Source organism: Oncorhynchus nerka, linkage group LG14 (genome assembly GCF_034236695.1).
Source record: "Oncorhynchus nerka isolate Pitt River linkage group LG14, Oner_Uvic_2.0, whole genome shotgun sequence".
NCBI classification, from domain to species: Eukaryota; Metazoa; Chordata; class Actinopteri; order Salmoniformes; family Salmonidae; genus Oncorhynchus; species Oncorhynchus nerka.
This window is the reverse complement of record NC_088409.1, coordinates 51,562,971-51,635,059: the sequence shown is the minus strand read 5'-3', so window position 1 is coordinate 51,635,059 and position 72,089 is coordinate 51,562,971. Positions and strand designations below refer to the sequence as shown.

Here is a 72,089-nt window from a genome sequence, read left to right as displayed (position 1 = left end):
ACGTGGTGCCAACAATACCATGTGTGCGGTGGTGGGACGCAGACCTCGTATTGGATCATATAATGCAGTTCTTTTTGTAACCTTCCTTGATGAGCTAAATTAGGTCTGTAGAGCTGATGGCGTGACCTATGCGATTGTGTAGGATAATGTCAGGTTCCACCATGCTCAAATGGTGCAAGCATGGTTTCAGGCCCATCCACAATTTGCCACCCTGTACTTACCACCATACTCTCCTTTCCTTAACCCGATTGAGGAATTTTTCTTCATATGCAGGTGGAAGGTATATGACCTTCTCCAGGCCATGGATGACTCATGCAATGACATCACAGCAGACCTGTGTTAGGCCTGGATTCGCCATGCACAAAGACTCTTCCCAAGATGTTTGGCAAATGAAAACATCCATTGTGATGTGGATGAGAACCTATGGCCAAATCCACAAGACAGGGTTGAGGGAAATGTAGAAGTACAGTAATCAATCCTTTGTTTTGCTTTTTACAGAAAGCCAGGTGAGGAACACTGCTGTTGACGTTTTACTGTCGTTTTTTTCTTTTTAATAGCTAATTATTTTTCATTTGATTCAAAGAAACCTATCTTTGTATTTCATCAATAAATGTCAGATTTTGTTCAATGATTCCACTGTGTCTGTAGTTTTCTCTTAGTACTTTTGCAGTGATGAATTTATGTGTAGTACCATAATGAAACATGTATCACAAATGTTGTACTACAATATTTACACAGTGAAACTATCGGTATCTTGTGTGTGGGTGATCTAAATGAATGTTTCTATGGTATTTCATGATAAATTAGTTATTTAAACCAACGAGTCTGCAAGTGGAAGGTTTCTTTAAAGATATGAATGCACAATGCAATGTTTTGAACATTGGACAGCCTGTGTTACAAGTGATGACTGTTATGAATTTTGTGTCTAGAGTTTAAAAAATAACCACAAGGTTAGTGCCAAAGTGAAATTAGTGCCAAAGTGATTGTAAAAAACTATAAACAAAGGTTAAATAAATAATAGTAGCAGGATGGCCAAGAAGGCAATGATCCATGGTCAATGAGAGCAACAACACTATCACCCTGAGCCTGTGGACATACCCATCAAGCCACCCATCAAGTCCACTCCAGGGAGAGCTAATGTGTGGGCCATCTGGGGTAAGGGTGAGTGCCATCCAGGATGGGATGGGTTGGAGTAGGGAGGACAGAAGGAAGCAGGCTTTTCCCAACTGCATGACGGGGCAGGCCCCAGTGTCTCCTGGGGTGCTCTGGGGACCATGATGAGGCATGTTTACACACCTGGGATGTTTATGGAGCCTGCTGAGTGGAGACTTCATTGTGTTTGTGTGTGGGTGAGGAGGATTGGACAGAGACAGCCCAAGCCCCACAGCTACCCAACACTGGGTTTACATTACTGACACTAATGGCCACCACTAAAATATGATGGGTGAGAAGGGAAGGAAGAGGAGGAAGAGATGGAAAAGGTAGAGGATGTGATTTCCATGTATGGTAGTTGTTATAATTGTATACATTCAACTCCTCTTAGCCCAATTCATAATTCTAGAAACAGTTTGCCCAAAAACAGACATGATTTGTAGAAACAATGGGGGTGAGGTGTCACAAATCGGTATTTTATAGATGATAAGAGAGGATTGCACATAAGCCCCTAGATTTTTTATTTTACCTAGCAAGTCAGTTAAGAACAAATTCTTATTTTCAACGACAGCCAAGGAACAGTGGGTTAACTGCCTTGTTCAGGGGGTAGAAAAACAGATTTTTACCTTGTCAGCTCAGGATTTGATCTTGCAACCTTGCAGTTACTAGTACAGCACTCTAACCAGTAGGCTACCTGCCGAGTAGATTAATAGCCAAGTAGATTCATTTTTCACCAGAAGATTACGAAAGATGTCCCACATGTTGAAAGCCAGAAAGCCAACCAGAGGTTGGTATGTCAAAACGATCCTAGATGGAAATCATTTTTGCTGTGCCTGTAACTTGTTGGAATATTGTCAACCCAGTATTCTTTAATTTGATTCAGAGGTCAATATTTATATTCCTGCAGGTGACAAATTGTATGAACCTTTTTCTTTGTACGTGAGAAAGTTAAGTATACCTCTTGACAAGCAGTTCATAACTAGCATTAGGGCAAAGACTGGAAGTGATCCCGAAGACATCCAATCTTTGTGCTAAGATAGCATTGGCTCCCGAAACTACCTGTAACTTCCTTCATACTGGATGCAGAGACATACAAACAGTATACTGACTCTGGGGAAGTACTGTAAATCCAGAACTATCCCTTTAATCATGATAATTAACAATAGCTTCAACATATTTTGTCTATTATCCTTGTAGCTTAGTAGTTAATAGTGTGCGAGTCCCATTAGAGAGCGTCTGACAGATCCCACATAAAAAATGCTACAGTTTACTATAGAAACAGTATTATGGCGTAGAATACTATACTATACACTGTAGTATATCTTGATCGTGTAGTGTTTACTATAGAATTGTGTAGTATACTTTAGAATACTATACTACACACTGTAAGCGTTAAGTCAGGTTGCGTTAATCTCACTGCAGGCAATCAAGTTCTTTTGAATGTTCTTGATGAATGTATTTGCAATTTTGATATTTTAATATAGTTTTGATGATTGCATTTGTTTAAAAAAGGCAACTAGTTAAAAAAATGCATTTACTGTTTGGCAGACTTCTGAAAATCGACTACATTGGTCTAAAAAATGCTTGTAGGTGATTAAGAAAAACTGTAATAACACTTACTGTACTATATAATTTTGTACTACATTGCAATAGACTGTCCCATAAGTAATATTATCATATTGTACTATATATAGTATTTACTATATTTGATCACAGTATATACGTATATATGGTAGGCCTAAAAATAAATGTATGTGTACTTTGATAACTTTGTAAATAATAGCATTTATTTATCCATATTACTCTACTGTGCAATGACAATCATGTACACAATTAATGAGTTGTACCTATAAATATGTAGCCATTGAAAAAATCTGATGTTTCATGGTGGAAAGCTGAAAATCATTCTATGAGTAAGATCATTTTATTTATGGAAATGTTTGCGCAAAAACAAAAGCAAGAGCACTGCGTTAATGCTACAGTAAAGTCTGCAAAAACACTACAGTGAATACTATAGTATATAAATATAGTAATAATAGAGTATTTATACCATACAAAACTATAGTATTTTTTCATGTGGGATAAGCTGCTTGTGCACACACAGTTAGCGCTGAGTAGCAGGCTCTCCATGTTTGAGGGCTGGATGTCACACCGTTTCAGGAGGGTCTTGCTGTGGCACTTGAGGCGTTTCTTTAGTGCCCCGGCAGACCTCTGTCCATTTACGCACATGCACACGCATACACACATGCACAACACTCTCACACATACACAACACTCTCTCACACACATACACAGCACTCACACACACACACACACACACACACACACACACACACACACACACACACACACACACACACACACACACACACACACACACACACACACACACACACACACACACACACACACACACACACACACACACACACACACACACACATAATTTCCCCCTCATGTACACTGGAGCCACACCTACTTTCCTCATAAACTCTGACAGAGTATAGATCATCATCAGTCTGTCTGTGTAGGTGAGATGAGAAGGCGGAAGACAAGGTATTTGGATATTTCACTCAACTGGATTTGTGGACTGGTGGAATGGGCCATTGAGGGTGTTGGAATGCATGGTATTTATGCTTGGAGAGGGAATACGGTAACATTATGAGTGTTTGGTTGCACTGACTGCTTAGGGGGCTGATCACGGCATTCGGTATCAGGGCCCGGTGAATAAACAGTGTTCACCCCAGATAACTCTGACAATGAGGGCCTATAAACTAGACTCAGCTAGGTCATTACAGTTTAAAAAGTTAGACAAACTGATCCTGAGGTCCTGTCTGCGTAGGGGTGTCTGGGATGGCAGGGGGAAACTTGTAACCTCTGAACTCACTGGGCTTCAGAATACTTACAGTCACACAGATACAGACACAGACACACATGCACACACACACACAACGCCTGGAAACACATGCCTTTCTTCCACTAGGTGCCAAATTAACTCAACCCGTTCCATTTAATTTTATTCCACAAACATTGAGTGATTATCCCTTCCTAGTGTAAGATGAGGATAAAGGCAAGGTACTCTAGCATGACTAGCAAGACCGCTAATTCTACCAACATGTCCCCATTGACAAATTGTTTGCTGTTGTTGGACAAGTGTTGGCTATTCCTTATATCTTTGTAAAGGTACCATGTGGTCTCACTTCTCTGAGAATAGTGAAGCTGGGACTGGGTGAATGGTTGAGTACTTGCACAAGGTCACTATCATGTTTACTTGTTATGCTGAAGTGGTTCTAGGGTCATTGGTTTCTGTACTCTAAGTCTGTTCCGGGAGCTAAATGTGTATCGGCATTTTGACCCTTTGAGACACAACTTAACTCAATGTGAACTCTCTGAACCATTGCCCTCCAACCCCTCATAAACATCCTAACTAGTAACCCAACCTAACACCTCACAATGTGAAACAACAGCTGAGACCACTGGGTGAGAGGGAACCAGGGTAGAGGAGGAATAAAGAAGAAGAACATTCTTTGTCAACTGGGTCACCCTCGTCCCCCCTCCCTCATCTATGTTTTGCCATCCCCTTTCACCCTGATCAATTACACCTCAGTTGTGTGATTTCAATATTTTGTAGTCAGAACAATCCTCCCTCTCTCCCTCTTTCTCTGTTCCTTGTTCTTTTCTCTTGCACCCTCTTTCTCTCTCTCTCACACACACACACACACACACACACACACACACACACACACACACACACACACACACACACACACACACACACACACACACACACACACACACACACACACAAACTCTGAGAACCTATATACTCTCCACGTGGATAAGTATGTCTATCTGTCCATGTGTTAAAGACTCATAAAGATGTTTGTTGGCATGTGTGCTTGCCTTGTGTGTCATTCCAACTCAAAAAGCACAAGAAAGAAGATTCCGATAATGTTTCAGGAATGCTAATCGTATCTGTTTCTAACTACAGAAACGATTTCAGAACAATCTGAGATGGTGGGTGTCATTGCTTGATGAAATTACATGGAATGACCCACCAGCCAGGTCGTTCAAGATTGATGTCCAAATTGGACGTCTATCCATGTCCTGAGGAAAGGAAATGCTTTCAAAAGCAGCCACTAGGGGCAACAGTGAGCGATATTACCATCAAGTAAGTAGGCTTGGTCTTTGCTAGCGTGTTTTGTACGGGGGAGGTGGATGGATCATGGACACTGTTAATATATATATATATATATATATTTTTTGTAACATTATTCCAAACCTTTACTCTTACCTCAATCATTTGGAATGAGTTCCTTAACCCTTAACTTGGAGAAATGGGAACGATACAGAACATCAAGGGCAACAAAAACTTGACATTTGGAGCCACTTAGAAATGTGACATTTGGAGAACGTGGATACAAGTTTAATTCTGAAGTCAGACTGTGAGAGCTTTACACTCCCCACTAGGTCCAGACCACCCACTGACTGTCTAGGAGCTGAATCATGAAACACTTAACAATACTTTACAATAAGTGTGGGAGGGAATTTATATTGTATACGACTATGTTATCATGTTGACATCCAACACTATCCACTGCAAAAGATACAAATCTCTGAGCAGGTGTACTCATCTACGCAAGCCAGCGTGAGTCTGCATACGTTTTTTAAGAATCACCCCCGTGTGTGTGACGAGGGGAAGAGGAGAGTCTCTGTGTTGAGACCCTCCCTGTGATCTGTAAGCCTACAAAGCTCTAATCTCCCACTAGACCAGATTGGAACAGCAGTGTATACTGCCTACAGCAGACTGACTAATGTTTCCAATGCAGCCTGGCAGCTGGTCCACCGGATGAGGGGATCCTGTCCGCAGGCCTAGGCCAGAGAGAGTGATTCTCCCACCAGCTGTGACTCACAGCCTTTCCCATTACACCCCTCCTACGTCACACTCACTAATCAGGGAACCGCTGGGGCCAGAGAAGCCTGTGTTAGTGTGTGTTTGTGTGTGTGTGTGTGTGTGTGTGTGTGTGTGTGTGTGTGTGTGTGTGTGTGTGTGTGTGTGTGAAAGTTAAAGTGAAAGTGAGAGTGTGTTTAGAGAAAGTTATGCAACACCTTAGAAGCTGTGGAAGAGAAAGAGAGAGAGAGTGTGTGTGTGCACAATGTGCTCTCTCACTCAGTTTGCGTCTGTGTCTGGATGAATATAACATGACTCTTTGGCCCAAGAGATTCAAGTCTCTTTTCACACTTTCCATTGCTTGCAACTATAAATCATGGTCCACCCACATTATTACAACATTGATGACACAATCCACACACACTCAGGTCTCATAATAGGTATTACTGTTGTTTGACTCAGTTTGACTAAGTTCATACTCCAGATCGCCACTGTATTGGTGCCCTTGTTTGTCCTGTTACTAGGGTGAATTACAGAGAGCAGAGATAGCGCTGAGATTTGTTGTCTAATAAACAGGTTTAACGAGCGGTAGCAGTACTGGGACAGGAGCCTGCTACATCCTGACCGGCTGGCCAGTGGGCCAGGGTTTGTTGCGTAATGGCAGGGGTTCAGTGTCTTGGGTCAGTGGTATCCCTCTCTGTGAAATGTCCCACAGAGGAACATGGCTCACATGTCAGCTAGCCGAGAAGATTAGCTAGCTGGAACACCATAATCCAGAACAACTAGACCCGCAGGGAACCTACTGGAACCTCCCAGTCTGACAGACAGACCCACATGCAGACAGAGAGACAGAGGGTGGCCTGGCTGGCTTCAATCGACCCAACTCTCCAACAGCATCTACAGCACAGCTGGAGGCCTGAAGAGCCAAACTCTTTCCATCTGTGTCTTAAGATACCTCTCTCTTGCTGTCTGTTTTTCTCTTTCTGTCTTGCCCTGTCTTTCTTAGGAAAAAACAAATTGTGACATGATAGTGTAGTTAAATAAATGATCACTACTGTAATTAACACTGATGTGGCTTTTTCATTGATTGAATAATTGGTTAATCCTTATGAGTATATTGATGCAACAGTGCTTCAATTTAAGTAACAGAATAAAAAAATCCCCATCAAAATCCATCAGTTCAAGCTAGAGATCCCAGTTTGTTTTGCCTGTGCATTTTCTCAATCCACCGCATCTGCCTATGTCGGCCTTCCGCATCTGCAGTGGAAGATGGCCGAGCTACAGCGGTGTTTGTCAGACCATGAGTCATCCCGAAAATCGGTCTTCTCACGGAAACCTCTGTAGCGTCTTTGGCCTCTACGACTTCCACAACTGCCACAGGACTCGTCTGAAGGTATCTCATACAAATGAATGGAAGTACGGAGGTAGTTTTGTGCCAACAAAAATAAGGGGTTGAATATGTGCCCCCCAAAAATGTCATATTTCCTGAGCTTTCTTATATCTTCTAGATATAGGACAGAAACTTAACCTTATTCCTTATGAATTTTTGTTTTACTGTCTTTTTTTCCATTTATGAATGTGTTATTCAATGCGTTTATATGGGCTATAGTAATAAAGGCCAAATTCAATATTTTATGCCCCCAATTTTTGGGGGGAGAGGATACTAAAAGGGGTCCTAAAATTCTAATTCTAATAGCTTAACCATCTTAAAACAATTCCATATGTTACATTAATTCAACCAAATTGTATCAATCCCCTCTTACTCCTCCCGTCTCTCTTTCTCTCTCTCTCTCTGACACTTTCTTCTCCCCAGTCTATGTACAGATTTGCTGAGTTGTTGAGGGTTGGAGTAACAGCATAGCCATTAAGCATATGACCCTGTGTGACCCTTGACCTCTTGAACCCTATTGTAAATGGTGTCCTGGTGTGAACCAAGGGGGTGTTTTGGGGGGTCCAGTGAAAAAGACCCCGTCTCCCCAGACACCCCCACCCTAACAAGTAATATCTATCAACACACACAATCTAAAGGAAAGGAATGGAATTAAGCATATATAAATATTTGGACAAGCAATGTCAGTGTGGAATAGGCTAAGATACAGTAGAATAGGATATAATACAGTATATACATATGAGATGAGTAATGCAAAATATGTAAACATTATAAACATTATGTAAACACCATTCAATTACTAAATGACATTATTAAATTACGTGTAAACAATGTTGATTCAACCAGTATGTGCCCAGTGGGCATTCTTACCCTCAAAAGTTAGTAAGGCCTCCTTGTAATGTCTGTGGCCTACCCTGAACATTAAAGTTTGGTGAGAGTTTTGGGAATGTTCATGCTTGCTCTTAGCCGTGTCCCAGATATTTTTGTGCTATTGACAACACCATTGCTGTCATTGGCAAGTTTTGTTTGGCACGACAAAGAGTGACAAGGAGTTGGCATGATGGTACAAACAGACTGGCACTCAGGCTAGCTTGCCCATGCTAAGGCATACAGCTGGAGTCCTCCGTAGGATGGAGAGCCAAACCAGCAACTCAACCTTATAGCTTCTTAATTGTTGTGTAAGCACAATTTCATCACGATCTACAAAGCAAAATGGTCAATTGTTGAGTGCAGAGCTTTTTTGCACACACACACACACACACACACACACACACACACACACACACACACACACACACACACACACACACACACACACACACACACACACACACACACACACACACAGACACACACACACACACACACACACACACACACACACACACACACACACACACACACACACACACACACAAACTCTGAGAACCTATATACTCTCCACGTGGATAAGTATGTCTATCTGTCCATGTGTTAAAGACTCAAAATTATGTTTGTTGGCATGTGTGCTTGCCTTGTGTGTGGTATTTGTTTTGTCCATTGTGTGTATGTTGCCTGCCGATTGAAGGCGTCCTCTTTGTCATTTTGTGTCTATCAGGTCACTGGAATGTCTTTCAGAGGGGTGACACCGTCCGTTGACAGTGCTTTGGTTGTGTGGACTTTTGTTACATTTTGGTCCTCAACAGCCTGCGGCGCAGTGAAGAGAAGGGGAGGGTTAATTACAGGACCAGTTAAACCCTGGACAAAGCTGTGAATTATGTCCCAGGACGTGCCCTGTGAGGGGATACTACCGACACTCACAACCCCTCTCTCTTTATCCTTGCCAGGGGCTACATGTATAGGGGCCACAGGGGCCAGGGCCCTGACTGGCTTCTCTGAAAGATGGATGGATGAGCCAGCATCACTTAGGCCAGGCCAAGACAAAACAACAGCCATGAGACGGCCCTGACCCTAATAGTTACAAAGGAAGCCAGATAAGTACATAGCCAGGTGGGGCTCAATGGAGATATGTTGTTTGACAGATAAGAGGGGGAGAGGGATTGTGTGTGCATACTTGCGTGCTTGTTTTGTGTGTATGTGTGGAGTTTAATGGCGGAATGAGGAGAGACTTGAGTTTGGAAAGAGCTTTGTGGGGTTTTTGCTCGCAGTTACTTTTTGTGAGCGTGTTTATCCATTAATTTGTCTGTGCCTGGGGTGTGTTTGTGTGTGTGACTGTGTTTGTGTTCATGCATGCTGTACATTGGCTAGCAATGTGACGTAACAAGTCCTGTAACAGTTCACTTATTTGTCCCCAAATGTTTGTCACTACCTACACCATCATCATCAATAGTGCCTCTGAGAGGAGGTGGCAGCTCAAAGGCCTGGTTAGGGATCAGGGGTTCCAGCTGCTTTAGGGCTGGGTGGTATGGATACAGGGGGTAAGGAAGGAGGGACAGGGGCTTGGGGATGGGATGGAAAGGCCTGGAACATCCTAAATGTTTCAAGAGGAGCCATTGTCCAGGGCGACCGCTTAGACAACACACAACAGCACTGTAAATGGGGTGCTCTTACATAACCCCCTTCCTGCTAGCATAAACATGTTTTTAGTCCTGCTGACATTTTCTGACATTTATGACATCATTTAACGGATTCACTGGTGTACATCGGAAATAAGGGATCGGCCCGATGTTGTCAGAGTTACCATGGCGACACTCCGCAGAGTCCAGACTGTATGCGCACAGGCATAAACTGGAGTGACCCCAAACTGTTCCCTGGTTCCAAAACCTTGTTTATTGGTCACTTTGTGGTGTGTGACTGACTGGCAATTAAAATTTGCTGTATGTGTAACGAGAAACACATTGACATCCGACTGGGGGCACTTCAAAGCCTCACCTGTCACTGAGCCTCCAGAGGAGTAGACAGGAGGTAAAGACCTGCGTAAGCAGGCCTGTGTCGGTCACGTTTCTCTGGCTGGTGCCGGATGTGCCCGCATGCACCACACCCTCCAGGGCACACAGGCACACACACACGTCAGGCCCTGCGATCTGTTTCCGACCCAATTACTAATGAAAGCAAGGTGTGGAGTAGCAAGGGATTGAGCCGTATGAGGGTGACAACAGAGAGCTCTGCAGCGAGTAGGAGATAGGGCCAAACACAACGGCTTACTGGGTTAGCGTGGGCCCGAGAGAGAATGGGTCAATTTTGTTGTGCTCATTTGACCTGAAAATTAAACCTTGGTTATAATACCTTTCATGCATATGTTACTGTATGCTTCCAGGGCTTTTTCTTTACGTGAGAAAATGTGTTACTTGTTCACGCTTCATTCAAAAAGTCATTTATTTGATTAGTGTGAGAAATTATTTTGACCATATTACAAATTCACAACGCTTGTGTCTTTTTGCAGAGACAAAAGGATGGAACTGAGGATGGAGGGATGGGGGGAGAGAAGACCCTTGCTGTTTGCACGAGTCAGCTGGACAGGAAACAGTCCAGGCGCAGAGCAGGGGCCAAACACACAGTGGGCCCAATGTCAACAGCAAACAAACGCCAAAATGTTTGCTCTTGGATTCCTTCACGACTTCCCCTCTCGCTGGCTTAGTATGTGGAATGCATAGGCTTTCTTCTTTCTCTTCCTTCCCCAGCATATCCTTTACTCTGTGGAGAGCTTTCCATAGGGATTATGGACTGGGAGTCTGGGCTTGGGATGTGAGGAGAGTGTCAGGACATGTGGTTGTGTGTGTGCATATGAGTTTGCGTGTGTGTCATTGTTGGTCTTTTGTTTTTTATTCATTGTGTTTTGCCATTTCAATATTTGGTATGTAGCTCACCCAGAAGATTCATAGGTGAGCTCCTTAAAAATCAGCTGAAAGCTTGATTGTTTTATGTTTAGCGAGATGCTCTCTTGAACTCTTGCAGATGGCTGACCACCACAGTTTTGATTCTAAGAATTACCCACGTGTTTAGGAGGAAAACGTAAATGCAAATACTATCAGACATCCACATGCAAACACACACACACTCCCACGTCAACACACGTGTGAGAGTGCTGTAAAAGCGTGTCCTTGCGTATGTTACGTAAGAACAAACGTTCCGCGTCGCTAGGGAGAGCGAGGGGTAGTGTGACGTCAGGTTTCCAGACGCCTCGTTACCATGCTGCAATGGTGACTCAGCACTCCGTTAGGCACAGCTAATTCACACATATACATGCACACACACGCACACACACATACTGTACATTAAAGGCGTTATGGCAGAACTAGGCCTGTCAAAGTAATTGGCTTTTGTATTGCATCATATGACTCAGTGAAGACATCCTTACATACAGGAAGATGCTGAATCACAAGGGAACTGTATTCCCATGAAGTGACACTCTGGGTATTGAAAAGTAGAATTAGGAGGGATTCTAAATGCTTTTCTAAAACCGTCTTTGGGATACTATAGGGCAGGACAAACACACCTTTGTGTAGAGGATGACAGCTTCTGTGCAACCTTTTTGTGATGAACAGTGTGTTTGTGTCATGTGTGGGTGAGTGTGCATTAGCTTTTTTTGTATTGCATCTTCATCTATCTACACACAATACCCCATAATGACAAAGTGAAAACATGTCTTTAGAATTGTTTGGCCATTTAGTGAAAATGACATACAGAGATAACTAATTGACATAAGTATTCACACCCCTTAGTCAATACATGTAAGAATCACCTTTGGCAGCAATTACAGCTGTGAATCTTTCTGGGTAATTCTCTGAGAGCTTTGCATACATGTATTGTACAATATTTGCACGTTATTCTTTTAAAGATTCTTCAAGTTCTATCAAATTGGTTGTTGATCATTGCTAGATAGCAGTTTTGAAGTCTTGCCATAGATTTTCACACCGATTTAAGCCAAAACTGTAACTAGGCCACTAAGGAACATTTCATGTCTTGTTAAGCAACTCCAGTGTATATTTGGCCTTGTGTTTTAGTTTATTGTCCTGCTGGAAGGTGAATTTGTCTCCTAGAGCCTGTTGGAAAGCAAACTGAACCAGGTTTTCCTTCAGGATTTTGCCTGTGCTTCGCTCTATTCCATTTATTTTTATTTTTAAAAACTGCCTAGTCCTTGCAGTTTTAAAATAGGATGCATGTTTTGGCTTCCTTCTTTTCACTCTGTGATTTAGGTTAGTATTGTGGAGTAACTACAATGTTGTTGATCCATCCTCAGTTTTCTCCTATCACAGCCATTAAACTGTAACTGTTTTAAAGTCACCATTGGCCTTATGGTGAAGTCCCTGAGTGGTTTCCTTCCTTGCTGGTATTGATACACCATCCAAAGTGTAATAATAACTTCACCACATATTCAATTCCTCTATTTGTTTTTACCCAACTACCAATAGCACATCTACCCTTATTTGCAAGGCATTGGAAAACATCCCTGGTCTTTTTGGTTGAATCTGTGTTTGATATGCACTGCTCGACTGAGGGACCTCTGTACCCCATGTGTGGGGTACAGAGATGAGGTAGTGATTACAAAATCATGTTAAACACTATTATTGCACACAAAGTGAGTCCATTAACGTATGTAGGCATACCATAACAAAGGGGTTGGATACTTATTGTCTCAAGACCTTCCAGCTTTTCATCTTTAATTACTTTGACATTAAGGAGTATTGTGTGTAGTCCAGTGACTCAAAATCTCATGTGAGGCTAACAAAACAAAAAGTGGAAAAAGTCAAGGGATGTGAATACTTTCTGAAGGCACTGTATGTGTGCTAGTAGAGACATACTCAGAGTTGACATATTGTACAGAATGGTTATGGGAGGAAAGATTGACAGTTCCATTTGTAGTTGATTGTAGGATGACTGCTGTTAGATGATGGGTTTTACTTTCTGCCCAAAGGGCAAACAACTAGAGCATGCCATTACCACAAACATGAAGTAATAATTGCATAAAAAAGTTCTAGTCAATAAGCACAAATATGTCTACTTTCGAGGGAAGTTGCACAATTTGTGTTAGTGGTCAAGTACTGTTAATTCAGGAAAAATTGATAGTGTATTGTAATAAAACATTTTTAAAAGACTTTCAGTAATGGTAGGTGAACGTATTTAGCCTGCACCAAAATACTCTACTGCATAGTAGTTAACATCCAGTGAAACATTCAGTGAAATTCCAGGATATTTTCGCATGGCTTAAAGTAGGAATCCACTACCCGCGGCCAACTCACTGCTTGTGTTGTGTGCTCTGTATTTAGTAACTTCTCATGGCTGCAGGGGCAGTATTGAGTAGCTTGGATGAAAGGTGCCCAGAGTAAACGGCCTGCTCCTCAGTCTCAGTTGCTAATATACGCATATTATTAGTATTATTGGATAGAAAACACTCTGAAGTTTCTAAAACTGTTGGAATGATGTCTGTGAGTATAACAGAACTCACATGGCAGGCAAAAACCTGAGAAGAAATCCAAAACAGAAAGTGAGAAATCCGAGGTTGGTCGATTATCAACCCAGGCCCTGTTGAATTCATAGTGGGCTATGAATGAAGTTGCTAGGGCTTCCACTAGATGTCAACCGTCTTTAGAAATTTGAATGAGGCTTCTACTGTGTTGTGGGACTGAATAAGAGCTGAATGAGTCAGGTTACTGGCAGAGAGCCATTTCCTGGTCACGCGCATTCCACATGATATCGACCTGCGTTCTGTTGCTCCTCTAGACACAAAGAAATTCTCCGGATGGAACTTTATTGAAGATTTATGATAAAAACATCTTAACTTCTTGCGACTAGCAATCCCGGATCTGGGATCGTAATCATAGCCTCAAACGAATTAGCATAACGCAGTGGACATAAATACCCCTAGAAACTTTTCCTATTCATGAAAATCGCAAATGAAATGAATGAAATATATTCAAACACAAGCTTAGCCTTTTGTTAATCACACTGTCATCTCAGATTTTCAAAATATGAGTTTGTGTAAGTTTATCATGGCATAATACTATGCTAGGCTCTGCTGGCAGCAGGCAACATTTTCACAAAAATAAGAAAAGCAACCAAATTAAATCATTTACCTTTGAAGAACTTTAAATGTTTTCACTCAGGAGACTGCCAGTTAGATAGCAAATGTTCCTTTTTTCAAAAAACATTATTTTTTGTAGGTGAAATAGCTCCCGATTGTTTGACAAGCTTGGCTGAGAAATCGACCGGAAAATGCTACCACTACAACGCTGAACTTTTTTCAAAATTAGCTCCATAATATCGACAGAAACATGGCAAACATTGTTTAGGATCCATCCTCAAGGTGTTTTTAACATATATATTCGATAATATATCCATCGAGGCAATTGGTTTCTCATAAAAAGCGATTGGAAAAATGGCTACCTCAGTATTTTACGCAAGATTTTCTGCGGGAGACACCATGTGACCACTTGCTATATATGGTCCCTTACGGCTATTCTTCAATGGAAATGCGTAACAAGACGTCACAATGCTGTAGACACCTTGGGGAATACGTGGAAACCGTAAGCTCATTCATAGCTCATTCACAGCCATATAAGGAATCATTGGCATGAGGCGGTTTAGAAAAATGCGGCACTTCCTGGTTGGATTTATATCTGGGTTTCGCCTGTAACATCAGTTCTGTTGCACTCACAGACAATATCTTTGCAGTTTTGGAAACGTCAGAGTGTTTTCTATCCAAAGCTGTCAATTATATACATAGTCGAGCATCTTTTCGTGACGAAATATCTTGTTTAAAACGGGAACGTTTTTCATCCAAAAATGTTAATTAGTGCCCCCTAATGCTTAACTGGTGATTGATTCTATACTTAGTTTGAAATGATTCTTCGACCTGTAATATAACTTTTTAAAGTTTTTGTCCAAAGTAATGCTTGACCTGCACGAGCGTTTGGATTTGTATACCTAACGCGCTAACAAAAGTAGCTACTTGGACATAAGTAACGGACATTATCGAAAAAAAATAAAGCATTTACTGTGGAACTAGGATTCCTGGGAGTGCATTCTAATGAAGATCATCAAAGGTAAGGGAATATTATCATGTAATTTCTGGTTTCTGTTGACTCCAACATGGCGGCTAATTTGATTATTTTTCTGAGCGCCGTCTCAGACTATTTCATGGCCTCCTTTTCCATAAAGTTTTTAAAAAATCTGACACAGCGGTTGCATTAAGGAGAGGTATATCAATAATTCCATCTCCATTTATGATGAGTATTTCTGTTGAATCGATGTGTCTATGCAAAATTGCTAGATGTTTTTGGAACTAGTGAACATAACAGGCCAATGTAAACTCAGATTTTTTAAATATAAATATGAACTTTATCAAACAAAACACATGTATTGCCAAACATGAAGTCCTATGAGTGTCATCTGATGAAGATCATCAAAGGTTAGTGATTAATTTTTAATCTCTATTTGTGCTTTTTGTGACTCTTATCTCTGGCTGGAAAAATGGCTGTGTCTACATAATCGTTTGTGGTGCTTTCGCTGTAAAGCATATTTGAAATCGGACACTGTGGTGGGAGTAACAAGATTACTTTTAAAACGGTATAAGATACATGTATGTTTGAGGAATTTTAATTATGAGATTTCTGTTGTTTTGAATTTGGCGCCCTGCACTTTCACTGGCTGTTGTCATATCGATCCCGTTAATGGGATTGCAGCCATAAGAAGTTTTTAATGTTCGCCCCATCACCTTTGTTATTGTTTTTGTTTCACCATGGTACTGGGGCGGACAGTAATACTTATAACCGAGCATGCAACACAAGCAGTGGGGCGGCCGGTGGTGGCGGCCGAGGGTACAGATGTATAATCTTAATTTGATCAGTCTTTATTATCCTGCAGGAAATGCAAACTTATAGTGTATTCAAGGTATTTTAAAGGTTTGTAATTTCTACTTCGAAATGTCAGAATTGTTTTGCCCTAACGAAAACTGTTTCACCTCCTTCAAAAATGTCCATGAATTATAATCCACATATTAATTCACATTTGAACTTGCTGCAGGAATATTTTCCTGCTGTAGCAAACTGGATCAAATGAATATCCGTTATCCTCTTTATCCTCTTATCTATTTACCCATCTGTTTTTTAACAATATACATTAAATTGAAGGGATCAGAGCATGTATAAACCCCACCTACAGTGGCAAGAAAAAGTATGTGAACCCTTTGGAATTACCTGGATTTCTGCATATATTTGACCTAACATTTGATCTGATCTTCATCTAAGCCACAACAATAGACAAACAGTGTGCTTAAACTAATAACACACGAATGATTTGATTATTCTTGTCTATATTGAATACATAATTTAAACATTCACAGTGTAGGTTGGAAAAAGTATGTGCACGCCTAGGCTAATGACTTCTCCAAAAGCTAATTGGAGTCAGGAGTCAACTAACCTGGAGACGAATCAATGAGACAAGATTGGAGATTTTGATTAGAGCTGCCCTTGCCCATAAAAACACTCACAAAATTTGAGTTTGCTATTCACAAGAAGCATTGCCTGATGTGAACTATGCCTCTAACAAAAGAGATGTCAGAAGACCTAAGACTAAGAATGGTTGCCTTGCATAAAGCTAGAAAGGGTTATAAAGGTTTCTCTAAAAGTCAGTCCACGGTAAGACAAGTTGTCTATAAATGGAGAAATGTCAGCACTATTGCTACTCTCCCTAGGAGTGGCCATCCTGCAAAGATGACTGCAAGAGCACAGTGCAGAATGCTCAATGACGTTCAGCAGAATCCTAGAGAGTCAGCTAAAGACTTACAGAAATCTCTGGAAGATGCTAACATTTCTGTTGACAAGTCTACAATACGTCAAACACTAAACAAGAATGGTGTTCATGGGAGGACACCATGGAGAAGCTACTGCTGCCAAAAAAAACATTGCCGCATGTCTGAAGTTCGCAAAAGAGCACCTGGATGTTCCACAGCGCAATTGGCAAAATATTCTGTGGACAGATGAAACTAAAGTTGTGTTGTTTGGAAGGAACACACAAAACAATGTGTGGAGAAAAAAGGCACAGCACACCAACATCAAAACCTCATGCCAACTGTAAACTATGGTGGAGGGGGCATCATGGTTTGGGGCTGCTTTGCTTCCTCAGAGCCTGGACAGCTTGCTATCTACAATGGAAAAAATATATTCCCAAGTTTATCAAGACATTTTGCAGGAAAATGTAAGGCTTTCTGTCCGCCAATTGAAGCACAACAGAAGTTAGGTGATGCAACAGGACAACGACCCAAAACACAAAAGTAAATCAACAACAGAATGGCTTGAACAGAAGAAAATACGCCTTCTGTAGTGGCCCAGTCAGTCCTGACCTCAACTTGATCGAGATGCTGTGGCATGACCTCAAGAGAGCGGTTCACACTAGACATCCCAATAATATTGTGGAACTGAAACAGTTTTGTAAAGAGGAATGGTCCAAAATTGTGCAGGTCTGATCGCAACTACAGAAAATGTTTGGTTGAGGTTATTGATGCCAATGGAGAGTAAACCTGTTAATAAATCCAAGGGTTCACATACTTTTTCCGACCTGCACTGTGAATGTTTACACAGTGTGTTGAATAAAGACATGAATCATTATAATTCTATGTGTGTTATTAGTTTCAGGAGACTGTGTTTGTCTATTGTTGTGACTTATATGAAGATCAGATAAAATGTTATGACCAATTTATTAATTCTAAATGGTTCACATACTTTTTCTTCCAACTGTATATGTACTGTGCTAATATTTATACATTTTAATAGACAGATTGCTTAGTGAGGTATATATGCATGGGAGGTACAGTGCATTCGGAAAGTATTCCGACCCCTTGATCTTTTACACATTTTGTTATGTAAACGCCAAATTCTAAAATTGATTAAATCGTTTTTTCCCCCTCATATATCAAAACACAATACCCCATAAGGACAAAGCAAAAACAGGTTTAGACATTTTTGCTAATTTATTTAAAATAAAAAACTGAAATATCATATTTACTTTACTGTGTTTACTTTACTGCAATGTTAACATATGTTTCCCATGCCAATAAAGCCCTTGAATTTATTTGAAAGAAATCATGGCTTGTGCCATATCCGATTGCTCATGGGAGAGGGAGAGAGAGAGAGACTAGGTATCTCAGCAGAGCAGGTCAGGAACAAAAAAGAGAAAGAGACAATGAAGCTAAGACCCTTTCATAACCATTTAACCATGTTCAGATTCAAAGTCTGTGTTGTTGACCAATATCATTACTGTAAATTTATCCTCCAAGCACATGCTTCACTGTGGGGATGCTGCTCTCAGGGTGATGAGAGGTGTTGGGTTTGCACCAGACATACGTTTTAGTCTCATCTGACCAGAGTACCTTCTTCCATATGTTTGGGGAGTCTCCCACATGCCTTTTGACGAACACCAAATGTGTTGTCTTACTTTTTTCTTTAAGCAATGGCTTTTTTTCTGGCCACTCTTCTGTAAAGCGCAGCTCTGTGGAGTGTACAGTTTGGCCTAGTGGTCCTATGGACAGATACTCCAATCTCCGCAGTGGAGCATTGCAGCTCCTTCGTGGTTATCTTTGGTCTCTTTGTTGCCTCTCTGATTATGCCATCCTTGCCTGGTCTGTGAGTTTTGGTAGGCGGCCCTCTCTTGGCAGGTTTGTTGTGGTGCCATATTCTTACATTTTTTTACAATAGATTTAATGGTGCTCTGTGGGATGTTCAAAGTTTCTGATATTTTTTATAACCCAACCCCAATCTGTACTTCTCCACAACTTTGTCCCTGACATGTTAGGTGAGCTCCTTGGTCTTCATAGTGTTGCTTGCTTGGTGGTGCCCCTTGCTTATTGGTGTTGCAGACTCTGGGGCCTTTCAGAACAGGTGTAAATATATTGAGATCATGTGACAGATCATGCGACACTTAGATTGCACACAGGTGGGGGGGGGGGGGGGGCATGGGTGGTATGTGGAAGCCTCTCGTATGCAGAGCATGTTTTTATTTGTACTATTTATACACAGCTTTATTTACACCGTCTTTTTATTGGCCATTTTCACAAATTCTCATGAGAAAGAGCAAAAAAAAGAGAGAGCAACAAAAACAAAACACAAAGTTTATTCCACGATTCTGTTTTCATTGAAACAAGATACTGTGGTAGAGAGAATGTATGTTCTGTGTAGTCTCCATGTCTAATGATCAGTTTGTTTGACTTTTGTTCAAATGGAACTTAACAGAAACTCTGTTCTAAGAGATGTTAGATGCCACACATTTGATGCCACATGCCTAAAAGTGCAACATTGCAGTTTGATTAAGACTAAGTTCATGTGAGGTGGGAGCTCAGGCCTGATCCAAAGCTTAGGCAGGTGACGAGGTACTCTACAGCTCAAGAGGCCATAGCTCTGCGTTTCTGTTCCCTCAAATACGCACATCTCCAGCAGTACAGTAGCACTGCTCAATGTGTTGTTTTAGGTGGGGCATTAGCTGGTGCTGTGTGAGTGTGAGCAAGTAGCAAGAGCCATAATGAGCGGCCATCATAAGCAGACCAAAGAAGAGAGTCCAAAAGCCCCCCTAGTTCCATTTTCAATGGTGTATAGAGTTATCCTATCTAAACGTAGGCCATCCACCTCTCTGTGTTGTATAGAGATTTATAATTACATGCTGATGTTTCAGCTCTGACTTTGATCGGGTTATTTTCACCAAGATTACTCCAACCCTCCCCCCCACACACACACACACACACACACACACACACACACACACACACACACACACACACACACACACACACACACACACACACACACACACACACACACACACACACACACACACACACACACACACACACACACACGCGTGCGTGCTTGAGTGCACAAAATGTGTGATTGTTAAAGCACTTCACCCAAATCCCCAATTCCTGGTCCTCTTGGGCAAAGCAATTTACTTCAATTTGCTCCAGCAAATAACCAGCTGTACAAACGAACTGCAGGATGTATGGGGCGGAAAGAGCTCTAACACATTAACCACATCACAGAGAGGGAAGGGGCATGGAATTTCAGAAATACCTGGACAAAGTAACTAGCAGCATTCTATCCATATGGATTGTGTTTGTTTCAATAAACTTTTTTCATCATTTTCAACAAGAACAAAAACTGAAATTGAAGGTATTGGATTATATTTCAATGCAGCGGTATAGGGTATGGGGTATGGGTATAAGCGTTTGTAAATTGAGGATTTGTGAGGTTGTGTAACCTACATTGACTGATCTGGTCACCACCCACACTCAGACAGCCTAAACACTGGCCCGGTCTGTTGCTAACCAGGGTCAGGGGTTAGGGGACACACAAAAAGGAGGGGAAATGAAGATGATTTATTTCCTCCATTATCATTAGTGCAGGAGGCATCACAGAATATTTTTTTTTAATGTTTGGGCTTGTAACGAGTGTGCTGAGAGTCGGGGAGCAAGTTCAGGGAGTGAGTGTTTTATTAAGTAAATGCAACATAATACAAAACAAAAAACACGAACAACGCACAGACATGATACTGAAACAGAAACAATAACGCCTGGGGAAGGAACCAAAGGGAGTGACACATATGGGGGAGGTAATCAGGGAAGTGATGGAGTCCAGGTGAGTCTGATGTTAGGTGGTGACAGGACTGGTAACGATGGTGACAGCTGTGCGGCGTAATGAGCAGCCTGGTGACCTAGAGGCCGGAGAGGGACCACACGTGACAGGGCTGGTAGGTAGGTTATGTTGAAATGGCACAAATTATGTGCTGAGGGACAGATTGGCTTGAGGGAGTCTGAAGTCTGGAGACAGAGTTCTAAGGTACCCGAGGTCTGCATACCTGTGAGAAAAAGTTATAAGTAAGGGTTACACCTCATGTCTCCTATGTGCTGTATACAGTACCATAGGTCATTACCTGCACTCACTGTGCCAATTTGTTTGTAGGCGCTGACAAAATGTACCTGAAAATAATAGCAAACAGAATGAATTTATGTAAGATTATAGGGAGGGAGGGTAAACATGCCAATCATTATTGCATTTATAGTTCACAGCGCATCTCCCACAGTAAACCAGATGTTCACTTTGACAACTATACATCTCCTGCCAAAAGTAATTGACATTGAGCAGTGCTGACAACTCTCACACATTGGCCATTAGACACATGCATTTGACCCTCTTCACACACTCAGACGCCACACCTTTAATTTCTCACGCAGTGAAAAAAGTACTGCTTTTATTTTCTAATGAGTACACAGTGCATTAACTGTTCAACCGTGCCTCCAAATCGTTTTTGAAATCAGAGCATATAATATGTGCCTGCAATTCTACATCACCATAATTTTCCTGCCACCACACTGTGAACTGTGACAGATCGAAGCTTGTGATTGGTTTAGTAAGGTTCAAGAACCAAGGCGATTGGAATGCGTGTTTGTAAAGAAATTCCCCTCATGATGAGAGTGGAGTGCAGTCATGGCAAACTGGACAGGCGCGTTCATTCTCCACTGATCAAATTTTATTAACTCAATTGTCAAAAGGGGCGCTGTTTTGTACCCATAATTGTCAATACATTATTTGCTGCCACTCCTGTCCCTGTCGCAAAATGCTTCCTTATGACTGCATGTGATAATATAGCCTACAACTAGTGATTTAATCCACCACTTGCATAGAGCCCCACAGTGCAAGTGTCATAATACCCATAAAACCTAGCAGTCAAACAGCGAAATGGTTCCAATCATTTTTCCACCATACATTTTTCCCATATGGAATTTTAGAAACACTTAGAGTAAGGGCTGTGTTTCGTGTAAGCTTACCCTGGTGTGACATTTTGATAAGCATTTAAATCTCCGACAAGTTTACTTTAATCAATATATTCGGCTCTATTTACCCTCAGATTCAAAAATGCTAATTAGCATCAAAGTAGACATCATGCAAGACTACAAAATCCCTGCAACTCCTGCACGACATTGCTAGCTGACACCTTTACAGGTATTGTGTCGATTTAAAACTTTCCTAAGACAGTCCATAGAATTGTCAATTTCAAGACATTTTGCCAATTTATTTATTAGTACATTTAGCTAACATTAGATAGTTAACAACACTGTCATCTCAGATTTTCAAAAATATGCTTCTCAACCATAGCAAAACAAGCATTTGTGTAACAGTATTGATAGCCTAGCATAGGATTATGCCTGACATTCAGCATGCAACATTTTCACAAAAAAACAGAAAAGCATTCAAATAAAATAATTTACCTTTGAAGAACTTCAGATGTTTTCATTGAGGAGACTCTCAGTTAGATAGCAAATGTTCAGTTTTTACAAAAAGATTATTTGTTTAGGACAAATCGCTCCGTTTTCTGCGTCACGTTTAACTACGAAAAAAACCTGTATCCAGGATTGTGTAAATCTATCCGCAAGCTCATTAGCATAACGCAACGTTAACTATTCATGAAAATCGCAAATGAAATGAAATAAATATATTTGCTCTCAAGCTTAGCCTTTTGTTAACAACACTGTCATCTCAGATTTTCAAAAATATGCTTCTCAACCATAGCAAAACAAGTATTTGTGTAACAGTATTGACAGCCTAGCATAGGATTATGCCTGACATTCAGCATGCAACATTTTCACAAAAACCAGAAAAACATTCAAATAAAATCATTTACCTTTGAAGAACTTCAGATGTTTTCAATGAGGAGACTCTCAGTTAGATAGCAAATGTTCAGTTTTTCCCAAAATATTATTTGTGTTGACAAATCGCTCCGTTTTCTTCATCACGTTTGGGTAAGAAAAAAAACGAAAATTAAGTCATTAAAACGCAAACTTTTTTCCAAATGAACTCCATAATATCGACAGAAACATGGCAAACCGATGTTTAGAATCAATCCTCAAGGTGTTTTTCACATATCTATCGACGATAAATCCATCGTGGCAGTTGACTTTCTCTTCTGAAGAAATGGAACGCGGATGGACCTAAAGATTACGCAATAATTTCGACACAGGACACCGGGCGGACACCTGGTAAATGTAGTCTCTTATGGTCAATCTTCCAATGATATGCCTACAAATACGTCACAATGCTGCAGACACCTTGGAGAAACGACACAAAGGGCAGGCTCATTCCTGGCGCATTCACAGCCATATAAGGAGACATTGGAACACAGCGCCTTCAGAATCTGGGGCATTTCCTGTATGAAACTTCATCTTGGTTTCGCCTGTAGCATTAGTTCTGGGGCACTCACAGATAATATCTTTGCAGTTTTGGAAACGTCAGAGTTTTTTCTTTCCAAAGCTGTCAATTACATGCATAGTCGAGCATCCATTAGCAACTAATAAGCATTTCATTTTGGCGGGGGGTAAGTACAGGCCATAATATTGATAAAAGTCACCTTGTCCTAGAGAGATTTACATGGTTATCAAAACGTCATGCCATGGTAAGCCTACACAAAACAGCCCTCATTTGAAGTGTTTCTAAAATCCCTTATTGGAAAAATGTATGGTGTAAAAATTATTGGAACCATTTCCTTGTTTGGCCACTAGGTTTTATGTGTATTATGACTCATACTGTGCTACTCCGTTACATTTACATTGTAGTAATTTAGCAGATGCTCTTATCCAGAGCGACTTACAGTTAGTACATTCATCTTAAGATAGCTAGGTGGGACAATCACATATCACAGTCATAGAAAGTACATTCCTCAATAACATAGCTGTCAGTAGAGTCAGAACTCGAAGTGGGGGTCAAGTGCAATTGCTAGGGCCCAAGGCGAGGAGGGTTATTTAAGATACTTTTTGAAGCGGTTGGGTTTCAGATGTCTTTAGAAGATGGGCAGAGACTCTGCTGTCCCAGCTTCAGGGGTAAGCTGGTTCCACCATTGGGGTGCCAGGACAGAGAAGAGCTTGGACTGGGCTGAGCGGGAGCTGCCCTCCCATAGGGGAGGGAGGGCCAAGAGACCTGAGATGGCAGAACAGAGTGCTAGGGTTGGGGTTTAGGGTTTGAGCATAGCCTGAAGGTAGGGAGGGGCAGATCGACTTGCTGTTATGTAGGTAAGCACCATGGTCTTGTAGTGGATGCAAACTTCAACTGGAAGCCAGTGGGGTGTGCGGAGGAGCGGGGTGACATGAGAGAACTTGGAAAGGTTGAAAACCAGGAGGGCTGCTGCGTTCTGGATAAGTTGCAGGGGTTTGAAGGCACAAGCGGGAAGCCCAGCCAACAGCGAGTTGCAGTAGTCCAGACGGGAAAGGACAAGAGCCTGGATTAGGACATGCGCCACTTCTTGTGTGAGGTAGGGTTGTACTCTATGGATGTTGTAGAGCATGAACCTGCAAGAACGCATCACTGCTTTGATGTTTGCAGAGAACGACAGGGTGTTGTCCAGGGTCTCGCCAAGGTTCTTTGCACTCTGGTAGGGTGAAACTGTGAAGTTGTCAACCGTGATGGAGAGGTGAGCAGACAGGCCTTCCCCTGGAGGATGAGCAATTCCATCTTGTGGAGGTTGAGCTTCAGGTAATAGGCCAACATCAAAGTTGAGATATCTGCCAGGCACACAGAGATGCATGTCGCCACCTGGGTGTCAGAAGGGTGGAAGGAGAAAAGTAGTTCAGTGTCATCTGCATATCAATGATAGGAGAGAGGATATGATGGAGCCGTATATAGAGAGAAGAGGAGAGGGCCTAGAACTGAGCCCTGGGGGACACCAGTAGTGAGAGTACGTGAAGTGAACAGATGCTCTCTACGTCACCTGGTAGGAGCGGCCTGCCAGATAGGATGCAATCCAAGAGTGAGCCTGCGATGCCCAGCCCTGAGAGGGTGGAAAGGAGGATTTAACGTTTCATGGTGTCAAAGGCAGCGGTAGATCTAGGAGGATGAGAACAGAGGAGAGAGAGTCAGCTTTGGCGGAGCGGAGAACCCCGATGACACAAAGAAGAGCAGTCTCAGTTGAGTGACCCATCTTGAAGCCTGACTGGTTAGGGTCAAGAAGATAGTTCTGAAAGAGATAACAATAAAGTTGATCAGAGACAGCACGCTCAAGTGTTTTGGAAAGAAAAGAAAGAGGGGATACAGGTCTATAGTTTTTGACGTCAGATGAGACGAGTGTTGGTTTCTTGAGGAGGGGAGCAACTTGAGCCACTTTCATGTCAACGGGGATGCCGCCAGTGGTCAGGGATGAGTTGATGAGGAAAGTGAGGAATGGGAAAAGGTCTCTAGAGATGGTCTGGAGAAGGGAGTAGGGGATGGGGTTGAGCGTGCAGGTTTTCGCGTGGCCAGACCTCACTAGTCGCAGGATGTCATCTGGAGAGAGAGGGAGAAAAAGTTCAAGGCGTGGGGTAGTTCTGTATGAGTGAGACCAGTGGACTCAATAGGCTGAGTGAATGAGTAGGGGATGTCTTCAACCTTTTTTTCAAAGTGGTTGACAAAGTCGTCCGCAGAGAGGGAGGAGGGGGGGGGTGGATTAAGGAGGGAGGAGTTGGAAAAGAGAGTGAGAGAGAGAGAGAGAAAGAGAGAGAGAGAGAAGCCTCTAGTAAAGATGAGGTCAAGCGTATTGCCTGCCCTGTGAGTTGGAGGGGATTGGGAAAGGGTGAGGTCAAAAGATGCAAGAGAGAGAGTTAGAAAGAAATGAATTGAAGGCAGACGTCGGGAGGTTGAAGTCAGTGAGCCATTGTCAGGAAATTAGTTTATCAAGGTGTCAAGCTCATTGAGGAACTTTCCAAGAGCACCTGATGGGCTATAGATGACAATAATGTTAAGCTTGAGTGGACAAGTGACAGTGACAGCATGGAATTCAAATGAGGAGATGGACAGGTGAGAAAGGCAGAACATTTTAGACCTGTGCCACCACCGCGACGACCAGATGCTCACGGACTATGAGAGAAAACATAGTCGGATGAAGAAAGAGCAGCTGGAGTAGCAGTGTTCTCTTGGGTGATCCATGTCTCCATCAGAGCCAAACAGTCAAGGGACTGAAGGGCAGCATAGGCTGAGATTAATTCAGCGTTCTTGACCGCAGATTGGCAGTTACAAACGCTGCCAGAGACCCTGAATTCCACATGGGTTGTGCATGCAGGGAACATTAAATTAGAAGGGTTGCAGCAAAGGGGTGAGCGTCTGTAATGCCAACAGGGAGAGGTGTGAACAGGTATATAAAACACACACATAGATGACAAAGCTACAAAAGAGCAATATTAGATAATCTGTGAATAACTAGGTCAAATACTCAAGTGAGAGAGTGGTGTGAAGACCCCTCACTTTTTCCTTCCTTGAATAACTCGGCAGAACCATCTTTATTTAACCTCTTAAGCCCACCCGACACGCAGGCGTCCCATCTAGCCATCAGGAAATGCAAATGCACCACGCCAAATGCTGATAGCACTCGTTAAAACTCAAAAATTCATTAAAACACACATGCAGGGTACTGAATTAAAGCTCCACTCGTTGTGAATCTAGCCAATAAGTCAGATTTTTAAAATGCTTTTTGGCGAAAGTATGAGAAGCTATTATCTGATAACATGCAACACCCCGAAATACCTGAAGGGGACGTAAACAAAATAATTAGCATAGCCGGCACTACACAAAACGCAGAAATAAAATATAAAACATTCATTACCTTTGACGAGCTTCTTTGTTGGCACTCCTATATGTCCCATAAACATCACTATTGGGTCTTTTTTTTCCGATTAAATCGGTCCATATATACCCAAAATATCGATCTATGAAAAGTGTGTGATCCAGAAAAAAACAACGTTTTAAAACGCAAAGTCATTTTTTTAAATTAAAAAAGTCGACGATAAACTTTCACAAAACACTTCGAAATGCTTTTGTAATCCAATTTAGGTATTAGTAGACGTTAATAATCTATCAAATTGATCATTGAATAGACAGTGACCTCAAAAACAAAATCTGAATGGTTAGTCCTCTGAGTTTTGCCTGCTACATAAGTTATGTTATAAGTTCTGTTATACTCACAGACATGATTCAAACAGTTTTAGAAACTTCAGAGTGTTTTCCATCCAAATCTACTAATAATATGCATATCTTATATTCTTGGCATGAGTAGCAGGAAGTTGAAATTGGGCACGCTATTTATCCAAAAGTGAAAATGCTGCCCCCTATCCCAAAGAGGTTTTAATGAACACAATGACCAAGTTGGAGGACAAAACAGCAGAACTCATTGAAGTCGCTGATTTAATGAAGGATGAGAAAAACCAGGTGAGAAAGTTGGAAAATGTGACCTCTAAACAAAAGGAGGACATCGCTTCACTGAATCTCTCACTCCACACTCGAGACCTCTCACTGCAAACCATGACAGATAAGTATGAGGCCAAGCGGAGCAAGGGTGACACTTACGTGTCTAAAATAAACACCCTCAACTCCCAGGTGGACTCTGCGATGCAGCAGAACACCACCCTTAGGTATCATCTGGAGGAACTCCAGAACAGTCACGCGCTATCGCGGGACAACCAAACCAAGCAACCTAGCTCACATCCGGAGCTCAGAGACCGAGGGAATGTAGATGACAGGAGATTTCAGCCTCTTTCTCTTGGCCATTCGGCCCACAGTGAATTGGGGCCTCCTCGCCAACACAACCACAGCTTGACTTTTCCTCTTGGCCTTTCGGCCCACAATTCCCCACAGGAGAGTGCAGATGCTCCCCGCGCACTGGGCGGGGATCGCCTTGACAAAACTGTCAAAAACTTCTGCCTCTTTGACCCCGTTCCAGGAAAGCCAAACGACACAGACATTCTTAGCAGACATAGAGGATGCCTTGGATGGCTACCCAAGCGTTACGAATGCAGACAGGCTCTACCTTTTGAAGCGAACGTCCAACAGACACGTGACAAGCTTCATCCATCTACAAGAGCAACACGTGCAAAATGACTATGCTATACTTGCCACAGTTTTGAAAATAGAATTCAGTGTTTCTGCGACTCGCAAACACGATAGCTCGTTGGCTAACAATATCAGACAAGCTCGAAATGAACACCCACATGCCTACTATCACCGGCTTCGTTCAGCTTACGTTGGCATGCTCACTGAAACCGGAATAGAAGATCTATTACCTATTTAAACAACTGTTCCTGTCAAACATGTCTCCCAACTTCATTAACTACTTGGGCCCTACTGCCCACGTTGGGTTGCAAGTCTCGACCCTCCGAGAACTTGCAAGCACCGCTTTTGAAGCATCAAAAGCAAGCCAGGCTAAGAGCCCGGACACCTCGACCTTCGAGCTTAGGCGTGAACCATCACTTGAATTGGAAGGTGCTGCATCGGGGACATGTGCGGTAAAAGATGACGATCAAAGGGGGTGGCTACCAAGTAACCACTTCCCCGACAACCACCGCCGTAACAATAGCTACAATGAACGTCCCCAATCTAACAGGTCCCGTAGTCCCGTGACTAGCATCGAAATTGAACGGATGCTGATTGGGATCGATTGAATTGACCGTTTGGTACCACTAATGGATTGGAAAACCAATCAAATCTGGTCACAAATACCTATGCCAACTCCGTTGACTTTACCGCATTCTTCCAAGGCTAACTGCCATACATTGCTCAACGACGTGGGTTCGACGTCAGCATCTGATGCAAACCCGGTGAACTTGGCCATGAGCCCGCATTGGTGGCAAATGACAAGGTGAGTGTAATATTTGTGTTGTGGAGAAATGACCAGGCAGGAGAAGGGAGTACAGTTAGTTGTCGTTTAGTCAAAAAACCCTCGTGCTCTACAGTTCGCGGCATTCCAGTGCGCATGTGCATTTCCTATTAGGTGTAGTAACGTAACACTGCCGTAATGCATTACTGCTTAGTAACAGCACAGTAACTAATATAAACAGATGTAGATCCCAGATACTACACTCCTCCCCCATAGTGTTTAACTCCCAGAGAACAAGGTAAATATGTTAGGTAACTACTAATGCAATATCTGAACAATGCATTCTTAAACATTTTTCAACTACTGGGTTGAAGCAGACTTTTCAGAGCCCAGCACAAATCCAGGGGATTATTCTGCCCCGAAGATGGAGTTTGTGTCATAATAACTAACCCAGGTAATGTCCTTTTTCTTTCCTTTTATCTAGGACATATTAAAGTGTTTGTTTTACTGTCCGTTAGTAAGTTCCACAAGGAACTTAACCGAACATGAGGTTTTCCTGTGTGGCTTGGGTGACTCACCAGCCGACACTTTACCTCCCTCCTCTGATAGGGGGCGTGTGCCTAAACGGCACTATGGTTGAGGATGCCAGACTGGCAACCTGGTCAGAAAAATCCGCAATCAGTTTGGAAATGTTCAACGAAATTTAGAAAACTGCTAACTGCCATCCCCTTGTGCCGAAAACGTTTAGATTTCCACTGGGAACGACTCCCCAGACAACGCTCACTGCATTGGAACCAAGAAGGTATCTCAGTACCTACTGGTTGTTGCGGACAGTCTATGTGGGAGCGGACATTTTGGTAAGATTGGGTGTTAAACTCGATACCATACACCAATTTCTTTGGTCTCTGGCGCAGCCAAACCAACATGCCTTGTCTTTCGACCCGGTGAGAATGGCATCCGTGCAGACTATTCCTGAAGCTTGCAAAGTGATAACTGAGTCTGCCATGTTGATTCCGGCAAGAACCACAAAGGTTTCTGTAAGACTGAACCTGGCGCCGGGATACCGAAGGCACCACTTCGTTCTTCCAACCCTCTCCGCAACTATCTGACTTGGGGCTAACTATCAATGGCAACCCGCTGTTGGAACTAACCGCTAGATCCACTTACCTCCTGGTACAAAATCTGACTCAAGCGGATATTTCCATTCCCCGTACACTCAGCTAGGAACATTGATCGATTACTCCTTCCCTGATTACTAATACAACGTCACGACAAGTGGAAACGCATTCTCTGGATTGATGATTCACTCTTCACCATCTGGCAGTCCGACGTACGAATCTGGGTTTTGCGTATGTCGGTAGAACACTACCTGCCTGTAAAGTTTGGTGGAGGAGGAATAATGGTCTGGGGCTGTTTTTCATGGTTCGGGCTAGGTCCCTTAGTTCCAGTGAATGTAAACGCTAGGCTATACAATGACATTCAATACAATTCTGTGCTTCCAACTTTGGGGAAGGCCCTTTCCTGTTTCAGCATGACAATGCCCCTGTGCACAAAGCGAGGTCCATACAGAAATTGGTGTGGAAGAACTTGACTGGCCTGCACAGAGCTCTGACCTCAACCCCTTCGAAACACCTTTGGGATGAATTGGAATGCCGACTGCAAGCCAGGCCTAATCGACCAACATCAGGACCGACCTCACTATTGCTCGTCACTAAATGGAAGCAAGTCCCCGCAGAAATGTTCCAACATCTATTGGAAAGCCTTCACAGAAGAGAGGAGGCTGTTATAGCAGCAAAAGGGGGACCAACTCCATTAATACGATTTTGGAATGAGATGTTCGACGACCAGCTGTCCACATACTTTGGCCATGTGTAATTTTAATATTATATTATCCTGATTTAAATAGTGTAGAACTTCAAAACATCAAAATACATCCATTTTCAGATATTTGGCAAAATAGACAGATGTAACCAATTACAAAGGAAACCGCTCAGGGATTTCACCATGAGGCCATGGTGACTTTAAAACGCTTCTCCTATGTTCTTTGTTGTATTAAACGTATCACCTGCTTCTGGAAGCCAGACAGTTGACGAGCAGGGATACCTACTTCATCAACGCCACGACCAGCTGGCGCAACTGAGGAAGGCTATGGAAGAGGTTCTCCACAGTGTTCAACATTTCGAACATACCGGAGAGGCGTTGCCTTCAACTAGTGGAGGATACTCTATCACCAGTCGAGCCAGCACACCAGCCCATCAGGCATTAGAGGAGTGGAGAAACTGTCTGGAGGTCCCCAAGGACCCATTCTTAACCTTCACCTACCATCGGAACCTTGAGTACAAATGGACAGCGTGGAGGCTGAATGTGCGCCAAGCAAGATGGGCCCTGTCCCATCTTTTGGGAGAGGGTCCTGTCCTGAATGCACCCATAATCCCTGCCTCCCTGTGGTCTGGGATGTAGATGTGGACATTCGCCAGGCTCTGGAAAGTTAGCCCGCACCCACTACCTGTCCTCCTGAGCGCATCTACATTTCCACAGGGATAAGGGATTGGCTGCTGACCTGAGCGCACACAGGTGTCGTTGCTGGACATCCAGGTATTTCTTGTACTACTCAATCTATCTCTGAGAAGTATTGTTGGCCTACCATGGCACAGGATGTTATTCGCTACATCAACTCCTGTTCCGTATGTGCTCAAACCAAACCCTCCTTCCCATGCCTCAGCGTCCCTGGTCTCATCGATCCATTGACTTTGTCCATGATCTTCCCACTGACAGTTTCACCACCATTTGGTGGTTGTGGATAGATTTTCCAAATCAGCAGGGAGTGGGCCCTACTGCTTCCATGGGCAGAGTACGCCCAGAAATGGTTACGTCACTCCTCCACCAGGCTCTCCCTTCCAGTGTGTCCTGGGTTTCAGCCAGCCCTGCCTCCATGAACCCTGGGCCAGACCGAAGCTCCTGTGGTGGAGAACTGTGGAGCAATGCTCATGTGAGATTCCAGCGCGTCGTCCACCGTCAGAAGGAGCAGGCAGACCGTTACCACAGTGAGACTCCTGTGTTCCATCCTGGGGATTGTGTCTGGCTCTCTACCAGGAACCTCCCACTCGCCTGCCCTGCAAGAAGCTGAACCCCTGGTTTCTGGGGCCGTTCAAGGTTCACAGAAGGGTCAACGAGGTGATTTATAGGTTACAGCTTCCCAGTGACTACTGTATCTCACCTTCTTTTCATGTCTCCCTTCTCAGGTCGGTGGTTCCTGGTCCCCTGGCTGATGCTATGCCCCACAACACCCCTTCGCCCCTTATAAACCTGAAATATATAATTCTCTCTACTATTATTCTGACATTTCACAGTCTTAAAATAAAGTGGTGATCCTAACTGACCTAAAACAGGGAATATTTACTAGGATTAAATGTCAGGAATTGTGAAAACTGAGTTAAAATGTATTTGGCTAAGGTGTATGTAAACTTCCGACCTTAACTGTATATACTCTGACGTTGCTCGTCATAACATTTTATATATTTCTTAGTTACATTCTTTTACATTTCGATGTGTGTCTTGTTGTGAATTATTAGATATTACGGCACTGTTGGAGCAAGGAACACAATGCTAGAATACAGCATATGAAATGAGTAACAGTATGTAAACAATAACCTAAAACACAAGTCTACACTGGAGTTGCCCACCAAGAAGACAGTGAATGTTCCTGAGTGGCTGAGTTAGTTTTGACTAACTTAAAAATGTATGGACAGACTTAAAATGTTTGCAATGACGTTAGCAATGAACAACAACTAATTTGACAGAATTTAGAAAATAATAATGGGCAAATGTTGCACAATCCAGGTATGGAAAGCTCTTAGCGACTTACCAGAAAGACTCACAGCTGTAATCACTCTCAAAGGTGCTTCTACAAAGTATTGACTCAGGGGTGTGAATACGGAAGAGAGCGCTCGGTCCTCTCGTTCAAGTGAAGGGCTTGTTGAGGTAATTTGTGGTAAAACAAGCTTGTTTTTTGGCTTCTCATGGGGTACAAATTATATTATTTGAGAATAAACAGGATCAATGGGTATTTATCATTCATGTATGTCCAAAAATGGATGAAGCAACTAAGGATTCTAGCTTAAACATATTGTGACGGCCCTGAATTTTTCTGAACCATCAGAATTTAATTTCCATTTAAATAGCCAGCATCAGCTGCATAAAAGTGGGGTTGTGATGGAGACGGGAATGTGGATGTGTACAATCCTCAGTTCAGACGCTTCTCTCTTCCGTTTGTTTTCTTGCCTTTAAAAGTGTGCTTTGTAGCCTAATAGCAAGTGTACCCAGGATCGAATCCATTCTTTGCGTCCGTGGACTACACCTACACCTCTCAGTTGTTTTTTGTGGCCTTTCTCAGCTGGAGATCTGTTGGTGGATTGGATTGTCTGTCTGACCGACTACAACCTTTTTTTTAATACAGTATTTAATTTAATTTGTTTTGGTGTGATGTATACCGTGATGATTTATGTAGTTAGTTGTGAGGACGTATTAAGATTTGATACGCTTTATAGTTGTGTGGTAAAATAATTGTTATTTTGATTGTATGATTGATACTGGGTTTACCCTACACTGGTATGAACGGACAAACATTGCTTGACTAAGGTCACTTGAGTTCCCTGAACTTCTTTACCGGGCTGGACTCTTTTATGGCCCGAGGTACAGGACATTTCTGGAGGAACCAGAGCTCATTATTTGTTATGTGTTTGTGATTTATGTTGATAATACAACCCACGCAAAAGAATAGTTGTTTTTGAAGTTCTTTCCAATGTTTTAAGGGTTTATGAAAATTGTATTTCCATCCTGACTTTTACATGAGTCCTTTGTATAGGTGTAGACTTGAGGACCAGATGGGACTCATTCCCTCCCAAACCAAAAGGAGAAACCAATATTTTTCTGGTAGGCACAACCTACCTGGCACCCCTATTAACAATAACCTCAAGTCAAAACCGTTACAATATAAACGCACAGACACTGGATTTTTAAACATTTTTAAATAAATATGGTGCCTCTCAAAAATCAGCCTTCGCTTCTGCTCAGCTGTTTGCTGCCTGCCATTGTTGCCATTCATCATCCTTGAGCTGTTTCTTCAACTTGATTGGAGTCCACCTGTGGTAAATGTAATTGATTGGACATGATCTGGGAAGGGACACACCTGTCTATATAAGATCCCACAGTTGACAGTGCATGTCAGAGCCAAAACCAAGCCATGAGGTCGAAGGAATTGTAGAGCGCCAATACAGGATCCTAGAGCTGGTAGTGCAACCAAACTGAACAATCGAGGGAGAAGGGCTTGGGTCAGGGAGTTGACCAAGGCCCTTCTCCCGATGGTCACACTGACAGAGCTCCAGATTTCCTCTGTGGAGATTGGAGAACCTTCCAGACATACAACCCTCTCTGCAGAACAGGCCTTTATGGTAGAGTGGCCAGACGGAATCCACTCAGTAAAAAGCACATGACAACCACTTGGAGTTTGCCAAAAGGCACCTAAAATACCATGAGTAACAAGATTGTCTGGTCTGATGAAACCAAGATTGAACTATTCGGCCTGAATGACAAGCATCAGGTCTGGAGGAAACCTGGCACCATCCCTATAGTACCATCCCTACGGGGCGTGGCAATCTTTACCAAGGAACACCTACAGTGCTTGGTTGTCTCCACGAAGTCTGTCCCCAAGCAATTGGATTTGCTAGTTTTAAGTATTACACTTTCAAATAGTTCTTTGATGACTGTTGCTGGGTGCTATCGTCCTCCATCAGCACCGGCCTGTACCCTACCTGCCCTAAGCTCTCTCCTGGCCCCTTACCCTAAGTCTGAATTTGTCCTGCTAGATGACCTAAACTGGGACATGCTTAAACCACCTGACCAAGTCCTAAAGTGATGGGACTCCCTAAATCTTTCTCTCAGCACATATCAAAGCTAGAGGCTAAAGTTAAATCTAGACTTGGTTTCCTCTATCTTAATCGCTCCTGTTTCACCCCAGCTGCCAAACTAACCCTGATTCAGATGACCATCGTACCCATGCTAGATTACGGAGACAAAAATTAATAGATCGGGAGGTAAGGGTGCTCTCGAGCGGCTAGATGTTCTTTACCATTTGGCATCAGATTTGCCACCAATGTCCTTTATAGAACACATCACTGCACTCTATCCTCCTCTGTCAACTGGTCATCTCTGTATACCCGTCGCAAGACCCACTGGTTGATGCTTATTTATAAAACCCTCTTAGGCATCACTCCCCCCTATCTGAGATATATACTGCAGCCCTCATCCTCCACATTCAAAACCCGTTGTGCCAGTCACATTCTGTTAAATGTGTTGATGTTGGCTGATGTTGGCTGACACCCAGCAACAGTCAACAAAGAGTTATTTGAAATTCAATGTGTAAACCCAGCAAATCAAATTGTTTGGGGACCGACTTGATGGAGACAACCGAGCCCCGAGGTGTTCCTTGGTAAAGATTGCCACTCCACCACCTTTGGAAGATCTGTCTTGCCGAAAGAAAGTTAGCACCAGAAAGGTTAACATCAGTGTTCAAAACACTCTTTCTTAACCAGGTCTCAGTAATGACCAACACATCTGGATTGGAGCTGTGAACCTACACTTTCAATATATCAATTTTAGGTAATAGGCTTCTAGTATTAACGTGCAGAAAACCCAGGCTTTTATGAGAGCATAAAAATCAGTGAAACACATATCAGAGCACAAATCAAAATTGAGGCTAGCAACAGTAGATGGGCCAGGGTGTACATGCACATCTCCAGATATAATCAGCAGTAATACAATCAGAGCACAGCAGAGGACAGGGAAAGCTCTGCAGTGTTGATTTATAACATTTGAATGTGCATTAGATGGCAACAAGAACATATTGTACAGCAATTTCATGGTCAAATTGCTGCAAAGAAATCACTACTAAAGGACACCAATAAGAAGAGACTTGCTTTGGCCAAGAAACATGACCTTTTGGTCTGAGTCCAAATTTGAGATTTTTGTTTCCAACTGCTGAGTCTTTGTGAGACGCAGAGTAGGTGAAAGGATGATCTCCGCACGTGTGGTTCCCACTGTGAAACATGGAGGAGAAGGTGTGATAGTGTGGGGGTGCTTTGTTGGTGACACTGTCTGGTTTATTTAAACTTCAAGGCACACTTAACCATCATGGCTACCACAGCACTCTGCAGTGAAATGCCATCCCATCTGGTTTGTGCTTAGTGGGACTATCTTTTTTTCCCCAACAGGACAATTATCCAACACACCTCCAGGCTGTGTAAGGACAATTTGACCAAGATAGGGAGTAATGGAGTGCTGCATCAGATGACCTGGCCTCCACAATCACCCGACCTCAAATTGTTTGGGATGAGTTGGACCGCCGAGTGAAGGAAAGGGAGCCAACAAGTGCTCAGCATATGTGGGAACTCCTTCAAGACTGTTGGAAAATCATTCCTCATGAAGCTGGTTGAGAGAATGCCAAGAGTATACAAAACTATCATCAATGCAAAGGGTGGCTACTTTAAAGAATCTCAAATATATCATATATTTTGATTTGTTTAACACTTTTTTTGGTTACTACATGATTCCATATGTGTTATTTCATAGTTTTGATGTCTTCACTATTATTCTACAATGTAGAACATATTAAAAATAAAGAAAAACCCTTGAATGAGTAGGCCTGTCCAAACTTTTGACAGGTACTGTATATATAAAGAAATATTGCATATCTTAATTTATTTGCACAATTAATGAATAATACACATTATAATGTAGGCTGTTCATAGGAAACATTGTTACCTATTACTTGTAATGGCATTACAAAAATACAAGCAATTATTATTTTTGCAAACAATTATTGTGATTCATCCTGTATTGATCCTAACATAGCAACAGATGTGGGCTACACACACACACACAAACTCAAGAGAAGACTTGATATGCGAATGCAAATACAGTCGTAGCTGTTTGAGAAGGCATGCAACAATTTTGCATGAATGGTGAGATTTGATTAACCAACGCCAAGTCCTAGCTGATGGAGCTCAGATACACCCCCCTACACTGAAACACACACATGCTGGTCCCCCGCTGTGACCATTTCCCCAAGCATCTCTGTGCAGTCAGACCTTTAAATTATTTTATGCCAGCTGTCCCCAACCACCGGGCCGCGGACCACCACCGGTCCGCAGCACATTCGCTACCAGGCCGCATGGAAAGGATTTTTTTCTCTTTTTTTTCTGTAAAATAAAATAATAATTATATACATTTAATGGCTATTTGTGCAGTAGTAACATTGAATTTGGTGCACTCTAATATCTCTGTCACGCCCACAACAATTTGCAGATTTTGAACTTGAGTAATGCGCGCTGCGAGTTCATCACGGTCTGCATGAGCTGTGTTGCCCGCCAACTTTGTACTAGCTAGCTATGTTAGCTAACATGAATAAAAACAAACAAATGTCGCTGGAGAGCTTCTTCAGAAAGGGTATCGGAGATAAGAGGCCCAACGACAATGTCGATAATGCAGAGACAGCAAAGCCCGAGACTGAAAAAAAGCCTCATTCAATAGAAAATATGATGAGTCCTACCTAAAATATTTCTTTATTGCGAAAGGTGACTCGCATGCTCCAAGCCCCCTGTGCGTAGCATGTGGAGATAAGTTATCTAACGAGGCAATGAAGACCTCAAAACTGCTTCGGCACATCGAATCCAAGCACCCTGCACTTAAAGACAAACCTGTTGAATTCTTTGAGCGAAGAAAATGTGAACTAGAAGGACAGAAGAAAGTCTTGAAAGCCACCGCATCAACAAACGTGGCTGCACTGAGAGCGTCATACTTAGTGGCTAGCCGTATTGTTAAGGCCAAGAGGCATTTCACTATTGGCGAGGTGTTGATTCTACCTGCTGCTAAGGACATTTGCTGTGAACTTTTAGGAGAGGCTGCAGCTAAAAAGATAGCACAGGTTCCTCTTTCGGCTACCACTAGGCGAAATCATGAAATATAGCGGAGGATGTTGAGGCACAATTGTTAGAGATGCTTAATGAGTCACCATTGTATGCTATCCAGGTTGACGAATCTGTCGACAACAAGGCAATACTGCTTGTTTATGTGCGATATATATTTCAGGATGATGTGCATGAGGATATGTCGTGTGCGCTGTCCCTGCCGACTAACACAACGGCCACAGAACTATTCAAGTCTTTGGATGATTGCAAGTCAGGAAAATTGGATTGGTCGTTCTGTGTTGGCGTATGCACGGATAGGGCTGCTGCCTTGACTGGACGGCTGTCTGGTTTCACTACCCGGGTTAAGAGGTTGCACCTGAATGTGAGACTACGCACTGTGCAATTCACAGAGAAATGTTGCCTAGCCGAAAAATGTCAAGTTGTATTGAATGATGTTATTAAACTTATCAATTGATTAAAAAAAACACGAGCTGGCGCACACCCAGAATAACAGTTTGTGTGGTGGTGCTGACTAATGGTGAATAAACTATAAAATATCAACATTTTGACAGATTAAAGTTATCAATCACATCAAAGCACATGCCATTAACTCACATCTGTTTGGGCAGCTTTGTGAGGAAATGGACGCAGAGCACAAACGCCTTCTCTTAGATCTCCCCCCGGATATCTAGGGGAGATCGCTTGCCAGTGTTTGAGCTACGAGAGCCAATGTAGAGATTTCTTTCAGAAAAAAAAGTCACCACTGTCACCATTGCCGGGAAACAAGCTCAAGGATCCCACTGATTCAGCGACATGGTGAGTTGCAATGTTGTCATTATATGGTCATTAGAGAAAAATATGCACTTTATGCTTTTATAATATCATCAAGTTAGACCTACTTAAACTAAAATGTTATTATTAAGTGGCTATACTAAACTTATAGGCCTAATCAATATTCTGGTCGTGCCGGTCCTGGTATGTGGTGCAAAAAAGGTTGGGGACCGCTATTTTTGCCACCAGGGCCACAATAATTTGCCCCCTCTCTGATTATCCGAGTGTGATGTAAGAGCTGAGGTAAGAGCTGCATGTAAAGAGCTGAGGTCTCTGAAAAATGTAAGTGGCCATTGTGGTGTTAAAATCCTGATATTAGGGTTTAGTAGTTAAACAAAAGGTGAAGGTGGGGTAGATTTTCTTTTTTTAGAAGTGTTAATTTTGTGAGTTTTTCTTCAATGGACATTACCTGATTGACATATCTTGGGTAGTGGGTATTCACTGTCCTGCTTTTTTAGTCTCGGACTCCGATGAGGTCCTCTGATTATTAAGTTTCAGGAAGGTCTAAATTACAAGTGGTTTACAATGGTAGATCCAAATGCTGAATATCACTCTCCTGCTGTGACATGTAAACTAATCAGGAAGCATGTGTGCTTAACCAACAGACAGAATTGTGTACACACAAACATGTACCTCTGTGTTATGTGTGTGTGTGTGTGTGTGTGTGTGTGTGTGTGTGTGTGTGTGTGTGTGTGTGTGTGTGTGTGTGTGTGTGTGTTTGGTGTGGGTGTTATCGCTGATGGGACAGGAAGAAAGCTCATTATGTTTCTTGGCCCAAAACTCTGAGGATATTTTGTAGAATCAGCACAGAGCAGGGAGGCTCTTATGGAGGCACCTGCTTGTTATCTTTCAATTAAAATTCAAAGCTCTGCAAACGAAAGGAGTGACACTCTATGGACACGATGAGTCCTCGCCGTCCTCCGGCTTAGGTTACATCACAGCAAAGAGGGACTCCCTATGCCTCATTTATCTACTCTCCCCCTCTCTTCTCCTCCTCCCCCTGCACTCATGGTGTGATGGGTTTCCCAGCCCTAGTCTTGATCTGCGGATGCACATGTTATCATTGTGACTCCCCTGGACGTTGGGTCCAGACTAAATATTTTTGCAGAAAGCATGTGACAGGTCTTATAGGCCTCCGACCGGCTCTCAGGATTAAGGACAGAGGTTATGGCCTAGGGTTGTGAAGTGGTTCAGCTTTGACCTTCAGGCTCACAAAGTTTGGCAACCTGAGGTTTTGATGCAATTCATTGGGTGGGGGAAGAAAACATTCTAATATCATTCTAACACCCAAACTACTTGTATATTATGATTTCTATAAGCATAGACATGAGTTTATCCGTGTCTTACTCTGGTACAATTTCATAGATGATCGAATCTCTCAAATACATAATAAAAGGAGCAACAGCAGAAAATAAAAGGGGAGAAGAGACCTTGATAAAGAACAGGTCTGAGACTGTTAGACAAGACATCTAAGATGGGACAATATGTGCCCACACACTTCGGGGTCAAGGCTCAAATTCCTTGTCAAAGACATATAGAAAGTTACTTTTCATCGATTCCCTCAGCAAGTGTAACATCTAATCGTATAGTGGATTAAGCATATATGAAACGTGGCAATAATGTCAATAAAATAGTGTGGTTACAGAGAGCAATGAGTTTGAAATAGACATGAGAGGGAGGAGAGCGGGAGCAAGCGAGAACAAGATTGACTTCTTGTAAATAATTATTCCCACAAACATGTGAACAGAGAAAAATGTATCTTTTCTTGCTATGGACACGTTTTGAGTGAAAATATGTTCTTATCTGCTGTAAAATCACATTAGTTCACTGATAAATGATGGGTCAAATTACTCCACAGTGTCCTCTACAGGTTAACAGTATGAGTGCAATGAACAGAGGGTGAAATACATTAGCACCTGTGACTTGCCGGTCAAACCATAATCATCCCATAGAAGAGTAAATAACACTTCACTTTTTGGGGGATTCTATTTAGGTGACAAGCAATATAGCCTCTTCTGACCAAATTCACATGTAGCCACCACAGACACAAGCACATACAATGACAACTCCCCTTCACAGAAAATATTGAGGAAAATCTGAGGGAAAGCAGACATGTCAAGAATATGTATATTAGAATGAATGCAATATGCTGTGGTGCCAGATACACCCTTGTTATATCGATATATATGTATATATCTAAACCCATGCTAGATGGGAAAATCTGTGTGTGAGTGTTTGTAAATGGTATGCATGTGGAGTATTTCCAGTCGCCTCACCCTTTGCTCATTAAACATTAGTCACAAAACCTTTCTATGCTCTACAATAGTCATTTGAATGCCAGTCATACTTTGAATAACTGTACCTTTCCATAGTTGGAAATATACTCTTAAGTCTATTTGTTCTGTCTCCACAAATCTAAATATAATATTTTGTATTTACAAATTCTAATTCTGTGTTTGACTATTCTCTAAAAGGTTACTTTTAAAACACAAATAACTTATCCATGTAGGGGAAATAAACTGTGTTGTTTTAATCAACACCTTGCTTTGTGTATGAGTATGTGAATCATAGATGGGGAGTGCTGGACTGGACAGAGTTTGCTATACGCTCATTAAATCGATATTGAAACTCCTTTAGAAGCCTCAGGAAGCTAATCAACACAACAAGGTCCTCAGCCCTGGGGCTGTCCTCGCTATAGATCCCGTCTCATGTGAGAAAGAAAGGAGAAAAGATAACAACAAATGAGGTGAGGGAAGTTGGAGATGCCAGAAACCATGGAAACTATGTGGAGTGCCTCCACTAAAGCAGTGTTTGAGAGAGAGAGCAGTGACCCATCGCGGTGATGGCGGAATTCTGGTACCATGTTATAGTGAATGGGGAACATGCATCCTTCTACTGGGGCACAAAGGGATGTAGTTGGTGCAGGGGAGATGGGATTTAGAGGATATGGATATTCTGTCTCTGTGCGTATTTTGAGATTGAGTGTGTCCTAGAGAAAGTGTGTTTTGAGGGGCAGTATTAGTGAGATGTGGGACGATGTGTGTGAACTGAAGCGAGAGAGGGTGGAGGTTCTCTATCTATCCCTCTCTCTCTGTGTGTGTGTGTGTGTGTGTGTGTGTGTGACTCATGCAGTCCCACTATTAAAGTTTGACTAACTTTCTAGTAAGGACAATTTCTTGCCACTTTCAGCACCTAGAAAGTGCTATGATAATGAGGCTATGGAATGAGCCCTTTTATGATTCTTGAACTCTGCATCATGTGTGTCATTTAACAAAAGCAAACACTATACAGCCCAGGCCATTACAAGTCCCTCTCCACTCTTTCATACCTGAATATTCTCACCTACTGTACTCTGTATTCTTTTAGAGATCCAGGCATCTCGAATGTCCAATATAGGATATAATCTCTGTTTAACTGATGAACAAAAAATATGTGTGCACCACCACCTCAAGCGATGGAAGTTAACTTTAGGTGCAAAAGCGATTCCTGCACTAGTCCTGGCCTAGCCTGATTCTAATTGGGTATTTTCACATTATTTATGGTAACTGTCTCACTTGCCAATACTTAGAACATACAAAAACCTTTGGTTGCAAAATAAAAAGTATGTAAATTATAATATTTCCACAAAATGGTAAAGGCTATCACAAAACAATTATTTGCAGCTTTTGAATGATTCATTGTAGCCAGAAAGGCAAAAAGAGACCATGAAAGGCACCAACAACACAACATTTAATACTTACCTTTTTAAACGTGTCATGTATTATATTTTGCGTCAAAGTTGTGACTTAAACACTCACCAAATCGCACAATGTGAACATCACTGTTAAATATTTTATGGGAGCGCGCCCACCACCCTTTGCCTGCCAACCAGTACCGCCCACATTGGGGATCTAGCCAATGAGCGCAAGCGTCATCATACTGTAGACACGTCCGATTGCTAAAGGCAATAGCTCAAGATCATAGAACAGTAAACGCGCTTACACGAGCCAGAAACGGAGGTGTGTGACAAGATCTCCCTATTCTGCGCCTGGACGTCCAAACCTTGAAGAGAAACAAAGTAATAGTAAAATACATTTTAAAAATCAAGACAAGGAAAGGGAGACCGTTTCAAGGAGGAATGCTAACGGATCACTTTGCACCGGCAAACGCTCACACTACTCTGATCAATTTGTAATAATTCAACCGCCGCTTTCACACGGTGAAGGCAATGCGTAAAGTTGCATTCAGAAGTTGGTGAAAGTTGTCATCCTGGTGAGCAGATAATAGGACGGAGATGTTCAGTCAATTATGGGGTTTCTAATGTGGATGTAGAATAGAAATCTTGGAAGAGTCTCCGGATGACCGACGCATTTTGGATGTTACCTTTCTTTTGGGGCTATTCTCTGAGATTCCTTAGAGGCGGTTGTAATGCAAAACAATAAAAAAGGATTCCTCTCAGGTGGCACATCTGCCATGTTTGGATGGATTAGATTTTTACTATAACCAAGATTATCAAGAAATTGTTGATTTTTTTTGTGTTTTTTCTTTATTATTGTGTTTGATCCAAACGACAGCTGAAATTTTAGTACAACTGTCCAACTCACCTTCGGAATTACAATCATGAACATTGGCAGTTTTGTACAATTATTATTTGCAGCGCTTCTTCAGCTTCATTTGTATGCAGTTAAGGTGAGAATTATATTTAAATCGGAGAGGGGGATCAGATGCGTCCGATGAATTAAGAATATAATGCTGTTCATGTTTCATTAATGAGGTGATCGCCCTTGTCGCTCAATCTCGTCACTTGCTGCTAGGTCTGTAGGTCACTTATAATGTATTCACTTTCTGTGAATCATAGGCCTAAAGAGGTTTATGTCACTGTTGAATTGTTAATCCGTTTGACATACATTTTGGTCTTTTTAGGGAAAAGTGTCATAGGCCTATCCAATTAACGCTGTATTTTCTATTATTATTAGGCTATTATTTGTATAATTATTCTAACTTTTGAAAATGCACAATGCACCTGGCATTAATGTCAACAAAATAGTAGGCTAGGCTAAATCGGAATTTTGAGTGACGTGAAATTAGTTGCATCATTACACTAGCATAATCCAAAATCACGACAATATGTTGTCGTGATTTAATTCAATTGGATTCCTATTGAATAAAATCACGACAACATAATGTCACTATTCCTACTGGGCACACACTGGTTGGACCAACGTTCTTTCAATTGAACCAACGTGGAATAGAGGTTGAATTGATGTGTGTGTCCAGATTCCAATATTTGCAATGTATTTGCTCTAGTTTGTAGACTAGTCTACTGTAATGAAAAACAAAGTCCAGACGACCCGTCTCTTGAGAGCGCAAGGATAGTGCAAACCTGTTGGCCCCTAACCGAATAGCCTAGTTGGTCGCAGAGGGTATAAAGTGTCAACATGGATTTCACTCCGTACTCAAGGCTAATAATAGCCCGTTTCTATTAAAAGTAGGCCTTGTTCATTAAAACATTCGCTCAAATGTTTATGATAATCAGTACAACCAGTAAACGCTAACAATGGGCAACCCACCTCACTGTCTTTCATCTATAAAATTAAATCGGCTTCTTTCTCACGCAATATTGAAGAGCTGTTGCGACAGTCTACGTCAGGTGACTGAAGCGCTGCTGTGATGCCATTTTCTCTCTGCACTTGCCCATAGGCGGGAAAATATTCAATGAAGTAGGCTAGCTGTCATAATAAAGGGGAATGTATTGGAGTCTTGCTGTATAATAAGCTAATGCCATACATTGATGCATGGCTTAATGATTGTGCATGCAATTACATTATGGAAATCACATATACATAATTCAGGGGGGCAAAACTGCATTGCCTTTTTAAAACGTGATGCATAGCCTACCATAGAAAACATATGCATGACATAAGATAAAACGTTAAGCTTGCTCTAATGGCTTACATGTTTGCATTTTTACAGACAGCTCACATACCCAAGAATGGGGAGAAGAGTAAACATGATGGTAAGTGCCGAATGTACAAATGTATTACAAGTGCAATATTGTAGAAGTTTATTCTCACTGTTTACCTTTATTGGGTTATTTGGTGTGTGTATAGCCACCTAGTGGACATATTCTGAATCTGGATTTTCCCAGAGCAGACTTTCAAGTTAGGCCTTCAATGAAAATTCGTTTTTGACAAATTGGCTGTTGCACATGGCTATAGTCATAACAAAATCTTTACATTGTGTCAATGCTCCCTCTCTATCAGTGAGAGAATATGAGTATCATATAGGACCCCATGGTACTATATTGAAGTCTTAGTGGTGAGTCCCTGAGTGAAAGGCTTTACTTGGGACTTTGGAATTACCATAAACGTGTGTCTGATCCAAATAGTCTTCTATATGTTAACAGACAAGGCCACTGCATGAATTCATGTTTTATTTAGGCTTTTTCTTCCTCCTCTTGTGATTTGGGAACATGGCAAACACATGGTCAGGTTGTATCGTTTATATTGGACAAAGCATGTCTGTATGCATGGTTATGTTTGTTTATTGACAGTGACAGAGTGTGTTTCACTTGTTAGCTGTGTTCAAGGCTAGCCATGTTAGTCAATAGTGGACACAGACAGGTTACTCACTGTGATACGTCAGGGACTCGTCCTCAGCAGAGAAAACACAGGAATTGAATTGTGGTTGTTTGTTATTCGCAGCACAAGGGCATCGACTCCATTCCTCTTCTCTGACACCTGTGAGCGGCTTTTGACCTTCATTTCACACGCACGCACACACACAGAGAGAGTGCGAGATGCAGAGAACCTCCACCCTCTCTCGCTTCAGTTCTCACACACACAGTCCCGCATGTCAACAATACTTCCCCTCAAAACATACTCTCACTAAGACACACTCAATCCCAAAATACGCAGAGACAGAATAACCATATCCTCTATATCTCATCTCCCCTGCACCAGCTAATCCTTTTTTGCCCCAGTAGAAGCATGCATGTTCCCCATTCACTATAACATTGTACCAGTATTCCGCCATCACAGCGATGGGTCACTGCTCTCTGTCTCAAACACTGCTTTAGTGGAGGCACTCCACATAGTTTCCAGGGTTTATGGCGTCTCCAACTTCCCTCACCTTGTTCGTTGTTGTCTTTTCTTCTTTCTTTCACACATGAGACGGGATCCATAGCGAGGACAGCCCCAGGGCTGAGGACCTTGTTGTGTTGATTAGCTTCCTGAGGCTTCTAAAGGAGTTTCAATATCAGTTTAATGAGAGTATAGCAAACTCTGTCCAGCCCAGCACTCCCCATCTATGATTCACATACTCATACACAAAGCAAGGTGTTGAGTAAAACGACACGGTTTATTTCCCCTACATGGATAAGTTATTAATGTTTTAAAAGTAACTTTTTAGAGAATAGTCAAACACAGAATTAGAATTTGTAAATACAAAATATAATATTTAGATTTGTGGAGACAGAACAAATAGACTTAAGAGTATATTTCCAACTATGGAAAGGTACAGTTATTCAAAGTATGACTGGCATTCAAATGACTATTGTAGAGCATAGAAAGGTTTTGTGACTAATGTTTAATGAGCAAAGTTTGAGGTGAATGGAAATACTCCACATACCATTTCAAAACACTCACACACAGATTTACGCATGGGTTTAGATATATCCTATAGGATATGTAATCGATATAACAAGAATGTATCTGGCACCACAGCATATTGCATTCATTCTAATATACATATTCTTGACATGTCTGCTTTCCCTCAGATTTTCCTCAATATTTCCTGTGAAGGGGAGTTGTCATTATATATATGTGCTTGTGTCTGTGGTGGTTGCTTGTGAATTTGGTCAGAAGAGTTAATATTGCTTGTCACCTAAATATAATGTATTGGAGTCTTGCTGTATAATAAGCTAATTCCATACATTGATGCATGGCTTAATGACATACCAAAAATGATTGTGCATGCAATTACATTATGGAAATTATATATACATAATTCAGGGAGGCAAAAACGCATTGCCTTTTCAAAACGTGATGCATAGCCTGCCATAGAAAAAATGTGCATGACATAGGTAGGCTAAGACGTCAAGCTTGCTCTAATGGGCTTACAGACACACATACTCACACAATCACATTAAAACAAATGTTGCCTGGGTACTAGAACGCTGCTAGATAGAGTGTGAAGCAGCAGCTGTGCAGAGGGAGACTGTGGGGCTCCGCAGAGCCAGAGCAGCACAGGGAGACGTGTTGGGCTGGTGACCTTGGGCTGTAGACTATGGCAGTGAGACAGACAGACAGCCTTTCTCTCCCCACAGGCCTACAGGCTGGCCTGGGCTTCTCCTCTGAGAGCAGGTGCTGGGAGGGATAAGGGGAGGTAGTAGACACCGCATCTGCTGACCAGGCAGGTCATCCAGGGGCTAGCAGCAGCGGTGCATGGTTTGAGAAGGAGTAACAGAGCCAGCTACGGCAGGCAGTGGTGTGTCAGGATGTTGTTGCAGCATTAGGCCGGAACTGACCAGGCCGACTGGTTAAGGGGTGGGCTGTCGGGGGTCACATGTCAAAGGTGAACGCTGGCACCGCACAGCCTGAGGTCATGGGCTCCTCGGATTACCTGGGGGTCAGGAGGGGGACGGGGTCGCTGGGAAACCAGTCCATAGGATGGAGGGTGGGGGATTATTCTCGGATGGAGACAGGTAGGTTTAGTCAGCATCTGAGGATTTGTGGGTTATATGTATATGGCGTGTGAGTGAGTTCAGATCATGTAGCTTAAACGTGTGGATGTGTTGTAATTGTCCCTGTGTGTGGGTTTGAATGTGTGGTGCTTTAGGGCAGGAACCGGTTTGGGTTTTTACTTTACCTTCTATACCGATATTAGAATGTTTGGTTTGTTAAATGTGATATGCTATGTGTCATGTCAATTTTTATAGTTTACTTGCTACTTGAGTCATCTCTCTCTGCGCCACTTTCCACACAGACCTAGCCACGCCCCCTGTCACTCAAGGAGCGCATTTGAGGTTAATCAACCACGAGACACTTGAGTTCAGTCTGCATGGTCGATGCAGCACATGCAACAACGTTAATGACAACAATGCTTTTTTCACTTTGCGTCTTATTATAAATCCACTAGCGTTCTATAATGATACTATTAGTTTGTGTTTCTTACATCAGCAAACAGCTAGTTTATCTTTTCTTCACAAGTTGCCCTAAATCTTGTGAGATGCTAATTGCTAGCCGCTAATGCTAATAAATGTAGAGTAAGAGCAAACGTAGCTAGCTAATCCAGCCTGATAATACCAGTGATGGTGTAGACCTAAATCAGCATGTTGTTTGTGCAACAGTATCTTCTAAATCAAAGAGGAATATACAAAGCAAGAATATATTAGCTACATGAAGTAGCCAAAGCTTATAGGGTCCCCTAGGAAATACTTATCAACACTTTAGTTCGTACCCTGTCACAATAACTCCTCCTCAATATCTCAAACAACACTATTCAAAGTGCCCACTTATATTCTAACTATAGAATTAGAATAGTCATTCTATTTCCATGAGTCCAACAGTTTGAGTGCCCCTGGCTATCTGTAAATAAATAAAAAACAAGAACATGGTGCCATCTGTTTTGCTTAATATAAGGAGTTTGAAATTATTTATACTCTTACTTTTGATACTTAAGTACATTTTATCAATTACATTTACTTTTGATACTCAGGTATTTTTAAAACCAAATACTTTTAGACATTTACTCAAGTAGTATTTTACTGGGTGACTTTCACTTTTACTTGAGTCATTTTCTATTAAGGTATCTTTACTTTTACTCAAGTATGACAATTGGGTACTTTTTCCACCACTGCAACTGAGTGCAGGAAATGCAGAAATGTTAAAAGTGCAGAAATTTGTTTTGGTTGAAGTTGAATTGAACAGTATAAACCAATAACAAAGGAGAAAGACTCATTGAAATCACTTAGAATGTATGTGTTGCCACCCTAGAATCACTCACTACTCATAAAGCAAATGTTGAACTTTTATTATTCAAAAACAAAAAAATGCCGTCATACCGTCCATTTCTTTTTTAAATTACCGTGATATAATATTTTGGCCATATCGCCCAGCCCTAGGTGGCTTTAGACAGCTGTGAGCACATGCACAGGTTTGACACTATTTTGTTTTGTTTTGCTGGGGGACATTAAGATCCTTGTCAGCACAATAGTCTGCTTTGTTGCATCTGAAGCCACATATATGTGGCTTTGTTTATCTGCTTAGCTGGCTTTAGTAATGGGAACCACTCAGGAAACAAATTCCTGTACCTTTTGACGACCACAAAGGCAACACAAGTACTCTCTTCCACTGCCAAGCGGAACCAGAGCAGATGGGGGGATGACAGGGGCATTCTAGGAAATAGAGGAGGCATGGAGAGTTGGGATAAAGGAGAAAAAGGCACACAACTGGGGAATGATGGAGGAAAGAAGGATGAAAGAGAATGCATTGGAGAGTTTTACAATGTGGAGAGGTTGGATGTGCTGTACTCTACAGTATAGCAGTTTTGTGGTAGGGTTGCCACTGATGTTGCTGTCTTCTCCTCAAGGAATCTCACTGTTACTGACAGTTCTCTATGGCACAGTGAGGATGAGAAGGAAGCAGTACTGATGTTCTCCCTCTGCTCTTTCCTCCTGCAGTGGTCCCGTTCATGGACGTGTATAACAAGAGCATGTGTCGGACACGGGAGATGCTGGTGGACATCTTCCAGGAGTATCCAGATGAGATTGAGCACACCTACATCCCCTCGTGCGTGGTGCTCATGCGCTGCGCCGGATGCTGCAACGACGAGGCGCTCGAGTGTGTCCCCACGGAAACAAAAAATGTTACCATGGAGGTAAGCGCTAACTCCAATTCTCGCCGGGACCGGTGAACAGGGGACTTGTTCAACACTCTCTCTCTCATTCCATCTCTCCTATCACTTACAACCCCCTCTCTCTTCCGTATCTCTCGGTGTCCTTTCTATCTTCCATTCCTCTTCTCACTGGTTATCTAGGTCTCTCTCTCTCTCTCTCTCTCTTGCTTTGCTTTTCTCTCTGTCCCATGGAAAAAGTGAAGCAGCAGGGGCCTAGCATGTCAGCTATTTTGTTTACCCTTGCACACCCTGTTTACGCCCCTGTTTATGTGGTTGAAGTCTCTCTTGGCCACGGTCAGGTGTCAGGACTTACTGTTGGCATGAGCCTAGGGTGGAAAGGAATAAGATATAGGAATGTGATACAGCACCTGCCTGGCTATGGTTCCGGCCTATCTTCACCGACTGGTTAGCTTGTGGTCAACTAGTAGTCAGACTGTGGCCACTATGTCAATGGTCAGAGCAATCACTCACTAAGAATCTCTGAGGTAGTAATGTTTCGGCAGAGGAATTTGTTTTGGGGGGGATTGACCCTTTTTCAATGTGAATTGTAATGTTTCATATCTTATGTTTCTCTACAGGTAATACAAGTGAAACAGAGAGTATCGCAGCATAATTTTCAGTTAAGTTTCACAGAACATCGAAAGTGTGAATGCAGGTAAGAATCTTTTCTCAGGTCTATAATGATTTCAGGCTTCACTGTTTTGCTTACTGGTTAAAGGTCCAATGCAGCTGTTTTTATCTCTATATCAAATCATTTCTGGGTAATAATTAAGTACCCTACTGGGATTGTTTTCAATTTAAATGTTCAAAAAGAAACAAAAATAGCTTATTATTTTGTTATTACTCTCTGAGTAGGGAGGGGGAAACTGAAAACGAGCTATTATTGGCAGAGAGATTTGGAAATCTCTTTCTTATTGGTCTATTAACTAATTATTTAGGCCAAAACTCCATCCCACCAAAACAGGCTAAACACTAAAAGGGCATTAATCATCATTTTTACAGTATTATTCCAACCTCATAGTGTGGAAATATATATAAAACGTAGGAAATCATGTTTTTGACTGCACTAGGCCTTTAATAAAAAGCTAAATATAAAGCTAAAGGTTTTGTTCTCTATTTTCCTCTTAATTTCAGACCAAAGCCAGAAGTTAAGGCAAAGAAAGAAAAGTAAGTACATGTTTTGCGTTGTTATTGTTATGAGTTATTTGTGGGATGAGGGGAGGGAGCTGTCTGTGTTCAATTTGGCTTCCACTCTGATATTCAAACTGTCAAAACAACTCTGAATATTTTGATTGACCAGTTTCCCAACCAATCATCATCCCGTTCCCACAGATGCTTTAACTTAATACAGAGGGCTAGGACCTAATCCTCCCGAACCAATAAGTATTCATGTATTCAGTATTCCTCATGTTGATTGGCAACATGCAGATGAGAAGAAGCCAGCTGGACACTGTTATACCAGCAACAATGTGGGGTAGCGCTAATGCTAATGCTAATAGTAATGGTGAAGCTACAGTATCTTTTACCCCTGCTGCACAGCTGCCATGCTCCTGCTGAAAGGATTGAGTCGATCATTTTAAAGGGTGGTGAGAGGAAGTGTTAGGTTGCCTTCTACTAGTGATTGGGATTATCAGCACCTCATAGGCTCCTACACCACACCACATAGCCCTGTCTCTCTCTTTTTAACATAGCGAGGGAGGGGATGCCTAGTTCTCCATGTTCCCTTCACACCTTGTGGGAGTTAGAGGACTAGCAGCACACCTTATGGGGAAAAAACAGCCTCTTCTCTATCTTTACTGGTGCTGATAAGATCTTTTTTTTTATGTACGGGGTTTGTTTCAGTTCATCTTCCTCCCAGGGTCTGTTTGTTTTATGGCGGTTGGTTTAGTGCTATACTATGTGGCTGTAAGAGTTGGGTTGAGATAGTTAGCTAGCGCCAGACCACCCGTCACTGACCGGGCTGTCCAGCAACCTTCTTCTTAGCTCCAGTTGTTCATGCCTGACCCTCAGCCCTAGTGGCTACTTCCACACTGTAATCATTGCAACAGGTGTCATTCAGTTAACCCATTTTTATTTTTAAAGTTCTAAATAGTGGATGAGCCTGGAGACAGAGACGCAGTGGACGTGGTTAGTTACAGGCAGTGTGGAGGGAGGGAAACAGACTGACGGTCAGTGTTGATGCAGGGGTGTGTGTGTGAGACGTGTGTGTGTGTACATGTCTTTTGCCACCTCAGCTGCAGCTGGCACGTCAGAGGACCTCCCTTGTTTTAATTGGATAAGAACCACGCAGGGTTAAAGCCCCATGGATCAGTGGAGGAGAGATGGGATCATGTTAGCTACCTGAGAGGGCTAAATCAAATCCATTTGTCATGAGGCTGAGCTGAGCCTTGTCCTCGCGTTGTGCCACACACACACCTCTGCCTGCCACCCAGCACGTAGGCAGACAGCTCACCCCAGCCAGGCCAGGGTGGAGTGCAGGGGAAAGACAGGCCATTCATGAGCTCAGACACACCCTCAGTCATTCACTCAAATGCATACTGTACATAATATAATGATTATTATTTTATTTGTTTTATTCTTCACATTTTCAAACAGTCCATTTATATTTTCCAACGGGGCTATTACATTTGGACAAGTTTTTTTTTCTCGCCTGAGTAGCCTCGTTTCACTGTCAAAAATAAAATGAAACCATCTAGTGGTCAGCGAAATAACAACACAATGTCAAATATATGTAGCCTAGTCAAATAATGAACATCTAATCACATTAACCGTTACTCTCTCATGGGAATTCCACTAACGGTCCGTATGTAGCCAAACGTAGCTGCTGCTCATTCTTTTTGCTCGAAAATTGATAAATGGTTAAAAAAAGGTATGGCCCTCGTCCATAGAGACACATACCAGCTCTACTGGTAGTACTGCTACAACCAGCAGTACTACACCTGTCGACGACACAAGTTGTTCTGCTTCCACGAGCACATCCAATGCTAGCATCAGTAATTCTACATTTATTGTTAGCCCAGCTAGCATGGACACTGACAGTTTTACCCGGCAAAGCACTGAACAACAGACAGGGACGTTGGACCATCGAAGAGGTGCAAATATGATGAGAACTACATTGATTTGGGGTTCACTTATATTGGGAGTAGTGCCTTTCCTCAGCCACAGTGTGTTATATGTGCAAAAGTACTATCTCACAACTCAATGAAACATTTAGAAGCAAAATATGCCAATCTTTTTGCGAGAATCTAGATGACTTTCAAGTAGTAAGACATGTATAAAAGCAACAGATACCATTAATAAGAAGGGAATAGAAGTGTCTTATATGGTGAGCTACCGAGTGGCTAGGACAGGCAAGTCCCATACTATTGTGGAGGACTTAATTCTTCCTATGGCTGGGACAATGCTGGGGGAAAAGGCAACAAAAAAAAACTATACAGACAATGTCTTCATCAAACAACACTGTTTCACGACGCATCAGTGACATGGCAGTAGATGTTTTGAAACAATTACTGCTTCACATACAAGCCAGTGAATTCTATGCGTTACAGCTGGATGAGTCAACAGACATGGCGGGCCTGGCACAGCTCCTGGTATATGTTCGTTATGTTTATGGGGGTCAATTAAGGAAAACATCCTCTTCTGCAAACCACTGGAAACCAGGACAACAGGGGAGGATGTTTTTAAAGTACTGGACAGCTTTGTGGCATCAAATGGACTTTGGTGGTCAAGATGTGTTGGTATCTGTACTGATGGCGCAAAAACCATGACAGGGAGACATAGTTGAGTGGTAACGCCCGTGCAAGCAGTTCCTCCCGACGTCATTTGGGTACACTGCAGCATCCACCTAGAGGCTCTTGCTGCCAAGGGAATTCCTGACAGCTTCAAAGACGTTTTGGACACAGTGAAAATGGTTAACTTTGTTAAAGCAAGGCCCCTGAACTCTCGTGTATTTTCTGCATTATCCAATGAAATGGGCAGCGAGCATGTAATGCTTTTACAATATACAGAAGTGTGCTGGTTATCGATGGGCAAAATATTGACACGTTTTTTAAATTGAGAGACGAGCTTAAAGTTTTCTTTAGTGACCATCATTTTTTACTTGTTTGACCGCTTGCATGATGACGAGTTTCTCACACGACTGGCCTATCTGGGTGATGTTTTTTCTCGCCTGAATGTTCTGAATCTAGGATTACAGGGACTCTCCACAACTATATTCAATGTGCAGGACAAAATTGATGCTATGATTAAGAAGTTGGAGCTCTTCTCTGTCTATATTAACAAGGACCACACACAAGTCTTTCCATCATTGTATGATTTTTTTTGTGTGCAAATTAACTCAAGTTTGCAGACAATGTCAAATATGATATAGCGAAGCAGATGAGTGAGTTGGGTGCGCAATTACGCAGGTACTTTCCCGAAACGGATGACACAAACAATTGGATTCGTTATCCCTTTCATGCCCTGCATCCAGTCCACTTACCGATATCTGAACAAGAGAGCCTCATCGAAATTGCAACAAGTAGTTATGTGAATATTGAATTTAATCAGAAGCAACTGCCAGATTTCTGGATTGGGCTACACTCAGAGTATCCTGCCTTTGGAAAATCACACTGTTAAGACACTGATGCCCTTTGCAACCACGTACCTATGTGAGAGTGGATTCTCAGCCCTCTCTAGCATGGAAACTAAATACAGACACAGACTGTGTGTGGAAAATGATTTAATACTGAGACTCTCTCCAATACAACCCAACATTGCAGAGTTATGTGCATCCTTTCAAGCACACCCTTCTCATTAACCTGTGGTGATTTTTTCACAATTTTCTATGAACAATTAAGGTTTTATATGTAAGATGGTTAAATAAAGAGCAAAATTATTGATTAATATTATATTATTATTTGTGCCCTAATCTTATAAGAGCTCTTTGTCACTTCCCACGAGCCGGGTTGTGACGACAGCTCACACTCATTCTTATATTTAATAAATGTATCGTATAGCGTGTGTGTGGCAGGCTTACAATGATGACAAAAAACAACATTTGAGAGTGTACTGACCCGGGTGCTAGAGGGGGTACGCAGCTGGAGGTAGAATGTTTGAAAGGGTACGGGACTATAAAAAGTTTGGGTACCACTGCTCTAGACACATACTTGGGGCTCTATTTTAACAAACCTAACGGAATGGTAAATATAAGAGCAGGCGGTAGCCCTATAGGTTAAGTGGCTTAAATAACAAAATGAAGACCTATCTTTGCTAAATATGTTAACTTTTACCCATTTGCAGTCCACATTGTTCTAAGTGGCTATGGCTTAATAGTGTTCACATTTAGGGGCTAGGCCTACTGTAAATTGCATTATAGCTGAGCACGGACATGCCAAACATTGTCAATAAGCAATATTAAATTAATTATTGATTTGACCTACAAAGAGAACGAATAGTTATAATCAAATTTAAAAAGAAAATACAAATAAAACGAAGGTGAATCATTCTAATAAGATTGGTTGTAATAACATTAAAAGAAAAACAAGCAATCTGTTTTTTTTAAAACAACAATAAATAATTGTAAAATGTAGTGATATCATAAAATCGGCAGGATAAAAAGAAACTCATCGCTATTGAACCAGCCTTCGTTATGGTACGCTTAAGGGAGGCCTTGGGTTTTGAACATATGAAACAGAAAACGGTCAATGTGTAGGCTGAGTTTCCTCTGTCAACATTCATGCCATAACCAACTGCGTTACCGCTAAAACCAGCTTTTGGTTGGTCTTAAATATTCCTATCAGCACTGCCTGAAATGAGCACTTTGGATCATGTTTTTAAGGACACGCCCCCCAAAAAATCCTCCCATCTGAGCGCAAGCGTGCTGATATGAAACGGGTAAATTACCGAACCTGGCGTTAGGGCCGGAAAATGCAAGTGCTCTAGTTTTTACATGACAAAATTGCGCATTTCACAGTAGTACTACCTTAATGCCAGACGAAAATAGAACTCTCGATATGCATAGACTGATTTACAAAGGCAACAGTGGATGTATTTACATTGACACACGCATTTACATTGAGAGACACACACACACACACGTTCAAACAGACATCGACCCCACTGCTAATGAGGAGACTAGATTAGAAGGGAGATGCCCGACTTGATTGATTGTCTCCTCTTTGGCCTAACCTCTATTGATTGAACTCTGTACGATTGTCCCTGCCTCCACTTAGGTGTCTTTTCTCTTTTGCCCTGTTCTCTATTTTCTAGGGGCAATGACCAAAAGAGAAAGAGAAAGAAAGAGAGAGACACTGGCACGATGAGGTCTGAGGCCTATGCCAGCGCCTCTTCTGTGGCGTGTCTGCACATGGGCACTATGTCTCTCTTGACGGTTGGCTTGATTTTGGAGGAACTTGTTTGTATCTTGTAAAATGCAAACCTCTTTTTGTTTGGCATGAGGAGGCTCCATTTTTTTAAAGAAACCTTTTTTTTGTCTGGCGTATGCACCACTTAAGTCCGTGGCGAGGGCAGTAATGTGAGTAACGTGAGTGAGAACTGTCAGGTAATGATGATGTCTGTATGAAGCATGGCTGTCTACCACCCCCTCACTAATCCATGGCAGCAGGGTCGATGCCATGTTGAGGCTACATGCTGCTAGGAGTTTGTTCTCTGTTTCTCTGTTGCCTTTTGTTTTAGCAGATAGGTGGATAGGTGGAACCAACACTATTGTCTTAAATTTCTACCACAATAGTGCCAATTGGTTTGGTTACTTTAAGTACAGACAGGCTTGGCTCAGTTTATGTTTGATAAGAGTTATTGTCACCTTGAGTGGTAACCCCGAAAAGGGCTGCTTTGTTCATGCTTTTAGACGGGAAGGTCTTCAACGTGACGCAGACGTGATCTGACCTCACAGAGCTAGTAGAAATACTGCCAACTGAGTTGTCTGTAACAAAGCGTAGCTTCATCTCGTCTGGTGCATCACAGCACTCCCCTGTCTCTGTCATTGTTTTGTCTCACATGTTCAACTCCATAAAAGATACTGCATCTTTAAGCACCAGCGATGGCATCTACTTTGACTTTAAACTAGGCTAGTGAAAATAATACGATTAGATTGTCTTTGATCTGTATTTTATAATCCTTACATTGTGCTTGAGCCTGTGCTTACTCAGCCAAGCCATCATTCTAATGTCATCCTAACATCCCATTAATTTGTGGCAATCACGTGAGCATGTCTGTAGGGTAATTGTAGTGGGAAATATATGCAGATTTAGGGAGGGATGGTTTTTAAAGATGGCTGCTCCCTTGTGAGCATGTCATTGGATGGATCGGGAAGCAAATGCTATGTGTTCTTTGTTTCTGCTGTGGCCTTTACCTTATCACATGCACCTGTTTTGTGTGTCTGTGTGTGTGGTTGTTAGTGTGTATGTGTGTGTGTGTCTACATGATCATGGGAGTCTAAGTGCAAATGTTCTCATTCAATGTTGCTTTTCATATACCCACTCACACATGTGCTTGTCATGCCATTAGAGAGGATGAATGAAAGAGTGTGTGAGTGTATGCAAGCATGATGAGGCACGTGTGTAGAAAAGTCTTTACATGTGCTCTCTTTCTAACCCGATCACAATGCTCCACAACCTCAAACAACCTTCACACCACCCAGCGGCTGCAGAAGTATTGAGCTAATGTTGCTCAAATGTTCGTCCAATGTTGGTGTGTTGGGGCGGGGGCTCTGTAGCTGGATACGCTCTATAGCTTAGACCTCTCTCTCTCTCTCTCCCTTTTTGCTTCCCTTGCAGCCACTGTGAGCCTTGCTCAGAGAGAAGAAAGCGCTTGTTTGTGCAGGACCCTCTCACCTGTAAATGTTCCTGCAAATTCACACAATTAGACTGCAAGTCAAGACAACTTGAGTTAAACGAAAGAACTTGCAGGTTTGTTTACAAAACATTATGATAAACAACGTGACTTGATCTATACTCCATTCACCCACATCTACATCCATCCACCTGTTTGCACTTCTGTCATTTGCTTGATTTTCTTCTCCTGCTGAGAAATGCATGCTTCTCACTTGCTTATAGAATATGTTTTTGTTTGTATAGAGAATTGTGTGGGACTATGTTTGCTTGTAAGTGTGTTTATATTGTTTGTTGTCGTGCGTAATATTCTGATACTCTTCTTAACATCATCCGTGATGTTAGAACTGTGACTCTATTATTGTGTGTTCTATGAAGGTAGTATATTATAGCTAGCTAGTATAGTGTATTCCCTTTGCATGGTAGATACTTAAACTAGACAATACACAAAAAACAGCCCATTTCTCGCTTTAGATTCCCTTTATATTAATGCAGTATCTATATTATACAGTGGGGCAAAAAAGTATTTAGTCAGCCACCAATTGCGCATGTTCTCCCACTTAAAAAGATGAGGCCTGTAATTTTCATCATAGGTACACTTCAACTATGACAGACAAAATGCGAAAAAAATTCAGAAAATCACATTGTAGGATTTTTAATGGATTTATTTGCAAATTATGGTGGAAAATAAGTATCTGGTCAACAACAAAAGTTTATCTCAATACTTTGTTATATACCCTTTGTTTGGAAAACGTTTGACAAGGTTTTCACACACTGTTGCTGGTATTTTAGCCCATTCCTCCATGCAGATCTCCTCTAGAGCAGTGATGTTTTGGGGCTGTTGCTGGGAAACACAGACTTTCAACTTCCTCCAAAGATTTTCTATGGGGTTGAGATCTGGAGACTGGCTAGGCCACTCCAGGACCTTGAAATGCTTCTTACGAAGCCACTCCTTCGTTGTGGTGGTGTGTTTGGGATCATTGTCATGCTGAAAGACCCAGCCACGTTTCATCTTCAATGCTCTTACTGATGGAAGGAGGTTTTCACTCAAAATCTCACAATACATGGCCCCATTCATTCTTTCCTTTACACGGATCAGTCGTCCTGGTCCCTTTGCAGAAAAACAGCCCCAAAGCATGATGTTTCCACCCCCATGCTTCACAGTAGGTATGGTGTTCTTTGGATGCAACTCAGCATTCTTTGTCCTCCAAACACGACGAGTTGAGTTTTTACCAAAAAGTTATATTTTGGTTTCATCTGACCATATGACATTCTCCCAATCTTCTTCTGGATCATCCAAATGCTCTCTAGCAAACTTCAGATGGGCCTGGACATGTACTGGCTTAAGCAGGGGGACACGTCTGGCACTGCAGGATTTGAGTCCCTGGCGGCGTAGTGTGTTACTGATGGTAGGCTCTCTGCAGGTCATTCACTAGGTCCCCCCGTGTGGTTCTGGGATTTTTGCTCACCGTTCTTGTGATCATTTTGACCCCACGGGGTGAGATCTTGCATGGAGCCCCAGATCGAGGGAGATTATCAGTGGTCTTGTATGTCTTCCATTTCCTAATAATTGCTCCCACAGTTGATTTCTTCAAACCAAGCTGCTTACCTATTGCAGATTCGGTCTTCCCAGCCTGGTGCAGGTCTACAATTTTGATTCTGGTGTCCTTTGACAGCTCTTTGGTCTTGGCCATAGTGGAGTTTGGAGTGTGACTGTTTGAGGTTGTGGACAGGTGTCTTTTATACTGATAACAAGTTCAAACAGGTGCCATTAAAACAGGTAACGAGTGGAGGACAGAGGAGCCTCTTAAAGAAGAAGTTACAGGTCTGTGAGAGCCAGAAATCTTGCTTGTTTGTAGGTGACCAAATACTTATTTTCCACCATAATTTGCAAATCAATTCATTAAAAATCCTACAATGTGATTTTCTGGATTTTTTTTCTAATTTTGTCTGTCATAGTTGAAGTGTACCTATGATGAAAATTACAGGCCTCTCTCATCTTTTTAAGTGGGAGAACTTGCACAATTGGTGGCTGACTAAATACTTTTTTGCCCCACTGTATATACTAAATTCTAGCACCAAGCAAGATGTGTGTAGGGGGTTGGGTTTTATGTGTGTGAGACAGTCCGCACTATATTGGGTCAGTCTGTAGTAATGCCCATTTATTCTGACCCACACTTACCATCCTACTTATCATCTCCCAACATAGTCTCCTTATCGTTTTCCCATCACTACATGGATATATATATATATAACCACCTGCGTAGGAGGGGAATTTTAGCATCCATTGTTGTTTTTAACTTCGACCAGTCTTGATCACACAAATTGGACAGACATGTTTATAAGTCAGCACAGTACAGGACTCAAGACAGAACTAACTCATGCATGACACTAACACTCAAAGGGAAAGTGTTTCCCTTGGTTTGTAACTGTGAACGAACAGGCTCTTAATTGAGTGAATGTAGAGCTGGTGTCCATGCTGCTCGTTTCTAATGGTCCTACTCATAAATCCTACGAGGCGAAGCCCTAAACGCAATTACTAATCGGGGAATAAAACTTCATCTCCATTGGTTGCAAATAACGTCTGTATTCAGTCAGTGGTCCAATGGAGATCTGACTGCTTCCGGGGAAACTCCCACAAGGCCCTGTGTTGATGACCTCCCTTGACACTACTATATACATCCTGACCTTTGAACCTTAGGGGCCCCCCACACAGTGTGCTGGATTTAGAGAGCCACACATGAGTGGGGTGACCAGCGACATGATTCCAATTGGTCATGGGTCAGGGGAGGAAGAGGGAGGGGCTGCAGGAGTTTTCCACATTTGCAGTGATGTGATTTGCTCAAGGCTACACCCCTGCTGGGAGGAGGATTTGTTGCCCATCTTTTAACCTACTGTCTGTCATGTCTTGTCATCCACAGATGTGACAAACCAAGGAGATGAGATGAGATGAGGAGAGGGAGAGTGGGACAATGAAATGAAGGAATATTTTCTTGGCACAGCACTTTGAAACCTGAGGACGCATTCCCTGGATGGACAGAAAATTACAACGCAAGAAAGAACGAGCAATCGAGAACGATGGAGAGAGACTGAGATAACAACATGCTGTTGTATATTTCTAAGATATATATATATAAATATATATTCTAAAAGGACAATGACGATGTGTATTGCTGCTATGAAAAATGAAACATTATAAAGTGAACGAATGCGCCACTGTCTGGCGTGTGAATTGGACAAATGTTTAGTTGCCAGGGTGTTTGGGCCTGAACGTGGATAGGACTAAGAGTTTGTCAGAATACATTTTATTTTATTTAACACTTCACTGGATCTTGGTCTGCTGTGGATATGAGTATCTTAAATATATCTATATAAAAATTAAGCGAAATTGTGACCATAACTTCACTGAGAGGTGCAACGGGAACATGTTTCTCCTCGGACCTCTGAAGGTCTAGAGAACTGTCAGAAAGCAGAACTACTTCCTCTACGGGGTGAAGTTTTTGTCACCACTGTAACGACTAACACCAGATAGGACTCGGTGTGAGAATACTTCTAAAGGGATATTAAATGTAGGTATATATGGAGACGAGAGAATACTGAACTTGATTCCATCTTCCGCCAAGGAACAGTGGCATTTAACTCACCACTGTCAAAATCAATGATCTCTATTTGCTTTGTTTAATGTCTTCATTTGTTTTCCAAAGATATAATTGCACACACACATTAAAGAATAGTCCATTATAGAAAAAATAACGATCTGTATATACTTACCTAATATCCCTTTGTCTAGTACACTACATCTAATTTATAATGCTAGAATATTTTCAGTATTCTGTGCATTTAATTTATATATTTATATACAGTGTTATGGTTGATATTGATTTTACTTCTTCACTTGGCAATGTTATCACCAATCTGTTTGGCCATTGAAAACTGTAGACGTATTTCTTATTTTTTTTTAAAGAAGGAAAAAAATAACAGAAAGATAAAACTTCAACATTCCTGAAAATGAGATATTCTATGTTTTGTTGGGCTAGAGGGGCTGGGAGCATGTGTCTTGATTTTGTTACAAACGAACCCCGCCACAAACATGTTTGTAAAAAGACGCACAGCCAACGTTGCAGTTTTAAGCCCGAGTCGGGACATGTGTTTTTGTACTTGAGTGCCCGAAGACACGTCATGAGGAGGACTGAGGGCGTCTCACTGACCTTGGTCATCTTGGGCAAACTCCACAGTGAGAGACTGAGACTCTGGCCAGCCCAGTTTAGCCAGAACAGGACTTGGCATAGTGGGGAACCAGGAGCAGTAGAAGGAGATGATGCTCTTTTACCCTTTTGTGAAAAAAAGAAACATTCTATTTGTATTTCAGTGTCAGAAATACTTTTTTGTTTGTTGTATCATGTACAGACACATTTTTAGTATATTTTCACATTAATATATTTATTGGTGCTGTAAAATTATCCATTTTACAATAGTAACATAATTTTTTGTTTTTAGTGTAACTATTAACTATATTTATTTAGAAAATATATTGTTTTTTATTAAACAGAAAATGCAGATCTCTTTGGAAGCCTATCTTCAACTGTTTTGAAATTACCTCTGACATTTTGATGAATCTAAAAATAATTTGATCAAGTAACAATACAACACAATCCTACTTTATTAATCCTTCCTAAGCCAATTGATAAGGCATCATACGAGTACAAGACTACATTAAAATACATGCAACGCAACATACAGGTATCTGACGAAATAAAGGAAACACCAACATAAAGTGTCTTAATAGGGCGTTGGGCCACCACAAGCCAGAACAGCTTCAATGCACCCTGGCATAGATGCTACAGTTGTCTGGAACTCTATTGGAGGGATGCAACACCATTCTTACACGCAAAATCCCATCGTTTGGTTGATGGTGGTGGAAAACGCTGTCTCAGGTGCCGCTCCAGAATCTCCCATAAGTATTCAATTGAGTTGAGACCTGGTGACTGAGACAACCATTACATCGTTGTTATGCTCATCAAACCATTCAGTGACCTGTGGATGGGGGCATTGTCATCCTATGGGGAGATAGCCATGGTTTCCAAAATAATGGCTGAAATGATGGTCTGCCCAGCATGACCCTAAGCATAATGGGATGCTAATTGCTTAATTAACTCAGAAACCACACCTGTGTGAAAGCACCTGCTTTCAATATACTTTGTATTCCTCATTTACTGTACTCAAGTGTTTCCATTATTTTGGCAGTTACCTGTATGTAGGCCTACATTCATAAAGATTCAGAAATTACATTACATTAAGCACTGATGCAATACAAAGTGCAGTACAAAGTGCAATACAGTTCCTGGAAGTTTACATTTTTCCCACAATGCCCCAAATGGAACCATAGGTCTCATGGTCCTTTGCATGATCAAAGTAGGTCCAACTGGTGCTTAAACCATAAAATTAACATTTAAACAAAAGAAGCCGCAAAAGGTTTTGATCTATTCATACTTAACAGTACATGAATGGCAGATGTACATAAAAAAGTTATAGATTCACTTGGGGTTCGATTCAATCCGCATCGCAGAAGTCCCGTGCTATAGCGTGATTGAAATGTAAAGGTCATTTCCGATTGAGCCAACATATGCAGTGTTTACCGTGAATGCAGTTCTTGTAAACATTACCTTCACATTACAATCACGCTGTAGCACTATAGCCCTTGGTTAAGTGGTCAACACCTCAACACAACTTACAATGAACAACAGAGGAGAAGAAAATAAACTCCCTATTAATGTCAGAACCAAGCATTGACTTTGTGCCATATTTCAAATAATTTACCCAAATTGTTCACAAAGAATCTCTGAAACAGTGGAGTTTTTTTTGTCATGAATGGTTTGTGATTTTTAAACCGAACCTCTCTAATTAGAATCCAAAAGTACAAATTGCTATGTGGTTATGTAATTTCATGCATTCTACCTCCACTAAGAAAAGATTAGCAGTGGCTCTCTCTTAAAATAAACCTCAGAGAGAGCAGGAGGACGGAGGAAGGAGGGAGCCTATTGTATTGGATTTTATTTGACATCTTCCTCTTATTCATCCTCCTCCCTCCATCTCTTCCTTCTTCCTCTTGAGTTGGTCAGCGTCAGCATGCCTGTGTACTACTGTAGGTCATTAATCACATTTAGTAAAGTAAACTGCACACTGGCACTAAGAAATTGCTTAGTCCCGGAACAACATGGAAACGCTGACCCAACCACTCCAGGAAATGCCTGATGAGGCCTGTATTTGAATAACATTTAAATAACGTTCAGGTAATGGCTAACCACCAGGTTCTGGATAATTTTCACTTTGTATACGTAAAAGGAAGTTTCAACTTGATTCCATAGAAAGTGTGGTTTCATCTATTGTTTCACAAGTGCCTCACTCACCCTAGTATTGCATCATGAGGCCTACATGAAGGGAGTTTCTGTTGTTTGTGGGTGTTGTCTGCCAGGAACAAAAATATTCCCTTTTCCAGTGAAATGGACTTAACTGAAAAGAATATGGAGGAAGTACATGATACAGTGTAGGGGCATGTTTAATAAAGGTCCTGTTCAGTCAGCGGTCAATAATGTTTCAGCTTTGCAGATTATCGATAAAGCCATGAGTGATTATTTGATCACATTTCTGTGGACTGTTCAGTGTTATCAATTTCATACAGGTTTGAATGTAATGGGTTGGGTCTTTTTATATGGATTCAGCCAGCTGGCTGTTTACCACTGATATACTGTCATTTTGTATGATCTGTTTTACGAGGGTTGATTTGGATCAGGGATTTCATTATTTTAACGCAACACTCTGGATTGGTTTGTTGTCTTTTCACGAATGTAATTCAGGTTCACTTGTCATAGCTCAAATGATTTAGGGTCTAGTGAACCTTACTCCGGTTGTTGAATGGACAGGTGATTACAGGAGCGTGTTATCGCGCTGTAGAGTCCCAGTAACATTGACTTGAATTGCTGCCCAGAGATCATCATTTTTTCAAAATTGTACCTTTATTTAACTAGGCAAGTCAGTTAAGAACAAATTCTTATTTTCAATGACAGCCTAGGAACAGTGGGTTAACTGCCTTGTTCAGGGGCAGAACGACAGATTTGTACCTTGTCAGCTCGGGGATTACGAACTTGCAACCTTTCGGGTTACTAGTCCAACGTTCTAACCACTAGGCTACCCTTCCGCGCAGTGCCAATCCAGCTGTTTGACTGACATCCAGATCACAGTTACAAATTATAGTAACACCTAACAAAGAATAACCGAGATTAATGCCATAAAACAGGGCTGAAACACTTCTAAATATCAGATTTAGTACCATAAATGAGACAGAACACTTCCTCCAAAACCAGAGACATTGTTGGGCTAAATTCTCAGAAGAATGTTGTAAATTATTTAATTTGTGATTAGAGAGGAATTAACTTCAAGGGCTAGTGTTGCGCTGGACTTAAAGTGCAGCTTTAGCAAATATAAGCTGCTGTTGCTAACATTAAATCTCTACCTCTCTCTTAATTTAAAAAAAATGTGTGTGTGTGCGTGTGTGTGTGTGTGTGTGTGCGTGCTTGCATGTATGGCTGTTTGTGTGTGCGTGTGTGTGCGTGTGTGTGTGCATGTGCGTGCATGAGTGTTTGTACGTGTGTTTGTTTGTGCCTGTGCGTGCATGCGTGATTGTGCTTGTATGCTTGTGTGTGTGTTCATCTCATGGAGTCCTCCTGAAATAATGTGAGGGAGAAACCCAAATGACCAAGCCTGTCAGACTGACCTGTGTGCACAGAAAGATTTTGAAAGGTTTTGGCAGTCTAATTAGGGAAATACCACTGGGAATTTGCTATTAAAATCACACATACAGGACAACATGAAGAAATTAGGTGGAATAAAAGTGTACCGTCTATAATGCAACACCAGCAACCTGCTCAAAAAGTTTGTCTTGAATTAATAGAGAAGAGGTTGTATAGCTCGGGCTACCTTTCTAAATTCCCTTCTGTATTTTGAATGACTGTAGTGAGGACTATTGAAATTAATAGAAAATGAAGGGCAAAGGAGCTGTGTGCATGTGTGCCAGGTTTGGTGGCTGGGTAAGAACTGGCTGTTATGAAAGCCAGATTTACTCAAAAATAAACCTTGATGAAGCCCAAATTCACCATACAACAGATAGCGCCAACAACCAATGTAAACACCAATGTAGCCAAGAAACACATTTGATAGCTTCTGATGGCGACATATTTCATGTCATCTGACAAAATGACACACTGCTCAACTCAGCTCAGCCATAGACCAATGTAGTATCCACAGTTACAACTGATAGGTGGCACTAAAAGACCAATATATGGACAAATTTAATCCGAATCATACATTTTCATTGTAGTTGGCGTTCCACTCTTTGCGCCCTCCAAAGTTCCAAACGGCGCATTACATTATTCTAACTAGGAAAATTGTTTGAGGTGCAGTATGCTATACTGTCAGGTTGTTTTTGCTAGCTAGCTAGCTTCAAGTTTGTTCAGTTCAAGGGATGCGAGCGCCAAATTAGGCAGACACGCCCAAATTTTGCACAACTTCCCCAGGCAATACCCACATAACACGTTTAGGCAATAAGCATGTGCAAAATATGGAATTCGCTCAATTGCAACATATGTCAGCTCGGCAAATCAGCGAGGCCTATGCTGACCCTGTCCATTAACAGTCATTGGAGTCAGGATCGGCCGCGCGGTTCAACAATTTTAATGGATGAATGGACATTGGGAAGGCGCCTTTCCTGATGATGCAGTTTCAGAAAATGTTTTGTATTTCAGAATCATTTAGAAAAAAACATTAGATAACAAAAAAGGATGACAATTGGATGACAATTGTGTATATATTTTTAAATGATTTGGGCTTTTCATAACAGTTTTTTAAAGTATATTTTCACAGGCTAAGCACTCCCTCTGAATACATGTCACTATGTACTGTATCTTTAAGAGTCCCACTGTGCTGTATTCAGTTAACATGCTGTCACTAGGACTAGGACGATGTGCTTCTGATCAGGTAATCTTGGTCTTCTGCTACAGGCAGTGGATACTGCCCACACCACCAGATCCACACTACGTCACCAGTCTCACCCGCTACCACACTCAGATGCTGAGTGTGGTAGCGGTGTGTGTGTGTGTGTGTGTGTGTGTGTGTGTGTGTGTGTGTGTGTGTGTGTGTGTGTGTGTGTGTGTGTGTGTGTGTGTGTGTGTGTGTGTGTGAACGAGAAACAGAGAGAGAGGTTATTGTGTGATAATGAGAGGCTTATAGCTATAAATGAGAGTGACTTTGAAGGATGGAGAGTGAGAGATGATGCAATCAACAGCTGATTGCTGTTGTCAGTTAGTTAAAGCATAGGGTAGTTCAAGTTTCAAGTTTTAATGTCACGTGCACAAGTACAGTCACATCCTTTTCTTGCTACCTCTAAACCCAACAATTCAGAAATCAATAACAATGTCTTACTAAAAATAACATAAGGCAAAACAAAAATACACAATAAATAAAAAAATAAGAAGATCACGAGAAGAAAGTTACAGTGCCTTTAGAAAATGTTCATACCCCTTGACATTTTTAACATTTTGTTGTGTTACAGCCTGAATTATATTTTTTTCACACATATTTAACCCCTTTCTTTGGTTAGGCACAAAAGTACTTTCAAATCAAATCCAATGTTATTTGTCACGTATGCCGAATACAACAGGTGTAGGTAGACCTTACCGTGAAATGGGGATCTGGGATGGCCATGGCAAAACCTTGATTCTGTGGTCAGTGAACCATTTTTTGTGTTGATTTTGAGGTGTGCTTTGGATCATTGCTGGAAGATCCAACCATGGCCCAGTCTATGATACCATGTAACAAGTTGTCCAGGGACTTTGGAAGAAAAACAGCCCCACAACATCCAAGATCCAACACCATACTTCACATTGGAGATTAGGTACTTTTCTGCATGGCTATCTTTCTGTCTATGCCAAACCCACCTTGTTTCCAAAAAGCTCTCTTTTGGTCTCATCTGACCCTAGAACCCATTGAACGTTCCAGTAACGTTTGGCGCTTGAGTTTGTTGTTTGATGACAGCAAAGGCTTTTGTATTGCAACCCTCCCAGACAACTTGTGGTTATGTAGGTGGCGTCTGTTCATAGTTTTGAAGACTTTATGATCCCAGGTCTGCAATTCTCCAGCTGTGATCATTGGAGATTTTTTTGCCACTCGAACCATCCTCACTGTGCGTGGGGTTGATATAAACACACGTCCTGTTCCAGGGCCGATTGTCAACATCTCCAGATGCTTTAAACGTCTTAATTAAAGCCCTGATAGTGGAAATTGGCATTTTCGAACGTTATTTCAAACGCTATTTTCCTATAGCCATTTCCTGATTTGTGCAGCTCAACAACCTTTGTCACACATCATAATTGCATTCTCGGGTCTTTCCCATTTTGATGGATGACTATGGGAACTTGGCATGTGTGTCACCTCATATTTATACCCCAGTGAAACAGGAAGTCATGGCTTACAACTTGAGTATTCGTAATCACTCAGGTGACCTTAAAAATGTAAAAGAAAATATGAATAGGAATATACTTCAGTTAGATTTGACTCATAATAATTTCTAGGGGTGACAATAACTGTGCCACACATGTTTCAGGGAATAATATTTATTTAATTTCTCCCACATTTATTTTTTTTCAATCATTTTACTTCAATTAAAGTTTAGATTTTTAGGAATATTTGGAATGAAAGACCAAGAGGATAAATAGCAAAGACACTTTTTTCACAGCCGTTTTTCTCATATTTACCAAGGGTGCCAATATTAGCGGAGGGCACTGTAGGTCTTGGATGGCAAGAAGCTTGTTCCCAGTGATGTACTGGGCCATATGCATTACCATCTGTAGCGCCTTACAGTCATATGCCGAGCAGTTGCAATACCAGGCGGTGATTCAACTGTTCAGGATGCGCTAGCTGGTGCAGCTGTAGAACTTTTTGAGGATCTGGGGACCCATGCCAAATCTTTTCAGTCTCCTGAGGGGGTAAAGGCTTTGTCGTTCCCTCTTCATGGCTGTCTTGTTGTGTTTGGACCATGATAGTTTGTTGGTGAGGTTGACACCAAGGATCTTCTCAACCTGCTCCACTACAGCCCTGTCGATGTGAATGGGGCCGTGCTCGGCCCTCCTTTTCCTGTAGTCCATGATCAGCTCCTTTGTCTTGCTCACATTGAGGGAAAGGTTCTTGTGCTGGCACCAGGTCTCTGACCTCCTCCCTATAGGCTGTCTCATCGTTGTCGGTGATCAGGCCCACCACCGTTGTGTCTTCAGGACACTTAATGATGGTTTTGGAGTCATGCTTGGCCACGCAGTCGTGGGTGAAATGGGAGTACAGGAGGGGACTAAGCACGCACCACCTGGGGGCGGCCCGTAAGGAAGTCCAGGATCCAGTAACAAAGGGAGGTGTTTAGTCCCAGGGTCCTTAGCTTAGTTATGAGCTTTGTGGGCACTATGGTGTTGAATGCTGCACTGTAGTCAAGCATCAACATTCTCACATAGGTGTTCCTTTTGTTCAGGTGGGAAAGGGCAGTGTGGAGTGTGATTGAGATTGCGTCATCTGTGGATCTGTTTGGGCGGTATGCGAATTGGATTCGGTCTAGGGTTTCTGCGATGATGGTATTGATGTGAGCCATGATAATAATTATCTGTAGGTCCCTCAGTCAAGCAGTGAAATTCATTCACAGATTCAACTACAAAGACCAGGAAGGTTTTCCAATGCATCGCAAAGAAGGGAACCTATTGTTAAATTAGTTTTTTTAAACAAAATAACACGTTGAATATCCCTTTGAGGATGGTGAAGTTATTAATTACACTTTGGATGGTGTATCAATACACCCAATTACTACAAAGATACAGGCAACCTTCCTAACTCAGTTGCTGGAGAGGAAGGAAACAGCTCAGAGATTTCACCATGAGCCCAATGGTGACTTTAAAACAGTTGCAGAGTGTTTTGTCTGTGATAGGAGAAAACTGAGGATGGATCAACAACATTGTAGTTACTCCACAATACTCAGTGAAAAGAAGGAAGCCTGTATAGAATAACAAATATTACAAAACATACATCCTGTTTGCAACAAGGCAGGAAAGTAATACTGCAAAAACTGTGGCAAAGAAATTCACTTTTTGTCCTGAATGCAAAGTGTTATGTTTGGGGCAAATCCATTTCAACACATTACTGAGTACCACTATCCATATTTTCAAGCAAAATCCTAGAGCAAAACCTGGAAAAACTGACTTGCCTAGTTAATTAAAGGTTAAGACCCTGCCAAAATAGTTTCTAACATGTATATTGACTCAGGGATATGAACACTTTCATAAATTCAATATTTCTGTGTTTCATTTTCAATACATTTGCTAAAATAACAAAAAACATGTTTTCACTTTGTCGTTATGGGATATTTTGTGTAGGTGAGAAAAAAATCTTAAAGTGTCATGAATACTTTCTGAAGGTACTGTATATACAGGGTCAGTTCCAATACCATATTTTGAGGGCATCCTGGTAAACATGTCTGGGAGGACGGTCACACATGTTCAACTTTTACCCTTCATATGTCAGGCTGGCGCTGTCTCGCTATGAGGTTAATGTCTACCAGCTTCAAGGGTGCGCACACACCCTCACACACACACACACACACACACACACACACACACACACACACACACACACACACACACACACACACACACACACACACACACACACACACACACACACACACACCTCCCAGGGAGAGAGCAAGAGTGTGAAAGAGATTACAGATGGCATTTTCCATTCCGTCCTGCCTGTGTGGTGTAACTCTGCCCCTGATTTGCCTGAGTAATTATTTAAGTGGAAAGTCACTGGTTGGGAAATTGCTGAGGTTTGGTATTGCAGTGTTGCTTCTTTCAGTCTGGATGCAGATGTCTGCCCTCTTTCAAATGTCAAATGACATCTCCCAAATAGTTTATAATAGCTTATTCTATCTCACATGATGATTGTACAAGGGCCACTGTGGCAATGGTTTTCAAGTGTCACCCAGACCAGACAGTATACTGTATCTTGTTAACTACTTCCAAGTGTCTGGACAGTAAAGCACCTCTATTGACCACTGATTAGTTGTGCCCTTACTGACCCTAATTAGCTAAACCAATGTAGATTACAATACTAGTATCCAAGAACGCTTTCTCTTTAAAAACTTTGCCCTTTGTGTCTGAGTATCTGTATATTTGTTTGTGCCATTGATTAAAAAGATAAAGTGATGTATATTGGTTGTGAAGAATAAAATAATAGAATAGAAAGAATAATTGTGACAGATGAGGAGGCAGCCGGACAGCCAGACAGGGTGCTATAGGTCCAGGTGCACACGCACATTGTCTATCCTTTTCAATTTACCCACTCCAAAAAAAGAGGGCTCAGAAGTTTTACAAATGTTAAATCTGTATAATATAAGACAGTTAAAGAGTATAACCAACATTACGACCAGGAATATGACTTTCCCGAAGCAGATCCTCTGTTTGGTCCATTACCCAGGACAATGGATCGGATCCCAGCCAGCGACCCAAAACAATGGCGCCGCAGAAGGGGCAGACAGAGCGGTCTTCTGGTCAGGCTCCGTAGACGGGAACATTGCGCACCGCTCCCGAGCATACTACTCGCCAATGTCCAGTCTCTTGACGAAATCAGAGCAAGGGTTGCCTTCCAGAGAGACTGTAACGTTCTTTGTTTCACGGAAACATGGCTCACTCGAGACACGCTATCGGAGTCTGTACAGTCACCTGCTTTCTTCACGCATTGCGCCGACAGAAACAAGCATCTCTCCGGTAAGAAGAAGGGCGGGGGTGTATGCTTTATGATTAACGAGACGTGGTGTGATCATAACAACATACAGGAACTCAAGCCCTTTTGTTTACCTGACTTAGAATTCCTTAAAATCAAATGCCGACCGCATTATCTACCAAGATAATTATTTTCCATCATAATTACAGTCGCATATATTTCCCCCCATGCAGACACATCGACGGCCCTGTGTCACGCCCTGACCTTAGAGATCCTTATTTATTCTCTAAGTTTGGTTAGGTCAGGGTGTGACTCGGGTGGGAAAATCTATGTTTTCTATTTCTTTGTTGTTTTGCCGAGTGTGGTTCCCAATCAGAGGCAGCTGTCTATTGTTGTCTCTGATTGGGGATCATATATAAGGTGTGATTTTCCGTTTGGGTTTTGTCGTGTGTTATTTTCTGTTTAGTGTCTGTGCCTGAAGGAACTGTTCGCTTTAGTTTTTTTTTGTGTGTGTGTGTGTTTCTTGAAAATAAATATCATGAACACTTTCCACACTGCGCTTTGGTCCACTCCTTTCGACGAGAGGCGTTACAGAACACCCCACCAAAAAAGGACCAAGCAGCGTGGCCAGGAGAACTGGACATAGGAGGAAATCCTGGAGGGGGAGGACCCTGGACACGGGCCGGGGAGTATCGCCGTCCAAGGGAGCAGATGGAGGCAGCGAGTGGAACGGCAACTATACATTTACATTACATTTAAGTCATTTAGCAGACGCTCTTAGCCAGAGCGACTTACAAATTGGTGCGTTCACCTTATGACATCCA

The 72,089-nt window shown here is 41.9% G+C and overlaps 1 protein-coding gene across 4 annotated transcripts; it reads left to right on the top strand.

The window, feature by feature from the left end:
• Positions 1-42,723: 42,723 nt before the first annotated feature.
• Positions 42,724-62,022, top strand: LOC115141425 (vascular endothelial growth factor A-A-like). 4 transcript variants are annotated; one of them, XR_003865364.2, is made up of 7 exons: positions 42,724-43,423; positions 44,708-44,750; positions 49,416-49,612; positions 50,209-50,285; positions 50,765-50,797; positions 55,880-56,144; positions 57,406-57,495. XR_003865364.2 is itself a non-coding variant. In XM_029680263.2 (7 exons), exons 1-7 carry the CDS (start codon positions 43,355-43,357, stop codon positions 60,400-60,402), a joined length of 573 nt encoding a protein of 190 aa, XP_029536123.1. In that variant the 5' UTR covers positions 42,724-43,354; the 3' UTR covers positions 60,403-62,022. The 4 variants fall into 4 exon arrangements, 3 of the variants coding, with proteins under 3 accessions (XP_029536123.1, XP_029536124.1, XP_064856226.1); XM_029680263.2 differs by lacking the exon at positions 55,880-56,144 and adding an exon at positions 60,381-62,022 and having other exon boundaries at positions 57,406-57,537; XM_029680264.2 differs by lacking the exons at positions 55,880-56,144; positions 57,406-57,495 and adding an exon at positions 60,381-62,022.
• Positions 62,023-72,089: the final 10,067 nt, after the last annotated feature.

Coding starts and splice junctions, on each gene's coding strand:
- LOC115141425 (XM_065000154.1), top strand. CDS start 43,355: ATGAACATTGGCAGTTTTGTACAATTATTATTTGCAGCGCTTCTTCAG. Junction 44,751..49,415: donor GGAGAAGAGTAAACATGATG/GTAAGTGCCGAA, acceptor TTCCTCCTGCAG/TGGTCCCGTTCATGGACGTG. Junction 50,798..55,879: donor GTTAAGGCAAAGAAAGAAAA/GTAAGTACATGT, acceptor TCTATTTTCTAG/GGGCAATGACCAAAAGAGAA.